Here is a 71152-nt window from a genome sequence, read left to right on the forward strand (position 1 = left end):
TTGCACGCTACTTGCCAGACTCCATCATTCTTGTTGGCTGACGGCAGCTTTTGGGCAGTCAGACTCTGGCACGACAAGGCTGTGGCAGCATTTATCAGCCACTTCCCTCAAATTTCCCCTCACTCAGGGAGTGATTAGAGTGTGTGTTTCTGTGAATAAGTGACTCACTGAGCACTAATTTGCTCTGACACTCGGCTGGGGACATCTCTGGAAATGCCAGACTCCACTCCCTGCTGCCCACCAATCTGAGACAAGATGAGCCCAGATCTCTCCCCACAATTATCTGCTGCTAATTGACCATCAGAGATGTCCATGGAGAGACACGGCAGTATCAGAGGTGTATTCTGCAACTCCACGGACAACCCAGCTCCATCCAACAGCCCAGCTCTGACAGAAACCATACTTGTGTATCTAGTGCAAATCTGGCTCTTTCGCCCCCATCCCCTTTCCCATCTGTGTTCCAAACACTCATTAGTCTGGGTAATCTATCATCCTCTCTACTCCACCCACAACAGAATAAAGAGGGAGAAGCAGACAGAAAAAAATTGGGGATATAAAGTGGGAAGATTAGAGATTACTCGGGGAAAGTTTCCCTAGGAAATTCTATTTCAGAAGTGCCTTGACAATGGAGAGAGCAGTGGACTTCTGAATAATAATAATCGTATTTTTAAAGTGCTTATTACAGGCTAAGCACTCTTCTAAGCACTGGGGTAGATACAAGGTAATCAGGTTGTCCTATATGGGGTTCACAGCCTTAATCCCCATTTTACAGATGAGGTAACTGAGGCACAGAAATGTTAAGTGACTTGCCCAAAGTCATATAACTGGTAAGTGGCCGAGCTGGGATTGAAGCAGCATGGCTTAGTGGAAAGAGGACGGGCTTGGGAATCAGAGGTTGTGGGTTCTAATCCCGCTTCCATCACTTGTCTACTATGTGACTTTGGGCAATTCACTTCACTTCTCTGTGCCTAAGTTACCTCATCTGTAAAATGGGGACTAAGACTGTGACCTCCACATGGGACAACATGATAACCTTGTATTCATTCCAGTGCTTAGAACAGTGCATGGTATATAGTAAATGCTTAACAAGTACCATTCTTATTATATTATTAGAACCCTCGACCTCTGACTCCCGAGCCCATGCTCTTTCCACTAAGCTCCGAAGAGGAAAGGAGCTCTAGGTGAGAGAGAGGCCATGAACAAGATGTTGGTGGCAGGAGGGATGAGAAAAAGCCATGGTTACTAGGATAGCTTGAGAGAAAAACTGCAAGATAGGGTGCAGTGGGAGAAGAGAGTGGATTGGCAAGAGGGGGAAAATTGATGAAGTGATTTAAAGACACTGATTCGGCTTTACTGTGGCGAGGAATGGGCAACCACTGGAAGTTTTTTTCTTCTCAAGATGGCAAGATCTCAGAATTTTAGGAGGGAATTCTCTTAATCCAGTAACGACCACAATATTACCAATCCCCGGCAGAACCTTGCCTTCTAGGGCTGCCACTGACCAGGTCAGCCTCCTATAGGTCCAAAGACAAATGCAGGAACCTTTAGAATATTTAGAAAGCTTGGGTAGTGGATAGTCCTCTTCCTTAGCTTAGACCTTAACCTTAGTTATCTTTGTTTGGCAATGTTACTTACAGTTATTCCTAATTCATCGCTATCCTTCTTCATCTCACTCTCTCTCCCTGTCTCTGAAGCCTGATGGAAAGAGCAGAGGACTTGTAAATGTGGAGAACCAGGACCTAGTCCTTTCTCTGCCACTTGCCTGCTGTGTGTCTTTGAGCAGGTCACTGTCTCTCTGGATTTTGGTTTCCTTAGCTGTAAAATGAGGTTGTGATACCTACCCTCTATCCCGCCTAGACCGTAGCACTTCTGTACCTATCTCATACAAACTATTCCTCAAGAACGAACTCCTGTACCAAGCAACAATCTCTCTTATTGCTATCTGTAATTTACTTTATTGTTTGTCTATGTCCCCCGCTAGACTGCAAGCTCCTTGAGGTTATGGATCATGTCCTCTAACTCTTTGATACTCACTAGAATGCTTAATACAGTGTTCTACACACAGAAGGTGCTCAGAAAATGCTATTTATTAATTAGATTTTATGTCCCCTATGGGGCAGGGGTTGTGTCTGATCAATTATTTGTATCTCCGCCACGATTTAGTACAATAAATATTTAATAAACACCAAAGCAAATTGAGCATCATCATAAATGAGGTCTTTTAAGAGCATATTTTCTAAGTTCTTGGCTCAGCACTCACTAGGTGATTCATAAATTTGCTTACTGTTACTTCAGATAAAATTCTGCATGGGTGTTGCTGGGACACAAGTAGAGGAGGAATGGGGAAATCATCCAAAACAAAATCTCCACTATGAATAATTTTAATCATCAATGATGTTGAACATCATTACTAACAACATATCTCTTCCAGGAGTCTTTCAACAACCATATTCCTCTAAGGCAACCCTGTGCTTTGAGGCCTGAGTCCCTTAAGCACTTTGATATTCTGATAAACTTTGTTCAGATATATATATGATATATATATATATGTATATATATATATATATACAATGTTTATCAGATATATAAATATATATATATATTTAAGGAGTTTAAGAAATTTAGAGGATTTAGATAGATAGAAGATAGAGCCATATACGTCTAGCTCTAGATAGATACATCATTAAACTCTGTCATTTCCCCAGTGTCTGCCTTCCCTTTGGACTTTGTGAATAGAGATTGTGTCTACCAACTCCAGGGTTGCATACTCAAACCCAGAATAGAGTTGAGATGGGAGATCCCAAATCTCATGGTGATTATGATCTAATACTTTTATTTCCATTCTTTTCGCCCCGTTAGAATGTAAGGTCACTGTGGGCAGGTAATGTGTCAGTTTGTTATCTATAATTTCCAAGCATCTAGCACAGGGCAGTACACTGAATGCTCAATAAATGTTACTGTCACGTCTATTTCTATTACTACTACAACTGCTTCGACAAGAAATGTTACTTATAATAAGTAATGATAAGAAAAAGTGGTAAGGTTGTACTTTGGATTGAAGCTATTACCATTGGTGATGGTGAGATTGAATTCATAATTGAATTATTGAGAGAGAATTTCCTGCAGAGTTGCCCATTTTGCTCATGAAAATAGACATGTACAATTTCTGGCTCTTTGACATTCTGATGAGCATTGGGTAAGACACCAGCATTAAAGTGTTATGCCCCTCTTCCAGGAGGACATGTGCTTGAATTTATGTTTGCATCAGTGGTGGTGGTTTGCATAGAGATACAGCGTAGCCCAGTGGATAGATCAAGAGCCTGGGAGTCTAAAGGAACTTAGTTCTAATCCCAGCTCCTCCAATGATCTACTGTGTGACTTTGGGCAGGTCACTCAACTTCTCTGTGCCTTAAATGCCTCATCTATAAAATGGGGATTGAGACTGTGAGCATTATCAGAGCATGACCTGTGACCTGTGACCAACCTAATTATCTTGTACCTACAACAGAGCTTAGGAAGATGCTGCACATATAATAAGTGCTTAACAAATACCATTAAAAAGGTATTCACACTGCCCAGCCCAGTCCTCATAACCGACAAGATGCATCATGGGAATCCTGACAGACTCCGACAGACATGAATCTACCCCAGTGTTACAGACTGCTTCCCCTGTTCTGCATTAACCCCCTTCCCCAAACCGATGACTCTCAGAATTATCAGGGAGTTTTGGTGTTCATGACCACGAGGAAACGTGGAAAAAGGTGCCAGACCCCAGGAAGTTTTGCTTCCATGAAACAAACACATACAGACATGGAAGCTAGCTTAGTGGAGATGGAGGTAGCTTGGAACCAGGCCTCCAGGTATATAGATGAATGAGATTTACAGGACAGGATGTCTCTAACCCCTCCAGCCCACTTCCAATACCATCCTGTTCCCCAGATCCCTGGATCCCCTGCTTCCCATCAGGCATACACCATTTCCTAAGAACCTTAGAGGGATTCCAGTTGGGAATATGAGAATCCCTTTTCCAGAACATTCTCAACCTCCTGTCGCTGAGAGAATCAACAGAACTGGACTGCTAGCTGAAAAAGTGAAGGACATAAAGTTGTTGCTTTTAAGAATGAGAGAAGAATTTATCCTCATATTTAATAAAAAACTCAGGGTGACTGTGTTCCGTCCATAGAGGATGGCTGTAGAGGGTGACCAGGGCAATGACTCTCTTTGCTGATCTGACCTCAGGTATTGCCTTGGGGGAGCATCCGAGCCCGTGGAGGTGTCGGACCTGCCGGTTGTGTCTGTGCAGGACAAACACCATGTAGCCACTGGCCGCACTCCTGAGTCCCAAGAAGAACATATCACGGAGGGAGAGGACCACTGTATTGAACAAGTTTGTGCCTGCATGGATACTGATGGAGGAGCATATTTCAGGATGACAGAGTTCATGTTGGTGCTATTCCTGAGGCCCGTGATGAACATTGGTGCAGTCATGTCAAACAGCAGATTGAGGACGTAGGAGAAGAGGCAGGCGGGGAGGGTGCACTTGGGGAATTGGATTTTGACTGCTTCCCACTGGGAGGTGCCAGGGCTGAGGGTTACTGCCTGGAAGACACTAGGAGGCAGGTGGTGCATCTGCAAGACTCCGGGCCCCTCGATAAATGTATAAGATAATTTTACAACCAACATCATCCAGAAAATTATTCAACCCCCAAGCAGACAGGGTGTCAGGGATCCACCGGCTGAGAAGGGCCATGGTGTTGGCCAGGGCCAGATGGGCGACGATCAGGTCTGGAGGATTCAGCTTGTGGGTGGTGGAGACCACGTGCATATAAACCAGGAGGAGGAACAAATTTCTGAGAACCCAAAGACAATCTGTAACAGAAATAGGATCCCATAGGGACGCTCACTGGCATCCATTCTCTTCACTCTGCAGTATCAGAAGAGATCTCCAGTAGTACAACCTGTGGAATGAGAAAACTAGAGAGAGACAAGTACACATATTGAGAGACAGAGTGAGAGAGAGACCACTGTCAGAGGAAGAGACACTAAGACAAAGAGTCAGAGAGAGAGGAGAAGAGAAAGAGGGGCAGAAGGAACAACAGAAATCAATCAATCAGTGGTATTTACTGAGCACTCACTATGTGTAGACCACTGTTCTAAGCGCTTGGGAGAGTACAGTACAACAGAATTAGGAGACACATTCCCTGTCCATAACCTTACTGATTAGAGGGGGAGAAAACTGATACAAGTAGACAATGTGGACCACAATCCTGCTACCTCTTGCATGCCAAGTGAGCACTCTATCACTTAAGCTAATTCCCCTCAGAGACTCGAGAGGCAGAGACACAGAAAAAGAGAGAGGCAGAATTGGTGAATTAGAAGGAGATGGAAAGGCAGTGAAACCGAGTCAGAAAGAGACAAAGGGAGTCAAAGATAGACAGAAAAGTGTTAAAGATAGATAAAAAGAGACAAGTCTGGGAGGGCGGAACAGATGGAGATGAAGAGTTAGAGAAGGACAAAAATTAATCCCACAGTGGATTCAATGAGCAGTTACTGTGTTCAGAGCACTGTAATACGTGTTTGGGAAGATATAAATAACAGTTGATAGACAGGCTCCCTGCCCACAATGAGCTAAAAGTCCACAGGGAAGACATACATTAATGCCTTAATATGTGACAGAGCTCCTTGTCTTCCTACCCAAACCCTGTCCTCTCCCTGACTTTCCCATCACTGTAGATGGTACCACTATCCTTCCTATCTCACAGGACCATAGCCTTGGTGTTATCCTTGACTCTTCTCTCTCATTCAACCCACATAGTCAATCCTTCAATCCCTCACCAAAGCTTATCAGTCCCACCTTCGCGACATAGCTCAAATCTGCCCCTTCCTCACTATCCAAACTGCTACCATGTTAATACAATCACTCATCCCTTCCTGAATAGATGACTATATCAGCCTCTTTGCTGAACTCCGAACCTCCTGTCTCTGGCCACTCCAGTTCAAATTTCACTCCACTGCCCAGTCATCTTTCTAGAGAAACATTCAGAACATGTCACCACCACCCTCCTCAAAAATCTCCAGTGGTTGTCTATCCATCTCTGTATCAATAACTCCTCACCATTGGCTTTAAAGCACTTCGTCATCTTGCCCTCCTAACTGACGTTGCTTCTCTCCTTCTACAGTCCAGCCCTCAAATTTCGCTCCTCCAATGCCTCTAAATATGTTCATCCTCCTGAAATACATTCTCCTGATATATTGGTATTCCATCAGTCCTCTGGTGCCCCGATTTCACCACCGACCCCTGGCACACGACCTACCTCTGGCCTGGCATACCCTCCCTCCCCAAATCCAACAGACAATTAGTTTCCCCCATTTCAAAGCCTTACTGAAGGGATATTTCCTCCAAGAGGCCTTCCCAGACTAAGCCACATTTTTCCTCATCTCCCCCTCCCTTCTGCATTACCCTGACTTGCTCGCTTTGCTCTTCACTCTCCCTGACAGCCCCACCACACTTACGTATATATCTGCAATTTTATTTATTTATATTGATGTCTGCCTCCCCAACTCTAGACTGTGAGGTCGCTATGGGCAGGGAATTTCACTATTTATTGTTGCGTTGTATTTTCCCAAGCACTTAATATAGTCCTCTGCACATAATAAGCACTTAATAAACACGATTGAATGAATGAATGAATATAAATAAATGAATTATGGAAATGTATAGAAAGAGACAGAAACTGAGACAGAGTATGAAAGAAGGAAGCAGATAGAAACGAAGAAGGCATCAGATAGAGACACAGGAAGAAAGAGGGAAATGGAGAGACAGAGGCCAAAAGAGAGTCAGAGAAACATAGTAGTCATTCATTCATTCATTCATTCATTCATTCACTCATTCAATCGTATTTACTGAGTCCTTACTGTGGGCAGAGCACCGTACTAAGGACATAGAAAATACAATTCAGCAATAAAAAGAGATTCTCCCTGCCCACACCAGGCATATGTTCTAGAAATGGCAAGACAGACATCAAAACAAGTAAACAGATATCAATACAAATAATTAGAATTATAAATAATTAGAATTATACGTATGTACATATTATAGATCTATAGAATTATGGATATGTATGTATCTAGGAACAAATGCTGTGGGGATGCTGGTTAGAGCAAAGGGAGTCAGTCAGGAAAACGAGGAGGGGAGAGGGAGCTGAGGAAAAGTGGGGGGAGGATTTAGTCTGGGAAGGCCAGTAGGTCTATGAAGCCTCACCTCCTCCAAGAGGCCTTCCTAGACTAGTAGAGGGATAGATATATATATATATGTATATAAATATATATACATATATATATGTATAGATATAAATGAATATTCATAGAGAGAGAGACAGAGAAAGAGACAAATGGAGAGACGGTCAGAAAATGAAAGAGAGAAACAAAGAAGTGGAGAGAATGAGAATGAGAGAGGTAGAGAGAGATGGAGAATGACAGAGAGGAAGGGGGAAATAGAAACAATGATTCCTGCATTTGGATGTCCAGTTAATTTCAGAACTATTTTCCATTTGGGCCCCAGACAAACATATTTCCCTGTGGGCAGGTTACACAAGCTACTCAGAAGGTTCCAAGATCCTTCTTGGTCCAGATCAGTCTCATGTCCCAAATAATGCAGGGAACTTGTCCCTAGTTGAGCAACGAAGGACTGGAACTCTCCAGATTGGACTGAGGCAAGATGAGGTGGGATTCCCATGGCATCCTTGAGAAAATTTAAAGGAGATGTCGGGAGAAACCTGAAATACCCTCAATCTCACTTCTCAGGTTGCCTGTTCTCATTTAGGCTTTGAACCGCATGATTTGCCTGAACTGTATCCAACCTTATTATTTTGTATCTATCCTGATGATTATAACAATGATTGGCTTAGAGTAAAGCATTTAATAAATAGTACATTGATGATCATTGTTATTAATAATGATGTTATTATCATCATTACTACTATATTAGTGCTGCCTTCTCCTTATTCACTGATGCCAGGAATGTTGTATTTTATCCTTCACCTCCTTTGACCCCCAGTGTCACCCCTGCTTAGAAGTAACTCAATCTAAATCTCAATACCCTCAATCTCTCCTCTCAGGTTGTTGGATTCTTGGAGACCCCACATGACCACTATAATGCGAGTTGAGACTGACTTCTCCACTCTGCCTCTCAGGTAAGTGGAGGGGAGGGAGAAAAAGGTGATGAATAATGACCCTTGGGCACCAGGTAGTGAGAGCTCACTGAGCCTGCTCAGTCTCCGGGCAGGAAGGAGACACAGTCTATGTTCTGGTTGCCTTCAGGGTGGGCTCACAGCAGGGTGGTCTTTAGGGGAACAAGAAAAGTTATTTTGCCTCCAAGCCCTTTCCAAGAGGTGGCTAGGAGGTGAGGACAGAAAGAGTAAAGGGGCCTGTGTTGAGAAGAGGTAGGGAGGAGAAAGGAAAAAAAGGAGAATGGAAAGAAAAAAGGGAAAAGGGGAGAAAGGACTTGGGGAAACAGGGAGAAAGGCCCGGGGACTAAGAGAGAAGGGGCAGAATGGTCAAAAGAGAAGGGACAGGAGTAGAAAGAAAGAGGGGACAGGTGGAGGAAGAAAGAAGATACGGGGGAGAAAGAGAAATGGGAGAGGAGGAGGGGATAAAGGACAAAGCCAAAGAGAGGGAAAGACATAGAGAGAGGGAGAGAAGAGTTTGGTGCAGGGAGTGAGCATTTACCTAGTTTCTTATCTCGGCTCCACCACTGGTCTGTTGTGGGACCTTGGTAAAGTTACTAAACTTCTCTGCGTCTCCTGTTTCCTCATCTGTAAAATGCGAATTAAATGCCTGTTCTCACTTTTATTTAGGCTGTGACCTGCATGTGTTGCCTGGACTGTGTCCAACCTGATTATTTCCTAACTATCCTAGGGATTATAACGGTACTTTGCTTAGAGTAAGCACTTAGTAAATACCACCATGAATATCATAATTATTGTTAATAATGTTATTATCATTATTATTACTACATTCATTCTACCTTCTCGTTCACTGATGCTAGGAGAGTAGTATCTGATCCTTCACCACCTTTGACCCCCAATACCACCATAGCTGGTCAGTGGGGCCAGACTGCCTCATCCCCAGTTTATTCCCCAGATCAGGGGACCTTGAGGAACTGCAGGTGCTGATGGGTGAACAGCTGATGGGACCAGGAGTCAGAAGACCCAGGTTCTGCTAGTGATCTGCTGTATAACATTGAACAGGTGACTACAGTTGACGTTCCAGTTAAATGTGGATAAGATCTCTCATCTCTTTCCCTCTTAGACTCTGAGCCTCAACAGGGGACAGGGACTGTATCCAAGCTGATTAACTTAACAGGAAAGATGAGAATGAAATACGGTGACTAAGTTGGCTTGAAAAAAATGAAAAGTGCAAGCTGTTGTGTAGTGAGAGAAGGGAGTCGATAGAGAAACAGTGTAGCCTAGTGAATGGAGCATAGGTCTAGGAGTCAAAAGGACCTGGGTTCAAATCCAGACTCTTCAATTTGCCCTCTGTGTGACTTTGGATGTGACTTCACGCCTCTGTGCTTCAATTACCTCATCTAGAAAATGAGGATTGAGTGTGAAGCCCACGTGGGACAGGGACTGTATCCGACCTGATTACCTTGTATCAACTTTAGCATTTAGGACAGTGTTTGGCAAATAGTGCTTAACAAATACTTATGATTATGACAGGTAGGGAGGGAAATTAAACTGCTGGACTGTCTTTAAGCCACTGGTGTAGTTCTGTTTGCTGTAGAGAGAAACGGGTAACTGGTAGGAGTATTTGTCTCCTCAAAAAGTAGGAACCTCATCAGAATTTAGGAGAGAGTCCGGGTAGACTGGCCACCACCCCAAAGCCCTTGTACCCTGGAGCAATAAGCCACCTTAAAGCTGGCTCTCTGTAGCTGCCACTGCCCAGATCAGCATCCCAAGGCCAGGAAACTTTCGAATATGTAGAAAACTTGAGTCCCCTAGAAATCCAGATACTTGGCTGTCTTCCCTTCTTACCCAGCTTTCCAATCTTAACCCTGTCATACTAATTCATTGGAACTTTACTTATAGTTATTCTTAATCCACTGTTTTCCTGCTTGGTCTCTGTCTACCCTCTGTCTTCATCTCTGAAGCCCAGAGGAATGAGCATGGAATTGAACATCTGGAGAACTGGGATGCAGTCCCAGTTCTGCCTCTGGCCTGTCATTTGACCTTGAGCAGATGATTTTGTTTCTCTGGACTTTGGTTTTCTAACCAGTAAAATGGAGACATACTTGCCATCCCTCCCTCTTGGATGGCAAATGGAGACATACTTGCCATCCCTCCCTCTTGGATGGCACACATTTCTACGTATCTTATGTGAGTATTTCTCAAACATTAACTCATGTACATGAGAACGCTCTTCTCATTACTATCTGTAATGTAATTTATTCTTATTTCTAACTGTAATGTAATTTATTATCTGTCCCCTCTCTTTCTCGGCCCACCCTGCTCCCACCACTCTGCCCCCGCTCTCCCTTCCGCCCCCCATTCCCCCCCCCCCCATCCCAGCTAGGCTTTAAGTTGCTTGAGAAATTGGTCAAGTCTTTTGAACCCTCATGAGTGAATAGTATAGTGGTCTGCACCAAATAAGTATTCAAAAAATACTATTGATTGATTAGATTGTATGGCTCCTACTGGACAGGGACAGTGGCTAATTCAATTGTTTGTATCTATCCCAGCACTTAGTATTTTCAGGTACTTAATAAACATGAAAACCCACCAATAAACATCAATAATGAGGTCTCCCAACCTCAGACTAGAGTGCCGAGCACTCAGAAGGTAATTACTAAATTTGTTTACTACTACTGGAAAAGCAGTATGGTGCAGTGGAAAGAGCACGAGTTTGGAAGTCTGAGGTCATGGGTTTTGACCCCAACTCTGCCACTTGTCAGCTGGGTGACTTTGGTCAAGTCACTTAACTTCTCTGGACCTCAGTTACCTCATCTGGAAAATAGAGATTAAGACCGTGATCCCCATGTGGGACAACCTGATTACCTTGTATCCCCTCTAGTACTTACAACAGTGCTTGGCACAGAGTAAGCACTTAACAAATGCAATTATTATTATTATTACATAGAAAACTATGACAATAACAATTATTATCTCTATCCATTTCACGCATCTCTCTCAGCGCTTCACACCCTACCTATCCTCCCTACCCATTCTACTCACTGTTGATGACCAAATGGGTGCCATTAACACCACCCTCTCTCCTCAAATCAACTCACTTCTTCCCCATTTCTTCATTGCTCTCCCACCACTAAGCCACAGTCCTGGATCACCTCCACTGTCTGCCTCCTTTGCTCTAATGTCTGAGCCACTGACCACTATTGGTGGAAATCTAAACATCAGGCTGACTTTGTCCACTTCAGTTTTGTCCATTCTTGCCTTAACTCTGCCATCTCCTATGCCCGGCAAGACTATTTCTCTTCCCTTACTGATAACCTCATCCACCACCCCTGTCAGTTGTTCTGGACACTTAATGTTCTTCTCGGGCCCCCTGTCTCCCCCGTCCCCACCATCCTTTGCCAACAATGATCTGGCCATCTACTTCATCAAGAAAATAACCATCTGGTCTGAGGTCCCCAAAATCACCCCTGCCCTTCCTCCAATCCGCCGCCTCTTGGTCCCCTTCTCAATTGCCCATCCTTCCCAGCGGTATCTTCAGAGGAGATCTCTTGCTTCTCTCTAGGGCCCTCCCCCCAACATGCACATTAGACCCCATTCCTCCGCACCTCTCGCCCCTTCCCTCCTTCCCTCCTTAACTACTGTGCTCAACTGCTCACTCTCCATTGGCTTCTTTCCCACAGCCTTCAAATAAGCCCACATCTCTATCCTAAAAAAAAAACATCCCTTGACCCCATAGTCCCCTCCATATCCCTCCTTCCCTTCCTTTCCAAACTCCTGGAGAAAGTCATCTACCCTTGCTGCCTCAAATTTCTCTCCTTCAGCTCTCTCCTGGACCCCCTCCAATCTGGCTTCCTCCCCCTTCACTCCACAGGAACCGCCCTTTCAAGGTCACCAGTGACCGCCGTCTTGCCAAATCCAATGACTCCTACTCCATCCTAAATCTCCCCGACCTCTCAGTGCATTTGACACTGTGGATCATCCCCTTCTCCTCAACATCCCCTTCTACTGCCCACCCCATAGGCTCTGCTCCTCTGCCTCCCACTTCCTCACCGTCCCCCGTTCTTGCCTATCCTGCCGTCGAACCCTGGCCCACGTCCTCCCCCACTTCAAAGTCCTACTGAGAGCTTACTTCCTCCAAGAGGCCTTCCCAGACTGAGCTTCCCCTTTTCCCTCTGGTCCCTCTGCTGCCTCTCTACCCCACCACTTCACCTCCCCTCAGCAAAGCCCCTTTTCCCCCACCTTTCCCTCTGCTCCTCCCCCTCTCCCTTCTCCTCCCCTTAGCACTGTGCTTGTCTGCTCATTTGTATATATTTTTATTACCCTATTCATTTTGTTAATGAGATGTACATCCCCTTCATTCTATTTATTGCTATTGTTTTTGTCTGTCAGTGTCTCCCGATTAGACTGTAAGCCTGTCAGTGGGCAGGGATTGTCTCTATCTTTTGCCGAATTGCACATTCCAAGCGCTTAGTACAGTGCTCTGCACATAGTAAGCACTCAGTAAATACTATTGAATGAACATGTTAACCAACCTTGGCTTTATTGACTTCCTCCTATCCTGGTTCTCCTCTTATTACTCTAACCGGTCATTCTCAGTCTCCTTTGTGGGCTGTTCCTTCCCCTCTAGTGTCCTAACTATAGGGGTCCCTCAAGGTTCAGTTCTGGACCTCCTTCTATTCTCCATCTACATTCACTACCTTGGAGAACTCATTCGCTCCCTTGACTTCAACTATCATCTCCATGTGGATAACACACAAAATGTCTATCTCCCACCCTGTTCATTCTCCCTCCCTTCAAGTTTGCTTCTCTTCCTACCTTGAGGACATCTCCACCTGTATGTCCTCCTGCTACCTAGAACTCAACATGTCCCATATCCCATAGTAGCCTCAGAGTACAGTCCCCAGCACTCAGAAGGTGATTGATAAATTTGTTTACTACTACTAGAGAAGCAGCGTGGCTCAGTGGAAAGAGCAGGAGCTTGGGTGTCTGAGGTCATGGGTTTTAATTACAACTCTGCCACTTGTCAGCTGGGTGACTTTGGGCAAGTAACTTAACCTCTCTGAGCCTCAGTTACCTCATCTGGAAAATGGGGATTGAGACTGTGAGACCCATTTGGTACAACCTGATTACCTTGTATCCCCCCTACCGCTTAGAACAGGGCTTGGCACATAGTAAGCACTTAATAAATGCCATTATCATTATTATTATTATTACTATTACATAGAAAACTATGATAATAATTATCTCTATCCATTTCACCCATCTCTCTCAGCGCATCACACCCTACCTAGCCTCCATACCCATTCTACATCACACCCTACCGAGCCTCCATACCCATTCTACTCACTCTTGATGACCAAATAGATGCCATTAACACCACCCTCTCTCCTCAACTCAACTGACTTGCTCCCCATTCCTTCGTTGCTCTCCCACCACTAACCCACAGTTCTGGATCACCTCCACTGTCCATTTCCTTCGCTTTTATGACTGAGCCACTGAACAGTATTGGTGGAAATCTAAACCCCAGGCTGACTTTGTCCACTTCAGGTTTGTCCATTCTTGCCTTAACTCTGCCCTTTCCTCTCTTCGGCAAGACTATTTCTCTTCCCTTATTGTCAACCGTACCTACCTCCACTGTCCGTTGTTCTGGACATTTAACATCCTCCTCAGGCCCCCTGTCTCCCCCGACCCTGCCATCTCTTGCCACCAAACATCTGGCCATCTACTTCATCAAGAAAATTAGCACCATCTGGTCTGAGTTCCCCCAAATCACCCCTCCCCTTCCTCCAATCCACCTCCTCTTGGCCCCCTTCTTAATTTTCCTATCCTTCTCAGCAGTATCTTCAGAGGAGATCTCCTGCCTTCTCTCCAGGGACCTCACCCCGACATGCACATTAGATCCCATTCCTCCGTACCTTATAAAACCTTTTGCCTCTTCTCTCCTTCTCTCCTTACCTAAGATCTTCAACAGCTCTCTCTCCAGTGGCTTCTTTCCCACGGCCTTCAAATAAGCCCACATCTCCTCCATCCTAAAACAACCCTCCCTTGACCCCAAGCCTTCTCCATGTCCCTCCTTCCCTTCCTTTTGCAACTCCTGGAGCATCTACCCTCACTACCTCACATTCCTCTCCTCCACTCTTTCCTGGACCCCCTCCAATCTGGGTTCCTCCCCCTTCACTCTACTGGAACCGTGCTCTCAAAGGTCACCAGTGACCACTTTCTTGCCAAATCCAGCGGCTCTTACTCCATCCTAATCTTCCTCGACCTCTCAGCTGTCTTTGACACTGTGGAGCATCCCCTTCTCCTCAACATGTTATCCAACCTTAGCTTCATTGACTTCGTCCTATCCTAGTTCTCCTCTTATCTCTCTGACCGGTCATTCTCAGTCTCCTTTGTGGGCTGTTCCTCCCCATCTCGTGCCCTAACTATAGGGGTCCCTCAAGGTTCAGTTCTGGGTCTCCTTCTATTCTCTATCTACATTCACTCCCTTGGAGAACCCATTCTTTCCCTTGGCTTCAACTATCAAATCTATGTGGATGACACACAAATGTGTATCTCCTGCCCTGTTCTCTCTCCCTCCCTTCAGGCTCACATCTCCTCCTGCCTTCAGAATATCTCCACCTGGATGTCCTTCCGCTATCTAAAACTCAGCATGTCAAAGACTGAGCTCCTTATCTTCCCTCCCACACCCTGTCCTCTCCCTGACTTTCCCATCCCTGTGGAGGGTACAACCATTTTTCCAGTCTCATAATCCTGCAACCTCGGTGTCATCCTTGACTCCTCTCTCTCATTCACCCCACCTATCTACATATTGAGAAGCAGCCTGGCTCAGTGGAAAGAGCGCATGTTTGGAAGTCAGAGGTTATGGGTTCTAATCCCAGTTCCAACACTTGTCAACTGTGTGACTTTGGGCAAGTCACTTAACTTCTCTGTGCCTCAGTTACCTCATCTGTAAAATGGGGGTTAAGACTGTAAGCTTCATTTGGGACAACCTGATTACCTTGTACACCCTCCCCCCAGCACTTAGAACAGTGTGTGGCACATAGTAAGCGCTTTAACAAATGTCATTATTATTATCATTATTGTTATTATTGTATCCAATCCATCACCAAATCCTGCCGGTCTCGCTTTCGCAGTATCTCCAAGTTCTGCCCTTTCCTCTCCATCCAAACCACTACCATGTTAGTACAATCACTCATCCTATTCCAACTGGATTACTGCATCAGCTGCCTTTCTGACCTCCCAACCTCCTACCTCTCCCCACTTCAGTTCATACTTTACTGCCTGGGTTATCTTTCTCCAGTAAGTTCAGGACAGGTCACCCTCCTCCTCAAAAATCTCCAGTGATTGCCTATCAACCTCCATATCAAAACAAAACTTCTTACTATTGCCTTCAAAGCTCTCGATCACCTTGCTCCCTCTTACCTCACCTCCCTTCTCTCCTTCTACCTACCAGCCCACAGACTCTCACAGACCTGAACTTACCTCTAGTGTTCCTGACTGCTTCCCCTGTTCTGGCTTAGCCCCCTTTCCCAAGCCAAAGACACTAAGAATTATCAGGGTTTGTTTGGTGTCACTGGCCATGGGGAAACTTGGAACAGGGTAGCAGGACACCAGGCAGTTCTGCTTCCAGGTCACAAACACAGACAGACATGGAAGCCAGATCAGTGGAGATGGAGGTACCAGGCTTCCAGGTATACAGGAGAATGAGACTTGCAGGACAGGGTGTTTCTAACCCCTCCATCCAAGTTCCATAACTATCCTGTTCCCCACATCCCTGGATTTCCCCCGCTCCCCATCAGGCATGCACCATTTCCCAAGACCTAAGAGGGATTTCAGTTGGGAATATGAGAATCCCTTTTCCAGAACATTCTCAACCTCCTGTCGCTGAGAATCATCAGAAATGGGCTGACAGCTGAAAACATTAAAGACATAATGCCATTGCTATTAAGAATGAGAGTGGAATTTATCTTCATATTTAATAAAAAACTCAGGGTGATTGTGTTTTGTCCATAGAAGAACACGTAGAGGGTGACCAGGGCAATGATTCTCTTTGCTGTTCTGATGTTTGGCATTGCCTTGGGGGAGCATCCGGGCTCGTGGAAGTGTAGGACCTGCCGGTGGTGTCTGTACAGGACAAATACCATGTAGCTGCTGGCCACGCTCATGAGTCCCACGAAGAACATATCACGGAGGGAGAGGACCACTGCATTGAACAAGTTTGTGCCTGCACTGATAATGATGGAAGAGCAGTATTTCAGGAGGAAGAGCCTATTGATGCTGGTGCTGTTACCAGGTCCCATGACTACCATCAGTGCAGTCATGTCAAACAGCAGATTGAGGATCCAGAAGAAGAAGCAGGAGGGGAGAATGCACTTGGGAAATTGGGTTTTGATTCCTGCCCACTGGGAGATGCTAGGACTGAGAATGATGGTCTGGAAGATGCTCAGGAGGCAGGTGGTGCAGATGATAAGACTCTGGGATACTCGATAAATGTGTAAGAGGATTTTACAACCAACCTCATCCAGGAAATTTTTCCACCCCCTAGCAGACAGGATGTCGGGAATCCCCCAGCTGAGAAGGGCCATGGTGTTGGCCAGGGCTAGATGGGCTAGGACCAGGACCCGAGGATTAAGTTGTTGGGTGGTGGAGACCATGTGTGCATAAATCAGGAAGATGAACACATTCCCTGATACCCCAGAGACAATGTGTAACAGAAAGAGTATCTCATACACAAGCTCACTGGTATCCATTCTCTTTGCTCTGCTGTATCAAAAGAGATCTCCAGTAGTACAACCTGGGGAATGAGAGAACTAGAGAGAGACAAATATATTCATTCATTCATTCATCCTATAGTATTTATTGAGCGCTTACTATGTGCAGAGCACTGTACTAAGCGCTTGGAATGTACAAGTCGGCAACAGATAGAGTCCCTGTTCTTGGACGGGCTTACAGTCTAATTGGGGGAGACAGACAAAAACAATGGCAATAAATAGAATCGGGGGAAGAACATCTCATTAAAACAATAGCAAATAAATAAAATCAAGGTGATGTATATCTCATTAACAAAATAAATAGGGTAATGAAGATATATACAGTTGAGCGGACAAGTACAGTGCTGAGGGGATGGGACGGGAGAGGGGGAGGAGCAGAGGGAAAGGGGGGAGAAGAGGGTTTAGCTGTGGAGAGGTGAAGGGGGGTAGAGGGAGCAGAGGGAAAAGGGGAGCTCAGTCTGGGAAGGCCTCTTGGAGGAGGTGAGCTTTAAGTAAGGTTTTGAAGAGGGGAAGAGAATTAGTTTGGCAGAGGTGAGGAGGGAGGGCATTCCAGAACCATGGGAGGATGTGGCCCAGGGGTCAACGGCGGGATAAGTGAGAACGGGGGACGGTGAGGAGGTGGGCAGCAGAGGAGCGGAGCGTGTGGGGTGGGCAGTAGAAAGAGAGAAGGGAGGAGAGGTAGGAAGGGGCAAGGTGATGGGGAGCCTTGAGGCCTACAGTGAGAAGTTTTTGTTTTGTGCAGAGGTTGATGGGCAACCACTGGAGGTTTTTGAGAAGGGGAGTAACATGCCCAGAGCGTTTCTCCAGGAAGATGAGCCAGGCAGCAGAGTAAAGAATAGACTGGAGTGGGGCGAGAGAGGAAGAAGGGAGATCAGAGAGCAGGCTGACACAGTAATCTAGCCGGGATATGACAAGATCCTGTAGCAGTAAGACAGACATTTGGGTGGAGAGGAAAGGGCGGATCTTGGCGATATTATATTATATTAAAGGTCACCAGTGACCACTTTCTTGCCAAATCCAGTGGCTCTTACTCCATCCTAATCTTCCTCGACCTCTCAGCTGTCTTTGTCACTGTGGAGCATCCTCCTCTCCTCAACATGTTATCCAACCTTAGCTTCATTGTGGAAACAGTATGACCTAGAGGAAATATACCGGACCTTGGAGTCAGAGGACATGGGTTGCAATCTTGGCGATGTCAACTGTCTGCTGTAGGATCTTGGGGGAAGCACTTAACTTTTCTATGCCTCAGGTTGATTATCTGTAAAATGGGGATTAAATACCTCTTTTCCCTCCAACCTAAATTGTGAGCCCCATGTGGTACAGAGGTAATATATTATATTATATTATAGTACAGAGGTACTATATATACAGAGGTCCAATCTGATTAATTTGTATCTACCTTAGCACTCAGAACTGAGATTGACTCATAACAAGTGAATAACAAATATCATAGCAATAATAACAATGAAAGAAGAAGAGGCTAAGAATAAAAATAAGAGTTAGAATGATATTAACAAATAGGTAATAAGCCTTTCCCAGGATGAGAACCTGGGTTCCAGTTCAGGTGGAACTGATCCTTTGCCTCAGGATCTGGAGGAATCTGGTGACTTCCTAGAATTCGAGTTTCCACAAGGATTTCTCCCATTCCTATCTCACCTACCCAAATCTCTCTCCTCCATGAGAATCTCGGATTTCCTGCTCCCTCCATGTCATTTCCACACATATTCCCACTGAGGTCTCAAGCTCAAAATGTCCAAAACTGAACTCCTCATCTTCCCTCCCATAGTCTCTTCTTCACCTAACTTTCCCATCACATTTGCCAACACTGCCATCTCACCCCAACCTTTAGTATCATCCTTGACTCCTAGCTCTCTTTATTCTCATATTCAGTCTGCAGCTAAATCCCATTGTATTTTCCTTCATAATATTTTCTGGATCAACTGCTTCCTAACCATCACAGTGACCACCATCCTGGTGCAGGCACTTGTCATACTCTAATTACTATGTGGACACCCTACCCCTATGGATGTCATTTCTGATGACAGGAGAGTTTCCATTGGCATGATTCTGAGTCACAGTGTCAGCATCAGAAATCAAGGCAATACTGTGGGCCACGAAAAACTGGAATGTAGTCGATCTCCTAAACACTAAAGCTATTCCCACTGCAACACAGTTGTGCTGGGAAAGAGGGAGTCAGAGAAGCATGGCCAGCAGCAGAATACCTAAACGACTGTTTCCTGGAATGCTGCAATTGAAAATGGAAATCAAGGAGAGTAGAGGAGACCATTTTAAGTGCATGCTGAATCAAAGGCTCAGGCCATGCTAAATCCCAGCTAGGAATCAAAAGCTCTACAGAGACGAGCATGATGCAATGTGATCAGGAAGGTGGTGTTGCAGCCGGAACTCTGTTAGGATTGTGAAAGTAAGAGGCAAAGGAGAAACAGCTCAGATGTTGCAAACTACAAAGACAGAACAATAAGGGGCAGTCTTGCCGACATACTCTAGCATGATGATTTATTTCTTTTGTACTCTTTCAAACAGTTCAGTCTCAATCAAGTGCTCAACTTTATTACACTGTACTCTCCCAGCTGCTTAGTAAAGTCCTCTGCACACAGTAATCCCTCAATGAATACCACTGATGGACTGATTGCATGCATAATGCAGCCAGGATTGTGCCTGTTCCCTTAGATTTTTCATACTCACACAGCAGTGAACTAATAACACCATCACTTACATCTTCTTCAAATTCCAAGGACAAGATTCTGTGTGTGTGTGTGTGTGTGTGCGTGCACACATGCGTACACGTTACATCTGGTGGCAGGGAGACCAGTGAGGAGATTGTTAGAGTATACCCGTCCTCACTAGTCTTTCTTCTTCCACGCTCTTCCCACTACTGTCCAGACTTCACTCTGTTGCCTGGATCACCTTTCTAAAATGCCATTTTGTCTTACCCGCACTGCTTGTGTATTCAACCTGGGAGGGCAGCTCTTGGACAGGAAGACTATTTCAGGACAAGACTGAGGCAGCATTTATAAGAAACTTTCCTCAACTCTCCACTCCCTCAAGGAATGATTAGTGTGTGTGTGAGTGGAGGAAGGGGAGATGGAAGGTGTCAGTTTGTGACTCGTTGAGCTCTAATCCACTCTGACACTCAGACTGGGACCTCTCTGGAAATTCTCAAACTCCCCTCTCTCTTGGCTACCAGTCTGGAAAAAGATGAGCCCAGGTCTCTCGCCGCTATTATCTGTCACCAATTATCACATCAGAGGTGCCCGTGGGAGGACACTGCACCATCAGTGCTATACCTGCACTTCTTTCTTCCCCCACTACCTGTCCCTCCCCCTTCATGCTCCCTTTCCCTCTCCTACGCTTTCTCTCTTTCCCTCCCCTCCTTCACACCCTCTCCCTGAATTAGGTTTGGCCCTCAGCTCTTGTACCTGAAAAGAAAGGCATTGTGGGACTTGTACAACATGAATTCCAGATAAGTGGATTTTAGAAGATCCAGGAACCGAGTTCCCAGTTGATATAAGGAACTAGGGTAAATAATAATAATAATGTTGGCATTTGTTAAGCACTTACTATGTGCTGAGTACTGTTCTAAGCACTGGGATAGACACAGGGGAATCAGGTTATCCCACGTGGGGCTCACACTCTTAATCCCCATTTTACAGATGAGGTAACTGAGGCACTGAGAAGTGAAGGGACTTGCCCAAAGTCACACAGCTGACAAGTGGCCGAGCCGGGATTCGAACCCATGGCATCTGACTCCAAAGCTCGTGCTCTTTCCACTGAGCCATGCTGCTTCTCTAAATGAGAGCAGAGAATATTTGGTGTCAGGATTTGGTTGATTTTCATTTTGACCACAAAGTATTTTATGTTTACTATAGTCTTGTGAGCTTTTTGTTTTTTTGAATTTGTCATTTTAAGTGCACTATGGGGCACTGTGATAGTCATCCCAGCATTTCAGTAAAGCTTTAAAGGAGGGGAGATCTGTGGTCTGCTGGATGTGAACCGGGAGGTAGCTTTCAGGGGGAGAGAGGGCATGAGCAAGAGGTCTGTGGCAGGAGAGATGAGAATGAAGTACAGTGACTAGGTTGCCTTGAGAGGAAAGAAAAATGCAAGCTGGTATGGAGTGTGAGAAGAGTATGGATAGAAAAGCAAAGTCATCTAGTGGATAGAGCATGAGCCTAGGAGTTGGAAAGACCTGGGTTCGAGCCTCTACTCTGCTACTTGTCTGCAGTGTGAACTTGGGCATGCCACTTCACATCTCTTCACCTGTTATCCTACCTAGAAAATCGAAATTAATGATAATAATAATAATGATGGTACTTGTTAAACACTTACTATGTGTCAAGCACTATTTTTAGCCCTGGAAAGAAACAAGATAATCAGGTTGTCCCACTTGGGACTCACAGTCTTAATCCCCATTTTGCAGAGGAGGTAACCGAGGAACCAAGAAGTGCAATGATTTGCCCAAAGTCATGCAGCTGATAAGTGGCAGAGCCCTGATTAATACCCATGAGCCCTGACTACCAAGTTGATGCTCTTTCCACTAAGCCGTGCTGCTTCTCATAAATCGATAGCTGAGGGGGAGAGAATAGAGAGCTGAGGGGCAGAGGGGCTGAGGAACAGGGGGACAGAGACATAAGGGGCATAGTGATGAGGGTAGAGAGCAGATACCCTCGGAGAGGCAAAGGGAGAAGAGAGTTGAAGGGTAGGGGGTAATGATAATGATGATAATAACTGAGATTGTGAATACCATGTTACAGGCACAGGGACTGTGTCTGACCTGATTACCTTGTATCTACCTTAGTACTTAGAATAATGTTTGAGAGACAGTTGCTAACAAATACTACCATGATTACAACAGGTAGGATGAAACAAAAAAGAACGAACTGGTGGATTACCTTAAAGCTACTGGTGAGGCTCTTTTTGACATAGAGAGGAATGAGTAACCATTAGGAGTTTTTGTCTTCTCAAGACGAAGGGACCTCATCAGAATTTAGGAGGGAGTCATGGTAAACTGGCCGCGACCTGAAAGGTCCTTGTCCGCTGGAGCAATGAGCCACCTTAAGACTGGCGCTCTGTAGCTGCCACTGTGCAAATAAGCTTCTCAAGTGCAGGAACCTGTAGAATATTTGGAGAAATTGAGTCTCCTAAGATTACAGATACTTGGAAAACTTTCCAATCTTAATCCTATTATCCTGATTTCTAACATCATTACTTATAGTTATTCTTAATCCATCATTATCCTTCTTTGTCTCTGTCTAGCCTCTGTCCTTGTCATTGAATTCCAGAGGAATGAGCATGGAATTGTAAAAATGGAGAACAGTGATGCAGACCCAGGTCTGCCTCTGGCCTTGAGCTGGTCACTTTGCTTCTATGGACTTTAGTTTCCTAACCAGTAAAATGGAGATGTGATGCCTGCTATCCCTCCCTCTTAGGCTGTACACATTTGTACCTATTTTATATAACTATTTATCAAGCATTAACCTATGTACATGGTAACATTCCTTTTTATTTCTATCTGTAATATACTTTATTATCTGCCCCATCACTCTCCATGCCTCCCCCCACCCCAGCTTGGCTTATAATTCCCTGAGGGTATGGATCATGTCTTTTGAACTCTCCTGAATGCTTAGTACACTACTCTACACAAAGTAAGTATTCAGAAATACTGTTGATGGATTAGACTGTAATTGTTTATATTTATCCCAGCACTTAGTTCAATAGGTACTTAAAAAAGACGAATGGCAACGAGTGAACATCAAAAATGAGGCCCTCCTAAGCTCATAGTACATGCTTAGCACTCAGAAGGCAATTAATAAATTTGTTTAAAACTACTATTACAGAGAAAACTCTGATCATGTATAGTAGGAAACAAGTACAGCGTGGCTCAGTGGAAAGAGCACGGGCTTTGGAGTCAGAGGTCATGGGTTCGAATCCCAGCTCGGCCACTTGTCAGCTGTTTGACTTTGGGCAAGTCACTTAACTTCTCGGTGTCTCAGTTCCCTCATCTGTAATATGGGGATTAAGACTGTGAGCCCCACGTGGGACAACCTGATTCCCCTGTGTCTACCCCAGTGCTTAGAACAGTGCTTGGCACATAGTAAGCACTTAACAAATACCAACATTATTATTACAATATCTCTACTATGAATCCTTTTAATCATCAGTCTTCATCTTCATCAGCAACCTCACCATCGATGCCAACATCATTATTAACTTCATCATCTCTCCCTCAAGAGGCCCTTCCAACCCTATTCTCCCTCCCACTTGGCATCACCTAGGCTGTAGCCTTACAGCACTTTGATACCCCAGGCCCAGCCCCACAGTGTTATGTCCATCTCTTAAACTTTGGCATTTCCCCTTTTTGTACTTTCTTTTAATGCCTGCCTCCCCTCTAGACTGCAGTTCTTGTTGGTTAAGGATCATGTCTATCAACTCTCTTGTACTGTACTCTGACACAGACTAGAGTTAAAAGGGAGATCCCAGATCTCATGGGGATTATAATCTGCTATTTTTATTTTTATGGTGGTCTCTCTGGTTAGATAGTTGGGCTGATATGTACCTTTTTGCTTTTCTATACTTTCCAAGTTTCTAGTCCAGTACAGTGCACTAAGAGCTCGTTAAATGATGCTCTCACTTCTATTACTATTACACTATAATTACTAATGTGACAACTATTTCTAATAATAGTAAATGATAAGGACAAAGATGACAAAAATAACAAGAATAATGAGAAAGGTAGTAGAGTTGTCCTTTGGTTCAAAGACATTTTTTATGGTATTAGCTAAGCATTTACTATAGGCCAGGCACTGTACTAAGCACCCAGGCACTGTACTAAGAACTGGGGTTCACACAAGTTACTCAGGTTGGACACAGTCTCTGCCAAACGTGGAGCTCGTAGCCTGAAAGCCCATTTTGTAGCTGAGGTAACTGAGGCTCAGAGAAGTAAAGTCACTACCCCAAGGTTTTCCAGAATGTCTGTTTATTGTTACATTGTTCTCTCCCACGTGCTTAGTACTGTGATCTGCACCCAGTAAGCACTCAATATATACGCTTGAATGAATGGATGAAAATGACAGAACAAGGATTAGAACAAAGGGCCTTCTGACTCCAAGCCCTGTACTCTACCCACTAGACCATACTCCTTCCCATTTCCACCTCTGGTGGTGAAATTTTATCTAGGATTGTGTTGTTGCGAGTGAATTTCTTCCATAATCGCCCCCCGTGTGCATAAAAACTCAGTCATGCACATTATATGGTTCTTTACCATTTTGATGAGCATTGGTCAGACACCAGTCATGGGGAAGCATGGTCTGTCCAGCAAGACATGTGCATGAATTTGTATTTGCAGTAGTGGGCATGGTTTGCATGAGGTATTAACTCTCCCTGGCCTGGCCTAGTCCTTGTATGCAAAGCCATGCATCATGGAAATGCTGGAAGACCATGAGAACCTTGAACTTACCCCCAGTGTTTCTGACTGTTTCCCTCTTCTGGGTTATCCCTCTTCCCCAAACCAATGACTCAGAATTATCAGGCATTGTGTGGTGTCACTGGCCATGTGGAAACTTGGAACAGGGTACCAGGACACCAGGCAGTTCTGCTTCCAGGTCACAAACACAGACAGACATGGAAGCCAGATCAGTGGAGATGGAGGTACCAGGCTTCCAGGTATACAGGAGAATGAGACTTGCAGGACAGGGTGTTTCTAACCCCTCCATCCAAGTTCCATAACTATCCTGTTCCCCACATCCCTGGATTTCCCCCGCTCCCCATCAGGCATGCACCATTTCCCAAGACCCTAAGAGGGATTTCAGTTGGGAATATGAGAATCTCTTTTCCAGAACATTCTCAACCTCCTGTCACTGAGAATCATCAGAAATGGGCTGACAGCTGAAAACATTAAAGACATAATGCTGTTGCTATTAAGAATGAGAGTGGAATTTATCTTAATATTTAATAAAAAACTTAGGGTGATTGTGTTTTGTCCATAGAAGAACACGTAGAGGGTGACCAGGGCAATGATTCTCTTTGCTGCTCTGACCTCGGGCATTGCCTTGGGGGAGCATCCAGCCCTGTGGATGTGTTGGACCTGCCGGTGGTGTCTCTTCAGGACAAATATCACGTAGCCACTGGCCATGCTCATGAGTCCCACGAAGAATATATCGCGGAGGGAGAGCACCACTGCAAACACCAGGGTTGAGACTGCACTGGTCATGATGGAGCAGTATTTCAGGAGGATGACCCTATTTATACTGGTGCTGTTACGAGGTCCCATCGTGTCCATCGGTGTAGTCACATCAAAGAGCAGATTGAGGATCCAGAAGAAGAGGCAGGAGGGGAGGATGTACTTGGGGAATTGGGTTTTGACTCCTGCCCACTGGGTGGTGCCAGGACTGATGGTGACAGCCTGGAAGACGCTCAGGAGGCAGGTGGTGCAGATGGCAAGACCCGTGCCACCCGATAAATGTATAAGAGGATTTTACAACCAACGTCATCCAGGAAATTGTTCATCCCCCAAGCAAACAGGATGTCAGGGATCCCTCGGCTGAGAAGGGCCATGGTGTTGGCCAGGGCCAGGTGGGCTAGGATCAGGTCCCGAGGATTCAGCTGGTGGGTGGTGGAGACCACGTATGCATACACCAGGAGGAGGAACACATTCCCTGAGACCCCAAAGACAATTTGTAACAGAAAGAGAATCCCAAAGGCATGTTCGTTAGCATCCATTCTCTTCACCCGGCTGTTTCAGAAGAGATCTTCAGTAGTACAATCTGGGAAATGAGAGAACTAGAGAGAAACAAATATACGCATTGAGAGATAGAGTCAGAGAGTGTCAAGAGTCAGAGGAAAGGACAGAAACACAAAAAGTCACAGAGAGAGAGGAGGTGAGGGAGAGAGAGTGGCAGAAGGAGTGACAGAAATCAAACCATCAATCAGTGGTATTTATTGATCATTCCCTCTGTGTAGACCACTGTTTTAAGTGCTTTGGAGAATATTCATTCAATATTCATTCAATAATATTTATTGAGCGCTTACTATGTGCAGAGCACTGTACTAAGCGCTTGGAATGTACAAATCAGCAACAGATAGAGACAGTCCCTGCCCTCTGACAGGCTAACAGTCTAATCGGGGGAGACAGGCAGACAAGAACAATGGCAATAAATAGAGTCAAGGGGAAGAACATCTCATAAAAACAATGGGAAATAAATAGAATCAGGGTGATGTACATATCATTAAACAAAATAAACAAAATAAAAGAATACAGTACAACACAATTAGGAGACACAGTCCCTGCCACTTATCAACCTTACTGTCTAGAGGGTAGGAAACAGATATATGTAGACAATGTGGGCAACGAACCTGCTACCTCTCACATGCCAAGTGAGAGTTCTGCCACTTCAGTTTATTCCCCTCAGAGAGTCAACAGAGAGACGGAGGAAGAGAGAGGTAGAATTGGTGAATTAGATGGAGATGGTAAGGCAGTGAAAGCAAGTCAGAAAGAGACAGTGTGAGTCAAAGAGAGACAGAAAAAGCTCTAGATAGATAGAGACAAGTCAAGGAGGGAAAGGCGGATGGAGAGTAAGAGTTAGAGAGGCACAGAAATCAATCCCTCATTGGCATTCTATGAGCAGTTACTGTGTTCAGACCACTGTAATAAGTGTTTGGGAGGGTAAAATGAAACAGTTGATAGAATGATTCCCTGCCCACGATGAGCATACCGTCCAGGGGGAAGACATACATTAGGGTTTTCATATATGACAAAGCTCATCTTCCCACCCAAAACCCTGTCCTCTCTTGACTTTCCCATCACTGAAGAAACTCTCCATCCTCTCCATCTCACAGACCCCTAACCTTAGCATTATCCTTGACTCCTCTCTCTCTCTTTCAACACACTTATACTAACCTTCACCAGATCCTATCAGTCACACCTTCACAACATAGCTCACATTTGCCCTTTCCTCTCTATCCAAACTGTTACCACGTTAATAGAATCACTCACCCTATCCCACTTAGATTACTGCATCAGCTTCCTTGCTGACCTCCCAACCTCCTGTCTCTCTCCCCTCCAGTTCACACTTCACTCCACTCCCCGGTCAACTTTCTCCAAAAATGTTCAGGACATTTCACCCCCCTCCTTCCTTCTCAAAAATCTCCAGTGGTTGCCCAGCCACTTCCAATATAAAAACTCCTCACCGTTGGCTTTAAAACACTCCATCACCTTCAACCCTCCAACCTCACCTTGCTTCTCTCCTTCTACAACCCAGCTCACACACTTCACACCTCTACTGCTAACCTTCCCATGGTGCCCCTAAACCTGCCTCTCTCATCACTGCTGACCCTTGGCCCACATCCAGCCCTGGGCCTGGAACACCCTCCCTCCTCATATCCAACAGTCAATTACTCTCCCTCATTTCAAAGCCTTACTGAAGGCATATCTCCTTCAAGAGGCCTTCCCAAAAGAAGCCCCATTTTTCCTTATCTTCCATTCCCTTCTGCATCATCCTGACTTGCTTCACTTCCTCTTCACCTTCCCCATCAGCCCGACAGCACTTCTGTATATATCTGTAATTTCATCTGTTTGTAGTGATGTCTGTCTCCACACCTCTAAACCAAGAGCTCACTGTGGGCAGGGGGTATCACTGTTTACTGTTGTATTTTATTTCTCAAGCACTTAGTATAGTGTTCTACACACAGTAAGTGCTTAATAAATACGATTGAATGAATATGAGTAAATAAGTTATGAATATGTACAGAAAAAGACAGAAACACAGTATGACAGAGGGAAACAAAGAAAAAATCAGTTGTCAGACAGAGGCACAGGGAAAAAGACAGACAGAGATGGAGGGACAAAGGCCAAAAGTCAGAAAAATATATGTATCCCTCAACTATATTTACATACTTACATATAGAAAGAGAGATACAGAAGGACAGATAGAGACAGATGGAGAGACAGAAAATGACAGAGAGAAACAAAGAAGTGGAGAGAATGAGAGTGAGACAGGTAGAGCGAGACGGAGAATGCAGAGAGAGGAAGAGAGAAACAGAAACAATGATTAATTCATTTGGATGCTCAGTTAAATTCAGGACTACTTTCAATATGGACCCAAGACAAGCATATTTCCCTGTGGGCAGGTTACACAAGCCACCCAGAAGGTTTTCAGGTCCCACTTTGTTCCAATTCAGTCTCAACCCCCAGATAATGCTGAGAACCTGCCTCCAATTCAGCAAGACAGGACTGGAACTCTTCAGGTTGGACTGAGGCAGGATGAAGCAGGATTCCCATGGCAACCTTGAGAAAATTTAAAGGAGATGAGGGAAGAAGCCTGGAATACCCTGTGACCCATCACCCAGGGACAGGTTCATTTGGGAATCGGCATGGCGAGACAGCGAAGGTGAGACCAAGGATGGAAAGGCTGAGTTTTATAAAAAATTCATTCCATGAGGTGAATTGAATTATTTGATTATTCTGAACACAGCCTATTTGAATTATTTGATTATTTTAAATGGGATAAATTGAATTATTTGATTATATTAGAGCTTCTCTATAGAATGAATATTCTTATGTGTTTCTTTCATGTGGTAAAACACCCAGGTCTGACCCAGCAGAAATTCAATGATGGTTTGTTCACGCACGATGATGTGGCTAGCTGCCACCCATGATCACTTCCCATGTGGGAGGATTCCACTTATGCTTTACTCACTCATGGCAAAGTGCCTGGCTTCCAGTCCCACGAGCGTTCAGCAGCACGGTACACTCCCCCATCCCTTGGCTTCTCACTTGGGGCAGGCAGAGTGGGTTTCTCACTCCAGGGGCAGAAGTGACTCGCAGCCATCTGCTGCAAGTCTCGATCTGCTGCACAGAAGGCCAGAGGGCGCAGGTATTTATTACCTGTGCTACTAGGCCACTGCAGCTTCCAGCCTCAGTTTATCCAGTCTTTGCCCTCCCGCCTACTTCACACATAATTTGATTGGCATGCCGGGTGAGGGACTCCTTCTGTATTCCAGGCTCGGGCTGTCAATCTAGAAGTTTGTGATGTGGGGGCAGTATCTCACCTTCACTTCCTAATTCCACCTGATGGCTCAGGCGGATATGAGATTACATTTGGTCTTGAGATGGTGGGTATCCTGGGGTCTCCTTGGGACATATCCTCAATCTCTCCTCTTAGGTTGTTGGATTCTTGGACACCCACAGTGACCTCTATAATGAGAGTCGAGACTGGTCTCTTCTCCACTCCACCTCTCGGGTCCCATAGTGGAGGGGAGGGAGACATAGGTGATGAATAATGATTCTTGGTCACCGGGTAGCGGGAGCTCACTGTGTATGCTCAGTCTTTGAGACCAGCCCTGCCCTGGACAGGAAGGAGACATAGTCTTCATTCTGGTTGCCTTCAGGGTGGGCACACAGCAGGGTGGGCTTTAGGGAAATAAGAAAATTTCCATTGCCTCCTGCCCTTTCCAGTAGGTGGCCGGGGAGAGGCCAGGAAGAGTAAAGGGGTCAGTGTTGAGAAGAGGTGGGGAGGAGAGAGGAGAAAAAGAAGAATGGAAAGGGAAAAAAGGAGAAAGGATTGGGGGAGAAAAGGAGAACTGCCAGGGAGTAAGAGTTAAGGGGTAGGATGATAAAAATAGAAGGGACAGGAGTAGATACAAAGAAGGGACAGGAGGAGAAAGAAAGAAGACCCATGGAGAGTCCGAGAAAAGGGAGAGAAGGAGGGGATAAAGGACAAAGGCAAAGAGAAGGAAAGGCATAGAGAGAGACAGCGAGATGAGTCCGGTGGAGAGAGCGAAGATTTACCTGGTTTCTTATCTTGGCTCCAACACTGGTTTGTTTTGGAACCTTGGAAAAGTTACTTCACTTCTCTGAGCCTCAGTTTCCTCATTTATAAAATGCGAATGAAATGCCTGTTCTCACTCTTATCTGGGCTGTAACCCTCATGTGTGGCCTAGACTATGTCCAACTCGATTATATTGTATCTATCCCAGCAATTAAAACAGTGATTGGCTTAGAGTAAGCATTTAATAATTACCACAATGATTATCATTATTATCGTTGTTTTCATTCTTATCACTTCATTATTACTGCCTTCTAGTTCTTCACTGATGCCAGTGATGTTGTATGTAATTCTGCACCACCTTTCACCCCCATTTCCACCACTGCTGGCCTGGTGGAGCCAGACTGAGTCATCCCCAGCTTATTTCCCAGATCGGGGGACCTGAAGGAACTTCAGGTGCTAATGGGTGAACATCAGCTGTTGGGGGAATGGTGGACACCGAGCCAGCACCAGGACTGTGTCCTCCAGGATATAGATGGAAATTTACCAAATGGTTAGCTGATGGGACCAGGAGTCAGGAGAACCAGGTTCTGCTAGTGACCTGCTGTGTGACACTGAGCAGGTCACTGAATGTCTCTTTGTCTCAGTTACCTCTCCTGTTAAATGGGGATAAGATCCCTCATCTCTCTCCCTCTTAGACTCTGAGCATCAATAATAATAATGATGGTATTTGTTAAGCACTTACTATGTGCCAAGCACTGTTCTAAGTGCTAGGGTAGATGCAAGGTAATCAGGTTGTCCCACCTGGGGCTCACAGTCGTAATCCCCATTTAACAGATGAGGCAGCTGAGGCACAGAGGAGTTAACTGACTTGCCCAAAGTCAGACAGCTGACAAGTGGCGGGGCCGAGTTATAGCCCACGACCTCTGACTCCCAAGCTCAGGCTCTTTCCACTAAGCCACTCTGCTTCTCCTCAACAGGGGATAGGGACTGTGTCCAATCTGATTATCTTATTTCTGCTCCAGAGGTTGGTGCATAGTAACCATTTATTAAATATCATCCTTATGAGCCCGGGTTCTTGTCCCAGCTCTGCCACGTGCTTGCTGGGTGACCTTGAGCACATCACTACACCTCTCCGGACTTCAATTTCCTCATTTGTAAAGTGGCAGTCGCAATACAACGACACAGAGATGGTGAGGACAGAGTGAGATACATCAAGTGACAAGCCCTCAGTTCAGTGCTCAGCACACAGTAAGCAGTCAATACATACCACTGATTGACAGCACTTTAGGGTAATAATAGGACTGAGGAAATATAAGATATTATTATACAACTCAGAAACAGTTCAAACTACAAAGAGAGCACAGTAAGGGGCAGTCTCACCTACTTACCCCATGGTGATTAATTATTACTATTTTGTACTTTCTCAAGCACTTAGTTCAGTCTGGACTCAAGTGCTCAACTCTATAGTATTTCTAGTATTTAACTCTTCAATCTGCTCAGTACAGTCCTCTGCACACAGGAATCCCTCACTGAATACCACAGATGGGCTGATTGCATGCATAATTCAGGTAGGACTGTGGCTGTTCCCTTATATTTTTCATCCTCACACACACCAATGAGTAAATAAAACCGTCAGTGATAGGATCTTTAAATATAAAGAACAAGACCTATGTGCGAGTGTGTACCTCTGTGGGGTGCGCATGTGTTTGTCTTAATCTGTGTGTGTTTCTGTGTTTGTCTGTGTTACTTGTGCAGGCAAGGAGAGCAGTGAGTAGCTAGAGAAGCAGTGTTGCTTAGTGGAAAGAGCCCAGGCTTGAGAGTGAGAGGTCGTGGGTTCTCGTCCTGGCTCTGCCACTTATCAGCTGTGTGACTTTGGACAAGTCACTTAGCTTCTCGGTGCCTCAACTACCTCATCTGTAAAATGGGGATGAAGACAGTGAGCCCCACGTGGGACTACCTTGATTACCTTGTATCTACCCCAGCTCTTAGAACAGTACTTGGCACATAGTGAGCGCTTAACAAATGCCATTATTATTCTTAGTGAGAAAATGTCACTGTTCTTTCTTCTTCCATGCTCTTCCCACTTCAGTCCACATTTCACCCGGTAGCTTGGATTACCTTTCTAAAGTATTATTTTGCCATTTCGTCTTACTCACCCACACCGATTGTGAATTCAACCTGGGAGGGCAGCTCGCAGAAAGTGAGACTGTGTCTGGACAAGGCTGAGGCAGTATTTATTAGCAGGTTTCTTCATCTCTCCACTCCCTCAGGGTATGATTTGTATGTGTGTGTATGTGCATAAATCAGTGGGTGGAGGGGGTGGGGGTGGATAGGGAAAGTGTCAGTTAGGGAATCGCTGAGCACTAATCCACTCTGACACACTGAAGGAGAAATCTCAGGATGTTTTCAGACGCCCCTTCCTACAGCCCTTTCCCGCTGCTCCCTCTACCCCCCCCTTCACCTCTCCGCAGCTAAACCCTTTTCTCTTCCCTTTCCCTCTGCTCCTCCCCCTCTCCCCTCCCATCCCCTCAGCACTGTACTCGTCCGCTCAACTGTATATATCTTCATTACCCTATTTATTTTGTTGATGAGATGTACATCACCTTGATTCTATTTATTTGCTATTGTTTTAATGAGATGTCCTTCCCCTTGATTCTATTTATTGCTACTGTTCTTGTCTGTCTGTCTCCCCCGATTAGACTGTAAGCCCATCAAAGAGCAGGGACTGTCTCTATCTGTTACCTATTTGTAGACTCCAAGTGCTTAATACAGTGCTCTGCACATACTAAGTGCTCAATAAAAACTATTGAATGAATGAATGAATAGTCTGGCACAACATGAGCCCAGATCTCTCCTTGCTATTACCAGTTGCTAATTGACACATCAGAGGTGCCCGTAGAGATAAGTAGCATTATCATTGCCATTCCTGCCCCCCTTTTTTTCCTCCACTTCCTGTACCTCTCCCTTCCCTATTCCTTCTTCTCTTCTACCCTTTTCACTCTTCCCCTTTCTTCTCTGCCCCTCCAACCCACCACCACCCTGAATTAACTTTGGCCCTGAGCTCTTAGAGCTGAAGACAAAGAGATCGTATGAACTGAAGAATATGGGTAACAGCCAAGAGATTTTTGGAAGATCTAAAGAGGAACCAGATTCCAGTTGAGATTAAGGAACTAGGGTAAATAAGAACAGACTGCATTTGGCTCCAGGATTTGGTTATTTTCCTTTTGACCAGACACAAAGTAGTTTAAGCTCATGATAGTCTTGTGAGGAGTTCCTTTTTTTTTTCAGTCTGCCACCTGAAGTATACTACAGCAGAGTGTTCTATCCAGTGTGTTCTATAGTATTTCAGTAAGGCTTTAAGGGAAGGGAGATCTGTGGTGTGCCAGTGTGCTGTTGTCTGTCACCCCCCTTCTCAACTGTGATTCCATTGATGGGTAGGGATTGTCTCTACTTCTTGCTGAATTGAACTTCCTAAATGCCTAGTATAGTGCTCTGTACAGAGTCAGCGCTCAATAAATATGATTGAATGAAAGAATGAAGGGAAGATGTTTCTAACGGGGAGAGAGAGGATGAGCAAGAGGCCAGTGGAGGGAGACATGAGAAGGAAGCATGGTGAAAAGTTGGCTTGAGATGAATGAAAAGTGCAAGCTGGTGCGGAGTGGGAGAAGAGTGTAGATAGAAAGGCAGTATGCTCTAGTGGACAGAGCATGAGCCTAGGAGTCAGAAGGACCCAGGTTCGTATCCAAACTCTGGCACTTGTCTGCTGTGTGACCTTAGGCAAGCCATTTCACTTCTCTGCACTTCAGTTATCTCACTGAGCAAATGGGGATTAAGACTGTGAACCCCATGTGGGACAGAGACTCTGTCTGACCTGATTACCTTATATCTACCTCAGCACTTGGAAAAATGTTTGGTACATAGTCCTTGACAAATGCTAGTATTATTATAACAGGTAGAAGGGAAAAATAAACTGGTGGATTGTCTGAAAGACAGTAGTGTAGCTCTGTTTGCTGTAGAGAGGGGAATGAGCAACCATTAGGAGTTTTGGTTTTCTCAAGATGGAGGGACCTCATCAGAATTTAAGAGTGAGTCCTAGTAAACTGGCCACCACCCCAAACGTCCTTGTCCCCTGGAGCAGTGAGCCACCTGAAGACTGGCTCTCTATAGCTGCCACTGCCCAGAACAGCTTCCCGAGTGCAGGAACCTTTAGAACATTTAGAAAGCTTGAGTCCCCTAGAATTCCAGATACTGGGCTGTCATCCCTTCTTACCTAACTTTCCAATCCTTCCCCTCTTATACTGATTTGTTAGCACTGTAACTTGCAGTTATTTTTAATCAACTGTCATTCTGCTTTGTCTCTGTCTACCCTCTGTACTTGTCTCTGAAGCCCAGAGGAATGAGCATGGAAATGTAAATCTGGAGAAGCAGGATGTAGTCCCAGCTCTGCCTCTGGCCTTTTGTGTGACCTTGAGCAGATCACTTTGCTTCTCTGGATTTCAGTTTCCTAACCAATAAAATGGAGTCATGATTCCGGCTATACCTCCCTCTTAACTTTGCATATTTGTACTTATCTTCTATATCAATTTCTCAAGCATTAACTCATGTACTTAACAACATATCTTCTCATTTCAAACTGTAAGGTAATTCTTTCTCTGCTCCCTCACTCTTCCCCCCCAGACCACTAGGCTTTAAATTTCTTGAGGGTATGGATCATGTCTTTTGAACTCTAACAAGTGCTTAGTACAGTAGTCTGCATAAAATAAGAGTTCAAAAAATGCTGTTGATTGATAAGATTGTATGTCCACTACTGGACAGGGACTGTGGCTGATCTAATTATTTGTATTTATCCCAGCACTTAGTACAATAGCTACTTAATGAACATGAAAACCAACCAGTGAACATTATAAATGAGGTCCTCCAAGCTCGCAGTACAGGACTTAGAAATCAGAAGGTGATTCATAAATTTGTTCACTATTACTATTACAGAGAAAACTCTGGTCATGTTTAGTAGGACACAAATACAAGATCTCTGATATGAATCTTTTTACTCATCAATCTCTGTCCTCATCACCATCCTCATCATCAATATCAAACATCACTATTTACATAATTATCTCCCCTCCCCCGCAAGAGGTCCTTCCAACCCTATTCTTCCTCCCTCTTTTCATCACCTAGGCTCTCAGGTCTACAGCCTTTGAGCACTTTGATACCCCTTGCCCAGCCCCACATTTGTAGGTACATATCTTAAACTCTGTCTTTTCCCCAGTTAGTAATTTTTACATTGTCTGCCTCCCCTCTAGATTGTAGTTCTTGTTGGTTAGGGATCGTGTCTACCAACTCTAACATACTGGACTCCAAGACAAACTAGAGTTAAAATGGGAGATCCCAGATCTTGTGGTGCTTATAATCTGCTATTTTTGCTTTTATGCTTGTCTTTCTGGTTAGATCACTGGGGTGTGTATCCATTGGTTTTCTATATGTTCCAAATTTCTAGTACAGTGCAGTGCAACAAGAAAGTGCTCCATAAATGCTACAATCATTTCTATTACTACTATCCTACTAGGAGTACTAAGTCTAAAACAACTATGGCTAAATTTAGTAAATAATCAAGATGATGATGATAAGAATAAGAAGAATAAGGAGAAAGGTAGGAGGGTTCTCCTTAGGTTCCAGGACTTGTTCCTTGTTTACAAGACTTTTTTATAGTATTTGTTAAGAGCTTACTATGGTCCAGGCACCGTACTAAGCACTGGGGTTCACACAAATTAGTCAGGTTGGACACAGTCTCTGCCCCGCATGGAGCTTGTAGTCTTAAACCCCATTTTGTAGTTGAGGTAACTGCTCAGAGAAGTGAATTGACTTCCCCAAGGTCTCCCAGCCTGTGTCTGTTCTGTGTTACAGTCGATTAGACTGTAAGCCCATCAGTGGGCAGGGACTGGCTCTATCTGTCGCCAATTTGTACATTCCAAGCGCTTAGTACAGTGCTCTGCACATAGTAAGTCTTCAATAAATACTATTGAATGGATGAATGTTACACTGTTCTGTCCCAGGTGCTTAGTACTGTGATCTTTATGCAGTAAGTACAAAATAAATACAGTTGAATTTATGGAATGAATGAATGAAAGTGGCCGAACCAGGATTAGAACACAGGTCCTTCTGACTCCAAGGCCTGTGTTCTGTCTACTAGGCCATGCTCCTACTCATTTACACTTCTGGTGGTGAAAATGTATCTAAGATTGTGTTGTGGAAAGTGAATTTCTTCCATACTTGCTTACTGTGTCCTTAAAAACTCAGGCATGCACTTTTTCTGGCTCTTTGCCATTTTGATGAGCATTGGTCAGGCACCATTCATGCTACCAGCAAGTCACGTACATGAATTTTTATTTGCACTAGAAGGGATGTTTTGCACTGAGGCTTTCACACTCCCTGGCCTGGTCCTTGTATGAAAAGGCATGCAGAGTGGGAATGCCGGCAGACTCTGAAAGACCTGAATTTACCCCCATTGTTACTGACTGCTTCCCTTTTCTGGGTTAACCCCCTTCCCCAAACCAGTGACTCTCAGAATTATCAAGCATTGTTAGGTGTAACTGGCCAGGGGGAAACTTGAAACAGGGACCCAGGACATCAAGCAGTTCTGCTTGCACATCACAAACACATACAGACATGGAAGCCAGCTCAGTGGAGATGGAGGTATCAGGCCTCCGAGTATACAGGAGAATGAGACCTGCAGGACAAGTTGTCTCTAGCCCCTCCATCCCAGTTCCATTACTATCCTGTCCCCCAGATCCCTGGATTGCCCCACTCCCTAACTAGCATACACCATTTCCCAAGACCCTATGAGGGTTCTCAGTTGGGAATCTAAGAATCCCTTTTCCAGAACATTCTTATCCTCCTGTCACTGAGAATCATCAGAAATGGACTGACAGCTGAAAAAGTTAAGGACATAAGGTTGTTGCTCTGAAGGATGAGAGAGTAATGTATCTTCATATTTAATAAAAAAAACTCAGGGTGATTGTCTTCCATCCATGGAGGAGGACATAGAGAGTGACCAGGGCAATGATTATCTTTGCTGCTCTGACCTCGGGCATCATCTTGGGGGAGCATCCGGGTCCCTGGAGGTGTCTGGCCTGCCGGTGGTGTCTGTGCAGGACAAACACCATGTAGCCACTGGTCGCACTCATGAGTCCCACGAAGAACATATCACGGAGGGAGAGCACCACCGCATTGACCAGGATTGTGACTGTACTGTTACTGATGGAGCAACAGTATTTCAGGATGACAAAGTTCATGTTGGTGCTGTTCCCAAGGCCTGTGATGAACATCAGTGTAGTCATGTCAAACAGCAGTCTGAGGACCCAGGAGAAGAGACAGGAGGGGAGGATGCATTTGGGAAATTGGGTTTTGACTCCTGCCCACTGGGAGGTGCCAGGCTGATGGTGATGGGCTGGAAGACGCTCAGGAGGCAAGAGGTGCAGATGGCAAGAGCCCGGGATACTCGATAAACGTATAAGAGGATTTTAATAATAATGTTAATAATGTTGGTATTTGTTAAGCGCTTACTATGTGCAGAGCACTGTTCTAAGCACTGGGGTAGATACAGGGTAATCAGGGTGTCCCACGTGAGGCTCACAGTTAATCCCCATTTGACAGATGAGGGAACTGAGGCACAGAGAAGTGAAGTGACTTACCCACAGTCACACAGCTGACAAGTGGCAGAGCTGGGATTCGAACTCATGGCCTCTGACACCAAAGCCCAGGCTCTTTCCACATAGCCATGCTGCTTCCTTTACAACCAACGTCACCCAGGAAATTCTCCAACCCCCCAGTTGACAAGATATCGGGGATCCCCCGGCTTAGAAGGGCCATGGTGTTGGCCAGGGCCAGATGAGCAAGGATCATGTCTGGAGGATTCAGCTGGTGGTGGGTGGTGCAAACCTTTTGTGCAAAAACCTGGAGAAGGAATACATTCCCTGAGACTCCAAAGACAATCTGTACCAGAAAGAGGATCCCATAGGCAAGCTCAATGGCATCCATTCTTTTTATTTCACAATGACAGAAGAGATCCTCCAGTAGCATAACCTGGGAATGAGAGAAACAGAGAGAGAGACAGACACCCAGCCTAAATGAGAGAGTGAAGGAGAGACAGAGGCAGAGGGACAAAGAGTGAGAGACAGAAAGACACACTGAGAGTGATAGAGAGAGGGGCTTAAACAAAAAGAAAGAAGGATATAGGATGAGAAAAAGGATATAGAATTGGGATAGAGAGAAAAAGAGAGGGACTAGGTAGTAATAACCTCGTTGTGGGCAGGGACTTTGTGTTACATTGTCCCCTTCCAAGTGCTTAGTATAGTGCTCTGCACCCAGTAAGTGCTCAATAAATATAATAATAATAATAATAATGATGGTGGCATTTATTATGTGTTTCCTATGTGCGAAGCACTGTTCTAAGTGCTAGGGGGATACAAGGTGATCAGGTTGTCCCACGTGGGGCTCACAGTCTTAATCCCCATTTTACAGATGAGGTAACTGAGGCACCGAGAAGTTAAGTGACTTGCCCAAGGTCACATAGCTGACAAGCGATGGAGCCGGGATTAGAACCCATGACCTCTGACTGCCAAGCCTGTGCTCTTTCCATTGAGCTAAGCTGCTTCTCCATGATTGACTGAGTGAAAATATGATTGACTGAGTGACTGAAAGGGAGAGGAAGAGGCAGAGAGAGAGATAAAAAGAGAGAAACAGAGGGAGATGGGAAGGCAGAGGGAGATAGGGAGAGACGGGAAGTCAGAGAGAGGTGAATAGAGAGAGCATAGAGAGACAGGAGAAGAAGAAGATGTAGCTACAGAAAGTCAAAAAGACAGAGAAGCAGCATGGCCTAGAGGATGAGCACAGACCTGGGAATTAGGAAGTACCTGGGTTCTAGTCCTGCTTCCTCCACTTTTCTGCTGTGTGACCTTAGGTCAGGCACTTAGCTTTTCTATGCCTCAATTCCTTAATCTGTAAAGTGGGGATTAAGAGTGTGAGCCCCATGAGAGACAGGGACTCTGTCCAGCCTGATTAGCTTTGATTTACCCCATTGCTTAGAACAGTCCCTGCCACATATTGAGTACTTAACAAAATACCATATAAATTTTTTAAAAATAATAAAAAAAAGATGCAGGGAAAGACAGAGAAGTAAAACAGATTTTGGAAGCAGAGTTGGAGAACAGAAGGAAATGGAGAGATAGTGTCAGAAAGAGACAGATTGACTCGAAGAGATACAAAGAGAGTCATAAATTAAGAAAAAGTGACAAACTCAGGTAGAAAGAGGTAGATGGGGAGTCAGAGACACATAGTGAATCGGAGAGAGACATATTAGAGAGACAGTCCGAGAAAGACAGAGAGAAAGACTGTGTCAGGAAATGACAGAAAGACGAAGTGGAGAGATTGAGAGTGAGAGAGGAAAGGAGAAAGACAGAGATTGAAAGAGGCAGGAAGAGGCAGAAAAAATGTATTAATTCATTTGTATGCCCAGTTAATTTCAGGACTACTTTCCACATGGGCCCCCGACAAACATATTTCCCTGTGGGAGGGTTAAACAAACCACTCAGAAGATTTCCTGATCCCTCTTTGTCCCAATTCAGTCTTGTCTCCCAGATAATGCAGGGAACTTGCTCCAGATTCAGCAAGGAAGGATGGAAATCCCCAAGGCAGGATTGCCAAGGGGCACCTGGGAAAATTTGAAGACGACATGGGAACAGGCCTAGGACACTCTCAGTCTCTCCTCTCGGGTCCCATGGTGGAAGGGAGGGAGTCACGGGTAATGAAGAGTGAACCTTGGAAACGGGGCTGAGAAACCAGGTCAGAGAGAACTCATTGCAAAGAGTGTTGGAGCATGGTTGAAGATTGCAAATATACAGTTTTTTCTCATAGATATGAGAGAGGACATTTCATTTCGTTTGTTACTGTTTATTGTTGTCAGTGCTGCCACCCACCTCTCTGGCCTCGCCATGTCCCTCCTCCCCCCCTCCTCCCTCCCTCCCCTTCCTATCCTCCCCTTCCCCTTCCCCTCTCTCGCTCAGCTCTTTCCCGTTCTCTCCTCTGTCTCCTCCCTCCTCCCCTCCCCCACCCTAGAACCCCACTTTACCAGCGCTACCCCTCTTCCCCCTCCCCCTACTCTTCCCCCCACCAAATCCCCTCCTCCCCCCCTCCCCCCTTCTCTCTTCCCCACCCAAGCCCCATCCCAGTCCTCTTGTCCCACCGCTACCCCTCATGCCCCTCTCCCCGTCCAGGGCCCCGCCACCTCCTTCCCATCCAAACCCTCCCCTCCCCCCGCCCTTTCCCCCCTCCCCCCTTGCACCCACAACTTCTTTCAAGTGTGGCCTCTGGAACCCCCGCTCTATTACAGGTAAGCCACCTTTCGTCCATGACCTTTTCCTCTCCCGCTCTCTCCTCCTCCTCGCCCTTGCGGAAACGTGGCTCTCTCCCGAAGACACGGTCTCCGCCGCCGCTGTCTCCAGCGGAGGCCTCTCCTGCTCCCACTCCCCCAGACTCACCGGTAAGGGAGGAGGCGTCGGTTTACTCCTCTCACCCCGTTGCCGCTTCCGCACTATCCCTCCTCCCCCCTCCCTCTCCTTCCCCTCCTTCGAAGCCCATATCATTCGCCTCTACCACCCCCTCCAGATACTTGTCGCTGTCATCTACCGCCCTCCCGGTCCCACCTCCGACTTCTTCAACCACCTTGACCCCTTTCTCACCTTCCTTCTCTCCTTCTCTCTGCCCACTCTGATCCTTGGAGACTTCAATATCCATATGGATGCACCCGACGACTCCTCTGCCCGCCCGCCTGCTATCCCTCCTCGACTCTGCCGACCTCCTCCTCCACCATACCGCGCCCACTCACCGACTCGGTCACACCCTCGATCTCGTCATCTCCTACCGCTGCACTATCTGCTCCCTCACCAACTCTGAAATCCCTCTCTCTGACCATAACCTTCTCACCTGCCTCATCTCTCACACTCCCTCCCCCTGCAAATCTTCGCAACTGCCCCACAGAGACCTCCGCTCTCTCGATCCCATCCGTCTTTCCAAAAACATCTCTCCTCACCTTGCCGCACTGTCCTAACTTCCCACTCTTGATGATCAGGTCTCCGCTCTCAACTCCACCCTCTCTACTCATCTCGACCCTCTCGCCCCCCTTTCCCTCCGCCGCTCTCGCTCCACTAACCCACAGCCCTGGATCACCTCCTCTGTCCGCCTCCTACGCTCCTATGCTCGAGCTGCTGAGCGCTGCTGGCGAAGGTCCAAGCACCAAGCCGACCTCACATACTTCAAATTTATCCTTTCCTGCCTTAACTCTGCCCTCTCCTCCGCCAGGCAAAACTTCTTCTCTTCCCTCATCGACACCCATGCCAGTCACCCCCGCCGATTGTTCTGGACCTTTAACTCTCTCCTTAGGCCCCCTGTTCCTCCCCCTCCCCCATCTCTCACCCCCACTGATCTGGCCACCTATTTCCTCACAAAAATCAACACAATCAGGTCTGAGCTCCCCAAAGTCACCCCTCTGCCTCTCCCCTCCCCCACACCAACCCTCTCCCCTACTTTTGCATCCTTCCCTGCAGTATCCTCAGAGGAGATCTCCTCCCTCCTCGCAAGTGCCACCCCCTCCACCTGCGCCTCGGACCCCATTCCCTCTCACCTTCTTAAAACCATCGCCCCTGCCCTCCTCCCTTCCTTAACTTCTATTTTTAACCACTCACTCTCCAATGGCTCCTTCCCCACTGCCTTCAAACATGCCCACATCTCCCCCATCCTAAAAAAACCCTCTCTTGACCCCACTTCCCCCTCCAGTTATCGCCCTATCTCCCTACTACCCTTCCTTTCCAAAATCCTAGAACGAGTCGTCTACAATCGATGCTTAGAATTCCTTAACTCCCATTCTCTCCTAGACCCCCTCCAATCTGGCTTCCGTCCCCTCCACTCTACCGAGACTGCTCTCTCTAAGGTCACCCATGACCTCCTTCTTGCCAAATCCAATGGCTCCTACTCCATTCTAATCCTCCCTGACCTCTCTGCTGCCTTTGACACTGTCGACCATCCCCTCCTCCTCCATACCTTTTCTCACCTTGGCTTCACGGACTCCGTCCTCTCCTGGTTCTCCTCTTACCTCTCTGGCCGGTCATTCTCGGTCTCCTTCGCTGGCGCCTCCTCCCCCTCCCATCCTTTAACTGTTGGAGTTCCTCAAGGGTCGTTCTTGGCCCTCTTCTGTTCTCCATTTACACTCACTCCCTCGGTGAACTCATTCGCTCTCACGGCTTTGACTACCATCTCTACGCAGATGACACGCAGATCTACATCTCTGCCCCTGTCCTCTCTCCCTCCCTTCAGGCTCGCATCTCCTCCTGCCTCCAGGATGTCTCCACCTGGATGTCGGCCCGCCACCTAAAACTCAACATGAGCAAGACTGAGCTCCTCATCTTCCCTCCCAAACCCGGTCCTCTCCCAGACTTCTCTATCACCGTGGATGGCACCACCATCCTTCCTGTCTCTCGGGCCCGCAATCTCGGTGTCATCCTTGACTCGTCTCTCTCTTTCACCCCACACATCCTATCCGTTACCAAGACCTGCCGGTTTCACCTTTACAATATCGCCAAGATCCGCCCTTTCCTCTCCACCCAAACGGCTACCTTAGTGGTACGGGCTCTCGTTATATCCCGGCTAGACTACTGTGTCAGCCTTCTCTCTGACCTCCCTTCCTCCTCTCTCGCTCCGCTCCAGTCTATTCTTCACTCCGCTGCCTGGCTCATCTTCCTGCAGAAACGATCTGGTCATGTCACTCCCCTTCTTAAACAACTCCAGTGGTTGCCTATCAACCTCCGCTCCAAACAAAACCTCCTCACTCTAGGCTTCAGGGCTCTCCATCACCTTGCCCCTTCCTACCTCTCCTCCCTTCTCTCTTTCACTCACCCACCCCGCACGGTCTGCTCCTCTGCCGCCCACCTCCTCACCGTCCCTCGGTCTCGCCTATCCCGCCGTCGACCCCTGGGCCACGTCCTCCCGCGGTCCTGGAACGCCCTCCCTCCTCACCTCCGCCAAACTGATTCTCTTCCCCTCTTCAAAACCCTACTTAAAACTCATCTCCTCCAAGAGGCCTTCCCAGACTGAGCTCCTCTTCTCCCTCTACTCCCTCTACCACCCCCCTTTCACCTCTCCGCAGCTAAACCCTCTTTTCCCCCTTTCCCTCTGCTCCTCCCCCTCTCCCTTCCCATCCCCTCAGCACTGTACTCGTCCGCTCAACTGTATATATTTCCATTACCCTATTTATTTTGTTAATGAATTGTACATCGCCTTGATTCTATTTAGTTGCCATTGTTTTTACGAGATGTTCTTCCCCTTGACTCTATTTATTGCTATTGTTCTTGTCTGTCCGTCTCCCGCAATAAGACTGTAAGCCCGTCAAACGGCAGGGACTGTCTCTATCTGCTGCCGACTTGTTCATTCCAAGTGCTTAGTACAGTTCTCTGCACATAGTAAGCGCTCAATAAATACTATTGAATGAATGAATGTGGAGCCAGTCATTGAGACTAGGTAAGAGTGTACAGACCGCATAGAAGAAAGCCGGAAGACAACTGTAGTGGTGAAATCAAGATTTTAGTAAACTTGGCCTGTTCCCGGAAAATGTAAGTACATTAATCTGTAAAGCAGCTGTTTCCAGGATGACAGAATCCTGGAAATGCTGATGACAAAATGTCATCCACCTAAATGGAAATAGTGTGCAAGTTTGCAAGGAGGTGATCTGCTTCCCAAAGAGAAATTGCCTTGTAAAGGATGACTGAACCCACAAAAATCACCAATAGTTCAGGGCTCCAGGCCACCAGGTGAGATTGGTTAGGTTTGCCTAAATTCCGTGGGGAGTAAAGGTATACTGCACATTATCCCAGTTAACAGAATATTCACACTATAAGCCTAACACACCCTGTATATATTTTCATTACCCTATTTATTTTAATGAAATGTACATCGCCTTGATTCTATTTAGTTGCCATTGTTTTTACGAGATGTTCTTCCCCTTGACTCTATTTATTGCCATTGTTCTTGTCTGTCTGTCTCCCCCGATAAGACTGTAAGCCTGTCAAATGGCAGGGACTGTCTCTATCTGTTGCCGACTTTGTTCATTCCAAGCGCTTAGTACAGTGCTCTGCACATACCGCACATCACTTCTTTCCTTCTACAACCCAGCTTGCAAACTTCACTCCTCTGGTGCTAACCCTGGCTCTGTGCCTCGAACTCGCCGGGCCCATGTCCTGCCTCTGACCAGGAATGCCATCCATTCCCATATCTGACAGACAATTACCCTCCCCGCCCACCCCCATTCAAAGCCTTATTGAAGGCACAAGATACTTTCCCAGACTAAGCCCCACTTTTCCTCATCACCCACTCCCTTCTGTGTTACCCTGACTTGCTCCCTTTGCTCTTCCCACTCCCTAACCCTAAAGCACTAATGCACATATCTGTAATTTTATTTATTTGTATTAATGTCTGTCTCCCCCCGAACCTTCCTCTGCCCACCCCCAGCTAGACCGTAAGCTCATTTGAGGCAGGGCTTAGAACTGTCATTGTTTATTGTTGCATTTTACTTTCCCCAGCCCTTGGTACAGTGCTCTGCACACAGTCTGCGCATAATAAACACTATTGCATAAAATGAATGCATAGACCTCCAGGACGAGGGGAGAATTGGACGATCTCAGTGAAGCATGAAAGGATCCTATGAAAAGAAATGGGTGGACTATTGTTAGGTGGATCATTGAGTTGCTAAATGGATCGTGGGGAAACCAGGAAATCCTAAATGGAGAAATAGAAATCTAGCCGAAGGCTTAGGCAGAGGTTTAAGCTTGGAAAGGAAGGGAAGTCGTCATCAGTCTCCTGTTTGTTGAGCTTATCCACGGGTAGAGGAGAAATTGAAAGTTTGCAAGCCTGCATCAATAGGGCAGAGAAAAGAGGAACGAAGCTGCCTCGTGAGAGAACTCTCGGGTCTGAAAGAGGCAGATGACCAAATTGGAAAAGACCCTAGAGCCTTTAGTGAAGGGATCATTTGAATTAGCCCGACAGAAGCCGGTCACCCCTGTGGATGTATCTCTAGTATTGGATGGAGATGGTCCAGATTTCTCCACTGGACCCTGGGATCTCTTCGAGGGCCCCTGGCCCTGAAAATTGTGAGGGCCTCCCTTTTCCAGGAGAGGGAAGCCACACTGAGAGTCCCCTTCCCACCGCCTCATTTTACCCGATGATCAAGGAGGGGGAATGTAAAGGGAAGTCAGGAGTTTCCATGTGGGCTAGGCGAAGAGGTAATGTTCAGGGCAGAATGATAACTCGATTTACTGGAGAAGAACTCAGCGAGTTACAAGAGCAATATTCTAAACAGTCCAAGGAGTGTTAGCCTCTTTTGAAGAAGGGAAGTCCCTTATGATTCCGTAAAAACATCTCCGTTCTGTTTTTAGTACAGCAAAGATTGCGTTAACATGTTGGGATTAAGGTCCCCCTCGTGTTATGGTGCTAGAATTCTTATATAGGATGTTCTGGGGATGTCAGAGTTGAGATTTGAGATGATGACTGTAGTGAGATTGTGTATAACGATGTGGGTGGAGCCGGAATGAGGAAAGGTTGTAAATATGGACAAGAGTGAGAGGCTTGAAGGAAAATCCCTGAAGGTTGTCTCTAAAGAGATAATAGGGGAATGAATACAGATGAGAGGGAATGCCAATGTCTCAGGAATATAAGGATCTAGACACTTTTTCTAGGGGAATGGAAATGAACAACTCATTAAACACAAGGGATTGGTTGTGGTGGCCTTTCTGTGCAAAATATGCATTAAATTAGTTATGATGAATGAACTGGCCAGTGTTGTGAAGTGTTGTAAAAATGTGTCCTGTGATTAGAAATACCTTTTTAAACGTGGGTAATTCAAAGGTTGAGAGTTATATTGCCGGTTTAGACTTTTTAAGCTGTTTCCCTTGTCTTAGTTCATTACAGAGCATTTACAACTGAGGCATGGGTGCGGATTAGAATACCCTAAGGGGCTGGGTCTATCAGTGTAAAATATCAAAGAGAAAATGTGTTTAAAGGGAAGACACCTCCCTCAAACAAATGGGTAAAAGAGGTAATTGGGAAAGGAGAATTTTTCAATTGCTTTTTCCATGTCAGGGAATTCTGTAGGAGTGGTGATATGGGTATTGGAACTGAGGTTCCACTGACATTTTACTGTGTTTGTTAATTTGGTATAAAACGGTTATATAAAGGCTAAATATATATATATTTATATATATATGGCTAATAATATGTATGATGAGATGAGGTATCGTGTCCAGGTTGGACAACACAGTCTTGCAAGTCTGAGAGCTGAGATCCTGTTCTAAGTGCATCTTACCGGACTGGATGAGTAGAGATGACATGGCGATGCTTCCGGAAATGATATTGTCATCAGCGGGGTTGGAAATGCATCCACATCCTTCCCGCTCCAGACTTGGTATTCCAGGGCTGAAGGGAAGGGCGTTGCTCCTGTAAACAAAGAGGGAAAAGAGTTGCCGAGTGCTGGCTTGGAAAACACAGGTGTGCGCAGAGCTGTTGGTTCAAGCGGGAATGTGAGGGCTTTTTTCAGAGGGAGAGGAGCATTCCGAGAAGGTTTCACCTTCCACATCCTGAAAATCCAAGGAGCCCACATGATTGTATGGGGCTCTGCTGCTATTGCATGTACATACACGCACTGTGGCATACTCTACACTTCCCCCCAGAAATACGTACGGGTGTCTGAAGTCTCGGGGCAATCCACAGCTTGTATTTCTTCCTGTGATTCCGGAACCAGTTTCTAACCTATAGGATGAGGCAGAAAATAGGTCAGAGAGGTGATAGAGAGACCTCCCACTCACCCTGTCCCTGGCACACAGACAACCCCCAACACACATACAAAAACCACACACACATGAATCCAGACAGTCATGGGGAGGAACCAACTTCTCAGAGAAGCCATCAAGGGAAAGGAGTCATACTACGGAGTCATATATGGAGGCTTGCCGAGAAAGAGCAGAAGGAAGAAGCCATGAAATGGAAAAATCATCAGATATTTCTACCTCAGTACCTAAGATAAACCCCCACTTCCTCAGGTCGGGCTGACGGGGTTGGGGAAGTGAATGTGCAGGGATCCTACTAGATATGAGACTGAGAAAAGACTGGACGAAGCATACCTGCAGCGTTGTCAGACCCAGCTGAGAAGACAGGCATTGCACTTGTTCCGTCGTCAGGTATGGCGTGACTTCAAACCGCGCCCACAACTCTCTGAGTTGATTTTCACTGAATCTGTCAGGCCGGCTCTTCTTCTCCTGCGAGATTTTAGTGACCGGAACGATGTGGTTGGTTCCCGGGATCGCCTCGCTGGGGTAGCTGTCCATATCAGCATTGGGTGCTGGAGAAATTGGTATGAGAGCTTCGGGGCAGGACCTGGCGGACAGCAGTCCTGAAAGGCAAAGAGTAAGATCTAACAAACCAATGTAGTCACCTTACCAACCCATCTGTCCTGGGATCAGCAGTCCAGGACTCCAGCCTGTGAAGTAGACCCAGAAAGCGATGTGAATGGAAATTCAGACCCATTCCGAGTGTCGAACCATGGGTTCTGGGAATAAGTGAGTGTTGGCGGCCCCAACCAGCCGCATTCCTGAGTCCCGAAGGTCACGCCCAAAAGTAACCTGCGGCGGTGGCAGCGGATTCCCCCGAAATTGGATTTACCTGTTTGGCACTGCCCAACGGCGTCAGAGAAATAATCCAATACATCAGTAGGGAGAGCCCAACTGGATTCATCTTTAGCGATGAGCTCTTCAATGATTTGCTCCAACTCTTATTTTGCCTCTGCCAGTGACGACGGTATCCGTTGCAGAGCTGAGATGGGAGGAGTCGGTCCAAATGAGCTGGATCGTCCTGTGAGTAGGAGAAACTATCAGTCAATTGGCATGGTGGGCAAGGCTGTCCCGAATCCTCAAAATCCCAGGACAGCGTTAAAGGAAGGAAACTGAAACCAGACGGGGAGGACGGTCAGACCAGGAAGTAGCAGCAGGTTCTGTAGGGAAAATTAAGTAACTGCATGAGTTGGAAAGGGTCCACCTCAGAAAACCCCAAGCCAGGCAATCACGGGCTGACTCATGAATGGCAGGGCTGAAAAGCAAAGAACGAGAGCTATCAGCCCATTGCAGCCTCTCTCCCCATTCTCGGAGAAGCATTTAAATAATTCAGCCCGCCAAGTGCACGGAGGATAATGTGTAAGGAAAAATCCAGCTGGACATGCCGAGTAAATTCATCATTTCTGGGAGAAGGTAAGGCTTGTTAGTCCCAAATCAGGATAAACTGGGGTCCTGAAGACCACCCCCAAAAGTACCTAGTGGCTCCTGAGCTTCATGCTCATTCAGGTTCTCTCCAGCCAGAAGTGCCCTGACCCCGATCCAAGTCTGAGGAGGTGGTAGATTCTCCCGAAATCTTACCTGACATACTGGATTGGACCGGCTCCACCGCGATTGGCATGTAGGGTCCTCCAGAGAGATGATCCAGTACATTGGGAGGAAGGGCCTGGCATGATTCAGCTTTAGCATCGAGCTCTTAAATAATTTGCTCCAAGTCTTCTTGAGCCACCCCCCGGTGATGACGGTCTCTGTTGAGAAGCTATGGCGCGAGAAGCTGGTCCAAGTGAGCTGGAACGTCCTGCGCATTGAAGAAACCATGAATCACTTGGCATGTGCGGGTAAGGCTATTCCAAATCCGCAAGGACCAAGGGCAGTGTGAAAGGACGGAAGCGGGAAAACCACTGGAGAAGAATCTCAAGGCAGCAGATATCATTAGGTTACTTAAGGATAAACGGGTAGCTTTGCAAGAGATGGAAAGGGACTTCTGAGAAATACTCGGGCCAGGCTGACTTGTGGATGGCAAGGCTGAAAGGCAAAGTCTCAGACCCATCAGTCTAGGGGAGTCTCTGAAACCAATCCGACCTACTTTCAGACTCATCGAATTCAGCCCGCCAATTGCACCGAGGAAGATGTGAAGGGAAAAATCCACACCCATCCTAAGAGTAGGACTCCACACTCTTGGACTTGGTGAGGCTTGGGGCTCCCCACCAGAAACAGCCCGGGGTCCCGATGTCTAACCCAAAAGTATCCAATGATTCCTGAGCTCCACGGTAGCCCAGGTGCTCTCCAGCCAGAGGCGCCCTGATCCCAGTCCAAGCCTGTGGAGGCGGCATATTCCTTCGGAATTATCCTTACCTGATGGAGCCTGGCCCGACTCGTTTGTTGTGTCAAGGTTCCCAGAGACATATTCCAATGCATCGGAAGGGACGGCCTGTAAAGATTCATCTTTAGCTCTGAGCTCTTCAATGATTCGCTCCACCTCCTCTAGTGCCTCTCTTGTAGATGGTGGTCTCCGTTGCAGATCGGGGGCGGGGGAAGCCGGGCCAAGTGAGGTGGAAGGCCCTGCGAATTGAACCAAATGTGAATCAGATGGCATATACCGGCAAGGCTGTTTCGAATCCACAATCTCAAAGGACACTGAGAAAGAAAGTGAGGGAACGGAGGGGACAGTCAGGGTAGCTGGTAGCAGCAGGCTTCATAAGGTAAACAAGGAACTCTGTAAGAGATGGAGAGGGGGTATCTCAGAAATACCCGGGGGCCCTTTTCCTTGCAACATACCTGGAAAATCAAAGGCATTGTCCACATGGTCACCGTGGCAGTATGCATAGGAGAGTTTGGAATGGGACACACGCTGGCCCCTCTGAAACTGCCGAAGCACTTACCTGTGCTTGAACTGTCTTCCTCAGCAAGGGACTGTGCAAACCGGTTAACATACTCCAGCAGATCCTGAGTCTCCCAGAGCGGTTCCGGGTATGGGGAAACTACTGATTCAATCTCGTCTCCGCCTAGCCGCCTTCGCTTTGCGTCTCTATGCAAGCCAGTCTCAGTTGTCTGCCTCTTGCTGCCGCTCGTCTCGAAGCAGGAAAACAAGCTTACCAAGGAGGACGGTTCTGTGACGGAAAGAGAGAGAAAGCAGTGAATGATAGAGCTGCTTTCCAGAGCTGAGAAGTCCTCGGAGATCCCGGAAATCAGAAGGAGCACCACCGTTCCGACGTCCTGCTTAGAAAGGAAATTCCTGACCGAATCCAACTACTCTAGCCCCCTTTTTTTTTCCAGGATCGTCTACACCGCCTTCCGTGGGACCCCGAGAAACCTATCCCCTGACCCCTGCTGCGCTCGCAGTTTCCCCAGCCCGCCTAACCCATGCTACTTCACTGCTCCCTCTCATACGGTAATCTTCCCCTCGGCCCAATGGGTCTGACTCCTTCGGGCCTGAAAGTCCTACCTGGAAATGTTTGAAACATCGCTTCCTCTTCCTCCTCGCTCCTTTGCAATTCCTCCAGGTCCAAGAGGATGGACTTCAAGTCCTAAATTTCCTGGAATGGCTGTGAGCGCTTACGAATTGATCAGCATTCATAGCCATCCTGCAGCCAACATCCGCTAGGCTCTCTAGGCCTGTTCTTGACCTGCGCGGGGCGGGAGAGAATGGCCTTTTCCGAGCAGGAACCTACGGGAGGAAAACAAGGAGCAGTTAGTAGAGATACATTCGAAAATGAAGGGAAAGCCAGGCCACACATGCCTACCCTCGACAAATGCCCCGCGGTTGCCTTAGTTCAGAGGCTCAGCAGCCTTGGAAGATTCACTCCCCACCCTCCCGTTGGGGAATTACCCCTGCCAGATCCTGGACGAATTTCCTAGTCCCATATCCGGCCCTGTCATCCCCCGCAGTCCCTACTGCGTTACCTACCTGGTCTGGGTCCGTCACTGAAGCCCTCATCGACTGGACACGCTTCGGCAGCTGGTTGCTCCGTCGAAGGAATCCACCAAATGGGATGCTGAGGCCTCGCGGCCCTATTTATAGAGTTAGAGAGAACGCGAGAAAGCGGGGCGAGGGCCCGTGGGCAGTTCTCCCTTGCCCTTGTTAACACTCGAACGAGGTTTATTCACTCCCAGATGATCAATCAATTAGTCATCGTTTCCTTATGCATTAAAGGACTGCATTTTCAAAGGGGGCTTATTTTCTTATTTCCTTTCTTTCTTTAGCACTTTCCCTCGTTATCTCTTGCTTTCTTTTATTTTCCTCCCCTATTTGTATTACAGTTTGTTTTCGCTTCATAATGCGTGTCCCAGTTCAACGAAAATGACACCTGCTTTTTCTTCCCCTCCATCAAGTGATTATTTCTTAATTCTGACTTTGACCCTGGATTACAGTTGGCGTTCTTGGTTTGGTAGGTCTTTTCCTACTTAGGGAGACTGGACCGCTGTGAGGGAGAGGCTGGCCTCTGCCTCCTGGGCATGGCAGTCCGCGTTCCCCTCTCATTCAAATGCACCTAATGTTCCTAAGATCTACTCACGGCCTCCATCATCATCACCAATCGTATTTATTGAGCGCTTATTCTATGCGTAGGACTGTACTAGACATAAAGTAGTAGACATATCAACAAAGTTGATAGACACGTTCTTGCCGACAATGAAATCATAGTCAGGAGGGAAAATACATTTGATTTGGTTATTTTTTTCTGTTAAGAGCTTACAAAGGACTGGGTTCCGTTCTAAGCTTTGGGGTAGATAAAGCTGATTACGCTGGAGATAGTCCATTTGCCACGTGGGGCTCACAATCCTAATACCTATTTTACAGATGAGGTGACAGAGGCACAGAGAATTTAAACCACTTGTGCAAGGTCAAAAACCCGACTTGCGCTGGAAGAGGAATTAGATCCCACGTCCTCTGACTTACAGGCCCGTGTCCTTCTTTTCTCTGTTTTTTGTTTATTTAAATACTTGTTGCCGGCTTGGAATCCGTAGACCACCAATTTTCATTCTCTCCTTGCTTACACGGTTATGAAATCTTGATTCCTAAAACGGGACCCCAAAATGTAGAGTGATTTTCCATGGAAAATGATTTTATTGTATCTCCCACAGCAATTAATATTGTGGCTAGGAAGGAGAACTCAATGGACCGTATAAATGCAACACCTACTTCGTTGTTGTTAGTGTCAGAGCCCCGAGTCAACGCTTTCTCTGCGTTTTCAAGCAAAAGTCCCAGAGGGCTAGAGTGATTCTTCCTTTGAAAATCAATTTACTTAACTCCTCCAGCGATTAGTACTGTGTCTGACATATAGTCATCTGTCGAGTGCTGATTACGAATGCTGAGGTATTGAGTGCTTACTCTGTCCCGAGCAGTTCTCAAGGTGCTTGGATTCAGTCCATTAGAGGGAATCGATAGGAACCTTGCCTTATTTTCACACCATCTCCTGCTTTCCAGATATGAGCTCTCTTGACCAGGCACCTTTAGACTGCATTGCCAGAGTGTGATTCCAGTTATGGAAGGAGTCGCTAGAGCCAGGATGTCCACCTTACTGGGGCTGGAGCTAGAGGGACCTTAGCTGGGCCTTTTGGAGAGTCATGAAAATCTCCTCTTACTGTTCCATAGCAGACACCTAACTCCAGAAAAATTACTGTGCTGGATATCCTTTTGGGGCAATCCAATCTTTCTGAATGGGTACGAGGTCCACAACCATCCTGTGACTACCTTCGGACAGGAGGAAGGTCAACGGGCAATCGACAGAAACCCAGAGCCAACTGTGTGCCAAGCATGGGACCAAGTGAATGTGAAAGTACAGCAGGGTAAGTAGTAAGTGTTGAACATGTGTCACGAGTGTTATTGTGTGCCTTCGGGATCTTTAAATTCATACAGTCCCCGACTTTCCGGATATGAGCTCTTCAGACAAGGCAACTTCTGTGAAAGTGTTGCCAGAATGTGATTCCTGCTGGATATGGAGTTGTAAGGGCCAGGATATATACAGCACTGAAGCCTGAAGCGAACTGGAATCAAGCTTGCTCTTCCAGGGCCCCATGAAACTGCCCTCATACTGGGACGATATTAGGAGGCTGATGTAGTAGTGGAGGCAGGAAGGAAGACATATTCTTGGAATAGCGTAGTGGTAGAGTTTCTGGAGAGGAAAGGGCAGATTTTAACAATATCATGAGGTTTGATTTCCAGACTCTGGTGAGAAAAATGAATATGTGGTCTGAATGAAGCAAGTAAGCTGAGGCCTTTGCCAAAGTTACGGGGTTGTGAGGCTGGGAGGATGGTGGGATGGTCTCCCGTGGGCGCTAAATGTGTGTGGAACCCTGTGCTCAAGCGAACACTGTATCTTCTCTCTACTCTCTGCATTGTTTTGTTTCCCATTTCCATATTTCCCAGAATTTCTGTGGACCCGTGTAGCCGGAGGAAGGTTGCCAACTAGTCATTTGGTAGGAAAACCTACAGAGATGCATTTGGGAGAGACAGAAACAGAGCGATATAGAGAGACTAATCGGTGATAGACAGAGATCAATAAATAGAGAGCACACAGGGAAAGAGAGCAAGAGGATAGAGATGGAGAGAGGAAAGAGGGAGGCAGAGAGAGAGAGAGTGAGAGTTATGTCAAAGAAAGTGCAAAGAGTGATCGATTCTAAACTACAGGAACGGTCTAAAGGATCCTTCCGGTGCTGTAGACCGAGAGTTACAGAACTTCACCTTCGTTGTCGGTAGGAGACACATGGGATTATAGAAGAAAAGGGTAATTACAAGAATGGTCGGAGTCTTCAACAAAACCTGAGGCAAGGAAGATTGTAGGAGATGGTAGGACGATCACCACAACAATGTGGCTAAGGTTTCCTTTGGTAGCAGGATTTCTGTGGTAGAACACTAAGAAATAGCCAAATGGCTTGAGCCAGAGAAACTGGTTACTGCGTACAGAGCCATTTTGGGAGAGATAATTTGTGGGTGGGGCTTGCGGAAGAAATGGAAGGCTTGAGCGTGCACGAGTCACGAAGAATTGGATGATAGTGGGGTTGGGGGGGGGGCGTTGTGAAAATGGGGGTTTTCAGAGGAGGGAAAGAAGCCCGAAAGGCTGAGAGAGTGCAATCTGGAAGGAATGGGATATATTAGGAAAGGCCCAAGCGAATAATTTCGAAGAAGTCGTATACATGGAGTAACCAATTTGTTATTGTCTTTCCTTTCTTTTTTCCTTCCTTCTTTCTTTCTTTCTTTCTTTCTTTCTTTCTTTCTTTCTTTCTTTCTTTCTTTCTTTCTTTCTTTCTTTCTTTCTTTCTTTCTTTCTTTCTTTCTCTGTCTGTCTTTCTTCCTTCCTTTCTTTTTCTGTGTCTTTCTGTCTTTCTTTCTGTCTGTCTTTCTGTCTGTCTTTCTTCCTGTCTTTCTTCCTGTCTTTCTCTTATACCTTCTACCTTATTCCTTTTCTTCCTTCCTTTCTTTCCAAGCCAGTTCTAACTCAAGTCACACTTTGCAAGACAGCTCACCCTGAGCAGACTGGGAAATATTTCACCAAAACGACATGTGGGGCAGGTTCAGGATTTTGGCGTTCAGGGCCAACAAAAAGTGGTGCTCTTTCATGATTATGATGAGAATTCTAGAAAGCCCTGTCGGGCCTACACTCCCCCGCTCCCCGCCGATGGATAGACAGTTCCATAGAGACCGCCGGGTGGGGCTGCCGGGGGGACCGAGCGCCTTTGCTTGCTCCATCATTTCGGGCCTACAGGGGCAGTGCGCGGGATCTTTGCTTCCCACGGCTCCGCCTCAGCATGCGCGGGTGGCCTCGGTACCTCGGCCCGTCGCTTTTGCGCACGTCCAGCGCCTCGAGCCCTTGGGCAGTGGCGGCCTTTCCATGACCCCAGCATGGTCCTGCTCGAGTTGGTGTGGGCGAAGGCCTTCTGGGGTTCCGCTCTGTCTTTCTTCCCATAAACTAGAACGGCTTGGACTCTCTACCCAACATTGGACTCCCGGGCTCCTCCGCCTCTCTGACTAGACATGCTGCCAGGGTCGCAGCGGCCGTTCCCCAGGGGAGACTACCTATCCAGGGCGCGCGGGCAGGGCCCTGCATTCGGCCATGTGGAAACAGAAGGAGAAAGCTCAGGAGCAGTAGTAATAACCCGGAGCCCTGCGCGGCCCCTGCTCCCCGCTTGTCTCGGCTGGGAGACGCTGCATGACCGACTCTGTGCACGACTTCACAGTGGAACCGGAGCTGTCTAGGTGAGCAGCAGATAGACAGTTGGAGTCCCTCCAGGCCACAGGCTTTATAACCTCGTCGGGGCCTTGTGGCCTCAGCAAGGGAGAGCGACATCCGTTGTCTCCCACCCCCAACCCCGCCGAGGAGAGGTTCGATGTCGTACAGTTAGGGGTATGGAGTCGGGGTTCTAGGGCGTAAAACACCTCCCCGGGCATGAGCCTGCTCCCTCTGCGGTGAGCTAGCAGGATAACTTGTGTGGGATCGGGAATACCCAAGATGATGGCCTCGAAATCCGGCTCCATAAGCCTCTCTGCAAGGAGAGGATTTTCATTCGTTCATTCGTTCATTCAATAGTATTTATTGAGCGCTTACTACGTACAGAGCACTGTACTACGCGCTTGGAATGTACAAATCGGCAACGGATAGAGACAGTCCCTGCCCTTTGACGGGCTTACAGTCTAATCGGGGGAGACAGGCAGACAAGAACAATGGCAATAAAGAGAGTCAAGGGGAAGAACATCTCATGAAAACAATGGCAAATAAATAGAATCAGGGTGATGTACATCTCATTAAACAAAATAAATAGGGTGATGAAGATATATACAGTTGAGCGGACGAATACAGTGCTGAGGGGTTGGGACGGGAGAGGGGGAGGAGGGGAGGGAAAGTGGGGAGAAGAGGGTTTAGCTGCGGAGAGGTGGCGGGGGTAGAGGGAGCAGAGGGAAAAAAGGGGGGAGCTCAGTCTGGGAAGGCCTCTTGGAAGAGGTGAGCTTTAAGTAGGGATTTGAAGAGGGGAAGAGAATTAGATTGTCAGAGGTGAGGAAGAAGGACATTCCAGGACCGCGGGAGGACGTGGCCCAGGGGTCGACGGCTTGATAGGCGAGACCGATTGACAGTGAGGAGGTGGGCGCCAGAGGAGCGGAGCGTGCGCGGTGGCCAGTAGAAAGAGAGAAGGGAGGAGAGGTAGGAAGGGGGAAGGTGATGTAGAGCCTTGAAGCCTAGAGTGAAGAGATTTTGTTTTGAGCGGAGGTTGATAGGCAACCACTGGAGGTGTTTAAGAAGGGGAGTGACATGCCCAGATCGTTTCTGCAGGAAGATGAGCCGGGCAGCGGAATGAAGAATAGACTGGAGCGGGGCGAGAGAGGAGGAAGGGAGATCAGAGAGAAGGCTGACACAGTAGTCTAGCCGGGATATTACGAGAACCTGTAGCAGTAAGGTAGCCGTTTAGGTGGAGAGGAAAGGGCAGGTTTTGGCGATTATATAAAGGTGAGACCGGCAGGTCTTGGTAACGGATGGGATGTGTGGGGTGAAAGAGAGAGGAGAGTCAAAGATGATACCGAGGTTGCGTGCCTGAGAGACGGGAAGGATGGTGGTACCCTTCACGGTGATAGAAAGTCTGGGAGAGGACCGGGTTTGGGATGGAAGATGAGGAGCTCAGTATTTTCCTGTATTTGTTCCCCAGTTGGCCCTAGAGTGAAGGAAGTCCTGGTTCTCGCTCCTCTTTTGCAGGCTGTTGAAACTAATCTTGCCAATTTTAAAGTTAAATTTGTCTCCAAGAAATCATCTTTCACCGTCGCTAATGTAATGTAATGTAATATCTCCATTACATCAATGGGAGGCAGCACTGCCTAGTGGATAGAACACGGACTTGAGCGTCAGAAGGTCATGTGTTCTAATCCCAGCTCTTTGGAAACCCAAGAATTGGGTTTTGGTGGTGGTGTTTTTTTTTTGAAACTCCAGGAAACATGGAATTTTCAAATGAAATAGCCTGGAAATTCTAAGTGCTCCATAAGAAAATAGCTGTCGCTTAGGCATAGGTCTGCCCATACAATAGGTGCTCAGTAAGTGTGTTTTTTATACATTTACTAAGAGCTTACTGTGCGTCAAACACGATTTTAAGCGCTGGCATCGGTAAAAAATGATTACGTCCGACACAGTCCCTGTTCTGCATGCGGCTCATGGTCTGAGAAGAAAGGAGATGAGGTATTCTCCCTTTTACCATTGAGGAAACTGGGGCACAGAGGAAGATAGGTGAGTTGTCCAAAGTCACACAGCAAGTAACTGGCAGAGTTGGGATTAGAACCCGGGTTCTCTGACTCCTAGGCCCAGGTTATCTCCTTTCAACTGTGCTGTTTCTTCATGGATTTCGTAACCATGATAAGCAGTGATGATAACTCCGTATTAATTTTGAGCATGACTTCACTGAGAGTTCTATTGGCTGTTACTTCTTCAAGGGATATCTTTTCCCAGAAACGTGGATATTTCCTGACACCTCCCTCTGGGCTGTTATCGCTGACTTGGCAGAGTGACTAGGACCGGTAAGGCTTTAAAATTCCCCTGTCAGTCAATTGGGCAGTTATTTCACATGCCAGATTTACAGGTGCAAAATGCAATTTTCCTGAATGGGATGAAAAGCTCCTCCTTTGGAAATGATGTCCTCTATTACTTTTGATCATATAGGAAAGCAGCATAGCCAGGTGAAAGTAAATAAGAAGACCTAGGTTTCCATCCTGGCTCTGCTACTTGTCCCAGATGTGTCCTCGGGCAAATTACTTAACGTGTCTCAGATACCTCTTCTGTAAAATGCAGATTAAATCTTACTCCTTCCTACTTAGCACTGTTTTAAGCACTGAGGTGGATCCAAGTTAATCAGGTAGGACAGAGTGTCTGTCCGAATTGAATCTGAGCAACTCGGAAGCACTTATTAAATGTTATTTTCATTATTTTATGATTACTATCATTTTCATTATTCTAATCATAGGAGTCCAACTAGGGTTAATGGACTTGAGTGTGAGCACCGCGGGTACAAATGCAGGGAAGCTTCTTGTCCTAGAGCAAAAACACCGTGGGACTGGCCAAGGAGTAAATGAGCAGTGAACATTCACTAATGGAGAGGGCTCACACGTCTAGTATGCAAGACACAGGTCATCCTCCCTGCCCTACAGGGCAGAGCAGAGATTTTCTGCCCTTCTGTCTCACCATGATAATAATAATAATGTTGGTATTTCTTAAGTGCTTACTATGTGCAGAGCACTGTTCTAAGCGCTGGGGTAGATACAGGGTCATCAGGTTGTCCCACGTGAGGCTCACAGTCTTCATCCCCATTTTACAGATGAGATAACTGAGGCACAGAGAAGTTAAGTGACTTGCCCACAGTCATACAGCTGACAGTGGCAGAGCCAGGATTCGAACCCATCACCTCTGACTCCCAAGCCCGTGTTCTTTCCACTGAGCCACGCTGCTTCCCCATGGTGACCCGACTGTATAGTAGAAGGACAACAGAAGGACCAGGCACTTTCTCTCCCCATAATAAGTTTACTTTTAAAATTCCGGAATCAAGTTCCGTGCGCTATTCTGAAGTGGACCTGATGCCAACATCACCGAATATCGCTAGAGTTGTTAATAAACAAGTGTAGGCACGAAGGCTAACTCCATTCCTCTGACGATGTGATAACAATGGTGGGTACAGATCTGGATGGAGGACCACCTCTTTCACTTACCCCTCTGGCTCCCTGGGTCGGGTGGAAGTGGAAACCTTTCTGATCTCTTCATTGACACTTTTCAATACAGCAATAGCCATCTCGGTACAAGGGAATGATTGGCTGGGGTAATGAAAATGATGAGGCTAAAAAGTAATGATAACCATTAACTTTTACTAATAAGAGTACAATGATCATTAGTGATAATAATAATAATGATAATGATCATGGTACTTGTTAAGGGCTCACTATGTGAAAAGCACTGTTCCAAGCGCTGGGGGATACAAGGTGATCAGGTTGTCCCACGTGGGGTTCCCAATCAATCCCCATTTTACAGATTAGGTAAATGAGGCACAGAGAAGTTAAGTGACTTGCCCAAAGTCACACAGCTGACAAGCGGTGGAGGCGGGATTAGAACCCATGACCTCTAACTCCCAAGGCCGGGCTTTTTCCACTGAGCCACGCTGCTTCTCTGGGATGATGGTGGTGACTATTTTTGAACCGCCAAGCCCTGCCCAATCTATTTGCACTTAGTCCAGAATCCGGAGGACTTATGCCCATATTGTGATCCTGAGGGGAAAAGGTCTCTAACATTCAGAGGTACTCAGAGTGTGAAGGAGGATTGAAAGTAACATCCTGAATATTTGTAGAGTGATATATAGAGGATAGTACTGCTGACATGGGGCCCGCACAACAGTTTGGCGTCTGGGGTGTTGCCCCTCACTTGGAAGGAAATTTTCTCCTGTCTTTTCCACAGTCGGTTTTTGAGCCGATGTAGGTAGGAGGTAGCCCCAAGGATACTTGCAGATGCAAAGCAATACAGAACACTACGAATTCATAGTTTTCACCCGAAGAATGACTTTGAGTTTCATACCTGATATAATGTCGTCAGTGCCCTGGCATTCATCCCCCTCGAAGTATTTTGATGCACTTTTCATCCTGTCCCCACCCCCGGAGCACTTACTATATCTCTCTATTATTATTTTACCTGCTAGTTGGACACTGGGCTCGCTCTCGTCTACCCTCAGCATTTTAGTCTCCCAACTTTCAGTTCCATGACCTGAGCACTGTAAACACTCAAGAGATATCATTTAACCGATTTGGGGTGGCAGCGCCACCGGAAGCGTCCCCGAATTGGGCTCCCTGTTAAGGATCAGCTTGGAAAATATCTTCTGGAGCCACGTAGGGAAGGGAGATGAATGGAAAATGAGGTACCACAAGCAGGGGAGAAGGGAAAATGGATGGCAGAGCCCAAGCTTCCTCTAGACCATGAAGAATGTGTGAGGCCAACTCAAGCAGCAGTAAGGGTGGTGGGGAAGGTCAATCTCAATCTCGGCTAAGGAGGTGGCTCTCGTACACTCGTCCAATGGTCAGTGACCCTGCATTTCGAACTCCCAAGGGGAGAAGATGAGTCGTAGCAGACCGGAGAAGTGGAGAGGAGGAAAGGTGTGGATGAGGCCATTCTCCCACAGGTTGTAGAAGGAGATGACCTCGGCTTCATAATGTTGGAAATTCCCCGCCCGGCAGATAAGAAGGGCCATAGAGAGCTAGGTATAGGGGAAGGCAATTCAGAAACTGCCCCCACTTGTAGACTGGAAGGCCATCAGTGAAAAAGAGTCCCCTGGGGCAACTGGCACGTTGTTCTTTCTGTTCATTGACTCGAAACACACCGCCACCTCCACCTCGGGCTTGTCTCCCACGTCCATCTCCCAGTAGTGCCGCCCCGAGATGAACACCTGGGGGGCCAAAACGCAGCCAATTTTCGAATCGGCCCTGGTGGTCGGGCCTATCCTGTGGGGCCTCCACGAATGTCACACTCCTGCGATCCTGTGGCACAACAAAATGGGGACTGGCTCTGTTTGAGTTCAAGGTCATGTACACTGCGGAGAGAGAGAAAAGGTCGTGGTTCATTATACGACATGTTATCCCTGTCTTCCACAGAAGTTTGGAGAGTTTGGCAGTAGGGAGGGGGACACTGCAATGCGACACTCAGTCAGTGCCTGGATAAAGGTAGTTTGGGAATTGGGACATCCTTGTCTCCACTACAGCAGCGACAGCAGCGATCCAGGCTCCATCTGGATGTGTTCTTAGCACACTAAAATCGGGAAGAGAAGACCTCCTCCCAGAGTTACCTCCGTCAGGGCTTTGGGAGAGGGAAAAAGCTTATGTGGGAAGCCACTCAAAATGTCGTTGGGATTTCAAGTTCAAAGCCTTCCCAGTGTTAGGGATCTGAAGTCCCAGAACATCGGATTGGAGTACCATAGGAAACAAATGGCTGCCTCTATCCAGGATGATATTCTCGGTCCATCCTTCAGTGAAATGATGGCTGTGATATGCAACAACCTGACAGTCCCAATCAGGGTCTTAAACTGTAGGTACTGCATGAGACAGGAATTTTGCGTGGAATCTTTCAGAGGATTGGCTCAGAAAGAGCCCATGGGCTTTCACTCACCTGCATATCTGCCAAGTATTTCTCTCATCTCAGGGATCCAGTAGGCGATCAACTCCAAGGACATGGTGGCCTTTGGCCATTGCTGCAGCACTGACACATTGCTGGAGTTAGCAAAGAGTCGGGCCTAATTCTCTTCAATCTCAGGCCTCAGCATGTCACACAGAAGAAGAATTCCTTTGTGCCCTTCCAAAAAATCCGAAGAACCCCCCCCCGTTGCACGTGGACTCTTTGGCCCTTCATTTCTCGGATCGTCAACGAGGAGCACAGAACACATACATACCTGCACAATGCTCCTCTGGCGTCCAATGGAGAAAGAAGACACTAGATTAGTATTTGGGCTATTGACCTGTTCCCTGTCCACACCTTTCTGTAACATGGTAACACATTAGGAGAAACAGTGTGGTTCAGTGGAAAGAGCCTGGGCTTGGGAGTCAGAGGTCATGGGTACGCATCCCAGCTGTGCCACCTGTCAGCTGTGTGACTGTGGGCAAGTCACTTAATTTCTCTGTGCCTCAATTCCCTCATCTGTAAAATGGGCATTAAGACTGTGAGCTTCATGTGGGACAACCTGCTTACGTTGTATCTACCCCAGCGCTTAGAACAGTGCTCTGCACATAGTAAGAGCTTAACAAATACCAACATTATTATTATGGCTCTCCATGGGGGCACTGCATCAATCCCCTCTGCACCCATTTCATTCTCACAGCCAAGAGCTGGGATCTTGAGATTAAGAATATACAATCCCTTCTGGTCAGTAAGTGCTGTCGTCCCTGGGCTTGAAGTTTTGCGCATAGCCCTGGATGGAGAAATATCAGACTATCAGACTCACGCTGTATTCCCCGTGCTCCATGGAATAGTAACAGGACACATAGATTCTGGTGTCGTCCTCCTGACAGAACAGCTTCAGAGATTGCTGGTGTCTCTCACACAGCTCCTCCTCCTCAGCGGTGCCCCACAGTAGGTGAGGTACGAGCTGCTTTCTGAGCACTGCCAGCCTCTCCATGTGCTTCAGCTGGCAAGCTCCATGGTACTCTGAGCTGGAGAAGGACACCTGAACATCGTCTGAACTCCTGAGAAAATACAGCTAAGTCCATAGCTGATGGTCACCGAGTTGATGAAGTACTTCATGCAATCAGAGTAAGTCAGCTCTTCCTGGAGGCAATTGGCCAGATCCGTGGCAGCCTTGTTCCTCTGGAGAGTGGCCGAGGTCGAGTCTCTGGAACCGGGCTGTCCATTGCCCGTTGACCTGCCTACAGTCAGAAGGTAGCCAGACACATAGCCATATAGCCAGACAGTGGTTCCTGTCGCAGATCCCTGGCACCATTCAGAGAGTGTGGTTTTCCACAAAGGGAAATTCACGCCAATGATTTCTCTGGTGTCACACCTGTGCTATGGGGCTCCAACTCTGGATTTGTACTCCCCAGATCAAGGAAACTGTATGGTAATTGTCCCATTTAGTTGTATCTCCTTTCTCCAGTACTGGAACATAAATGGAACTCTTCCAATCAGATGGTCATTGAGTGGTTAGCCATACCTGTTGACATAATTTGGTAAGGACTTTAACTGACTCCTATTTAGCTGCCTGAAACACCTCAGTAGTCAAGCTATCAAAGCCAGGTTTTTTATTTTTAGCGAGACAGTGTAAAGGCTGATCTAATTTCACTTCCCATGATGAGTGGCTCTAATTTCAAAAGAGCCTTTACAAATAATTCTTGTATATTGCTATCTTTCTGGTATAGGCCCTGTGTGTATTCTTTCCATCTCTGTTTGATTCCACTGGTATCATTTATGATGAGTCCATCTTTGCTTTTGACAAGGCCAATCCGAGGACAAAGTGTTGTCTTAAATTTCCTTAATATTCAGAAATAGTGATTTTGCCCACCCATATTTGTTATTGACTTCCATTTCTTCACATATGCTGTTATTCATTCATTCATTCATTCAATAGTATTTATTGAGCGCTTACTATGTGCAGAGCACTGTACTAAGCGCTTGGGATGAACAAGTCGGCAACAGATAGAGACAGTCCCTGCCGTTTGACGGGCTTACAGTCTAATCGGGGGAGACGGACAGACAAGAACAATGGCACTAAACAGCGTCAAGGGGAAGAACATCTCGTAAAAACAATGGCAACTAAATAGAATCAAGGCGATGTACAATTCATTAACAAAATAAATAGGGTAACGAAAATATATACAGTTGAGCGGACGAGTACAGTGCTGTGGGATGGGAAGGGAGAGGTGGATGAGCAGAGGGAAAAGGGGAAAATGAGGCTTTAGCTGCGGAGAGGTAAACGGGGGATGGCAGAGGGAGTAGAGGGGGAAGAGGAGCTCAGTCTGGGAACGCCTCTTGGAGGAGGTGATTTTTAAGTAAGGTTTTGAAGAGGGAAAGAGAATCAGTTTGGCGGAGGTGAGGAGGGAGGGCGTTCCAGAACCGCGGGAGGACGTGACCCAGGGGTCGACGGCGGGATAGGCGAGACCGAGGGACGGTGAGGAGGTGGGCGGCAGAGGAGCGGAGCGTGCGGGGTGGGCGGTAGAAAGAGAGAAGGGAGGAGAGGTAGGAAGGGGCAAGGTGATGGAGAGCCTTGAAGCCTAGAGTGAGGAGTTTTTGTTTGGAGCGGAGGTCGATAGGCAACCACTGAAGTTGTTTAAGAAGGGGAGTGACATGCCCAGATCGTTTCTGCAGGAAGATGAGCCGGGCAGCGGAGTGAAGAATAGACCGGAGCGGGGCGAGAGAGGAGGAAGGGAGGTCAGAGAGAAGGCTGACACAGTAGTCTAGCCGGGATATAACGAGAGCCCGTAATAGTAAGGTAGCCGTTTGGGTGGAGAGGAAAGGGCGGATCTTGGCGATATTGTAGAGGTGAAACCGGCAGGTCTTGGTAACGGATAGGATGTGTGGGGTGAACGAGAGGGACGAGTCAAGGATGACACCGAGATTGCGGGCCTGCGGGACGGGAAGGATGGTCGTGCCATCCACGGTGATAGAGAAGTCTGGGAGCGGACCGGGTTTGGGAGGGAAGATGAGGAGCTCAGTCTTGCTCATGTTGAGTTTTAGGTGGCGGGCCGACATCCAGGTGGAGACGTCCCGGAGGCAGGAGGAGATGCGAGCCTGAAGGGAGGGGGAGAGGACAGGGGCGGAGATGTAGATCTGCGTGTCATCTGCGTAGAGATGGTAGTCAAAGCCGTGAGAGCGGATGAGTTCACCGAGGGAGTGAGTTTAAATGGAGAACAGAAGAGGGCCAAGAACTGACCCTTGAGGAACTCCAACAGTTAAAGGATGGGAGGGGGAGGAGGCTCCAGCGTAGGAGACCGAGAATGATCGGCCAGAGAGGTAAGAGGAGAACCAGGAGAGGACAGAGTCCGTGAAGCCAAGGTGAGATAAGGTATGGAGGAGGAGGGGATGGTCGACAGTGTCAAAGGCAGCAGAGAGGTCAAGGAGGATCAGAATGGAGTAGGAGCCATTGGATTTGGCAAGAAGGAGGTCATAGGTGACCTTAGAGAGAGCAGTCTCGGTAGAGTGGAGGGGACGGAAGCCAGATTGGAGGGGGTCTAGGAGAGAATGGGAGTTAAGGAATTCTAGGCATCGATTGTAGATGACTCGTTCTAGGATTTTGGAAAGGAAGGGTAGTAGGGAGATCCTGTTTGTCCTTCCTGGCAGAGCACTGGAATTCTCGGTTCAGTTCAGTTCAGAGAAGCAGCGTGGCTCAGTGGAAAGAGCATGGGTTTGGGAGCCAGAAGTCATGGGTTCGAATCCCAGCTCTGCCACTTGTCAGCTGTGTGGCTGTGGGCAAGTGACTTCACTTCTCTGTGCCTCAGTTACCTCATCTGTAAAATGTTGATGAAGATTCTGAGCCTCATGTGGGACAACCTGATTACCTTGTATACCCCAGGCTTAGAACAGTGCTCTGCACATAGTAAGCGCTTAACAAATACCAACATTATTATTCTTTAACCAGGTTCTTTTCTCCTCTGACTTTTGCTTCCTTCCTTTTTTTTTTTTTTGGCTACTTCCAAAATTATTGAGAAGCTCAGTGGAAAGAGCACGGGCTTTGGAGTCAGGGCTCATGAGTTCGAATCCCAGCTCTGCCACCTGTCGGCTGTGTGACTGTGGGCAAGTCACTTAACTTCTCTGTGCCTCAGTTCCCTCATCTGTAAAATGGGGATTAAGACTGTGAGCCCCATGTGGGACAACCTGATTCTCCTATGTCTACCCCAGCGCTTAGAACAGTGCTCGGCACATAGTAAGCGCTTAACAAATACCAACACAAAAAAATTATGTTTGATATCTATTTTGGCTTTTTCTTCTTCCTAACCTTTTACAATACTGAGTCATTTTCTTCCTTGATGACATTTTTAATCTCCATCCACATATTGTCTGGTTCCTTGTCTGTGAGATTAAGCACCTCAAATCTATTTTTTACATGATTTTTAAATACAGGGGGAATATTTGTCAAGTCATATTTGGGCAGCTATAAGGCATGGTAGATCTTCATAAGTTTTAGCCTGAATTTGCATGTTAGCAGCTCATGATCTGCTCCACAATCAGCTTCAGGCCATTTTTTCCTGCCAAAATAGAACTCCTTTCTGCAAATAACACTGAATATTTGATTTCTATATAGTCCATCTGGTGAGGCCCATGTAAGGCATCGTTTAGGTTGTATAAAGAAGGTGTTGGCAGTAAAAAAGTCATTTGATTCACAGAAATCGATGTCGGTCCCCAGCTTGATTCTGATTTCCAAGGCCACATTTTCCAACAACCTTCATTTCCATTCCATTACCACCTTTTGTATTCCAATCTCCAGTGATAATCAACACATTTTGCTTGCAGCTTTTATCAATCTCTCTCTCCCCTTCATAATAGAACCTATCCATTTTTTCTTGCTCTGCATCTGTTGTTAGGGCATACATTTGAGGTACTGTCATATTGAATGGTTCTCCTCTGAATCTAACAGATATCAATTGATCATTGACAGCATTATATCCAATAATTGTCTTAACAATTTTCTCTGTCACAATTCCCGCTACACCATTTCTTCTTTTCTTAGCATGAGTAAAGAAGTAGATTTTGTGCTCATTCGATTAGAAATCCCCAATAGCAGTCCTTTTCAGTTCACCTATTCCTAGGTTGTCGATCTTCAATTGGTCCATTTCATTTTATTACTATTTTCAACTTTCCCTGGTTTATACTTTGCACATTCCATGTTCCAGGAATAAGGATATTTATACCTCTTCTCCTGTCTCCTTCGCTGATTGGCTGCCCATTGTTAGCTCGCTCTGCCCCCTCCCGTTGGGTCAGACCACTCTTTTCTCACCCGCTAATTGGCGGGTGTCTGTGAGCGGGCTCCGCCTCCTCCCGCGGGCTGAGGAAGGCTGAGGCGGGAAGCCAATCCTCACCTCCTGTCATGTAAAGGGCTCCCGCCCCTTTAAGAACCGGCACAGCTGTGACTGACGCCATCTTGAACTGCAAATTGAAGCCTCCTTCCCTGTTCTTCCTGCCCAGTGAATGCCGTTAGGAGGGGAGGGGCTACCTGACTCTACCCCTGTGTTACCCTCCCCGCATCTGACTCTCCCCAGTCTGATCTTTCCCCTTCTGATTCGCCCCTTGATTGATTCTCCCCTTATCTGACTCTTCCCTCTCTGCCTGTCCCCCTCTGACCGCCCCTTTTCTGAGCCTCCCTGACCTGACTCATCCCCTGTCTGACTCTTCCCTCGTCAACCTCTCGGTTGGGCCTGATCCCCTCCCCTCAGGCTGACTCCTCCAAGGAACCCTTTCAGCTGAGGGTGCCGCGGAGGACGGGAAAGCTTTTAGTACAATTGTCTCTCATACATACTCAGTAAAGTCCTCGCTGGATTGCTCAAAGGGGAGGATGGGCAAGACGGGCCTCCTCCTCACTTGGATTCTCCCTTCCTCTCTCTGCATTTTTTTCGTATGTTATTTATTTTGCGCCTACTTTATGCCAGGCCCGTTACTATGCCTTAGGGCAGGTTCAAGTCAGTTAGGTTAGTCTCAGTCCATATCCCACACGGAGATCACAGTCTTGATCAGTGTTTTACAGAAGGGACAACGGAGGCCCAGAGCAGCAAAATGACATGCACCAGGTCACTCAGCTGACAAGTGGCCTATGTGCCAACCACTGTACCAAGCACGGAATTAGATACATTGTAAGTGCAATGAACACAATCCTTATCCAACTGGGAACGTTTTCTTGTCCCTCAAACTCACCACCTTCCCAACCGGCTCATGCAGAATCTCTGCTGGCTCCAGAACTGCCGTTCCTGCTCCACCATAGTGGCGCTTGAAAGTAAGCAACCTATAGGAAAACTTGCTGTCAGAGGGCACAGGCAGTGGCTCCTCGATCTCCGCCACCTTTCTCTATCCCCATGGTGTATCGGTCCCCGTTGGGGACGACACTGTGTCCTGCTTTATAGTTTGTTCGATCCAGATGGGTCTTCCCCAGGCCCCTCTCCCCGCTGATACTGTTAGATCGGAAGACCCCGAGGGGCGAGGACTGGGCCTGATTCTCCACCTGGAGTGCTCTGTCAGTGGTTATTACAGTACTCTGCCCACAGGAAGCGCTCCATCGATACCCTCCCCCGCTCCTGCACAGGGAACACTGGCCTTTGGGGAACAGGCACCAGAGAGACCCGGAGCGAGACCCTACCCCAGTCCGCCAGCCCGGAGGCCCTGCCCCGGCCTTGGGGGTTCCCTGGGGAGAGCCCACCGCCCCCAAACCCACAGACTCTCCTTACCAGGGTCGGGTTGGATCATGGACTCTGCACTAGATGCTGAGAAGTCAATACATGTAGGTTTCCCGGAACCAAATGGGTCCCGGCTCTACCACAGTAGTTGCACAGCTTCCTGTTCAACTCTCTCCAATGGACAGGGCCCGGTAGGACGGGGGAGGCGAGGGGGAGGTGCTCAGTCGTCAAGGTCATTATTGATTGAGGGGCTTGATGAGGAAGGAGGCGGGGCCTGGGGGAGATATTCGGAAGAGGCGAGGCTTGTCACAGGTAGGCGCGGCATCATCTGACCTTTGACCCAGACATGTGGCCAAAATCAATTGGGCTCAGCGACTACGGGCTAGTGTGCTCGGGCTGGTGGTTGGTCATCTCCTTCCCACAGTCTCTGTGGGGATTATTGATTTCATGATGATTCCAAGAGAACGGGGACGTCCACTGTATGGAAGTCTGCTGAGAGTTTGAGGAGGATCAGGATCAGAAGCTATTGGATTTGGCGAAGGAAATTGTAGGAGCCAAGAGAGGGAGGTTTCTGTGGAATGAAGGGAAGGAAGCCTGTTTGGAAGGGGTGGAATGGGGGAGAGGAGGTGAAGACGGCAGGGTAGGCAACTCCCATGAGTGAATGGGAATAAGTGGCCAGAGAGATGAGAAAAAGACAAAGGAAAAAGACAGTGTCACTGAAGTCGAAGTTGGATCATGTTTCCAGGAGAACGGAGTGGTCCACAATATTGAAAGAAGCTGAGACTCGAGGAGAATTAGGACGGAGTAGAGGCTGTTGGATTTGGCAAGTCAGAGGTCATTGGAGGCCTTTGAGAGGATTATTTCTGTGGAGGGAAGGGGGAAGGAGACAGATTAGAGGGCAACAAGGAGAGAATTGGAGGATAGGAATTTGAGACAGTGGATGTAGACAAATTGGTCAAGGAATTTGGAAAGAAATGGTAGAAGAGAGATTCGGCGATAACTGAAGGAACCCCTGGGGTCTAGAGAGGGTTTTCTAGGATAGGGTAGATAGCATATTTGAAAGCAGTGGGGAGGAAGCCACTGGAGAGCAAACAGCTGAAGATGGTGGTCAGGGAGGGAAGAAGGGAGAGAGCAAGCATTTAGACCAGCTGCTAAGTGATGGGATCAGATGTGCAGGTGCCGGGGGTGGATTTTGAGAGGAGATGGGAGATTAGTTTTTGAGATGCTTCAGGGAAATATGGGAGAGTTGACGAAGGGGCATGGGAAACAAGGGACTAGGGAGGAGTAGGGAAGAACTGAGGGAGATCACACCTTGTCACCAAGGATCTCCTTCTTGCCAATTCCGCAGGCCTCTACTCCATCCAAATCCTCCCCAACCACTCGGCTGCGTTTGACACTAAGGCCCACCTCCTTCTCCTGGAAACATTATTCAACCTTGGTTTCATGGACACTATCCTACCCTGGTTCTGCTCCTATCTCCCTGTCTGCTCATTCTCAGTCTCTCTCGTGGGCTCCTCCTCTGCCACCGACCTGCTAAAGGTGGGGGTGCCTTAAGGCTCAGTTTGGGTCTCCTTCCATTCTCCATCTACACCCGCTCTCTTGGAGAACTCATTCACTCTCATGCCTTCAATTCCTATATCCATGGGGATGATTCCCTAATCTTCCTCTCCAGCTCTGGCCTCCCTCCCTCTCTGCAGTCTCTCATTTCCTCCTGTCTTCCTGGCATCTGACCTGGATTTTCAGCAGTCTTCTCAAGATAGACACATCCTAATCAGAACTCCTCATCTTCCTGACCAAACCTGTCGACCCACCGATTTTCCTGCCACTGTAGAAAGCATCAGCATCCTCCCGTCTCAGGAGTCTGTAACCCTGGCGATATCCTCATCTCATCTTTCCCAGTCACCCTATATATTCAGTCTATCACTAAATCCTGCAGGTTCAATCTTCATAACCTCAATAAAATTCTGCACTTTCCTCTCCGACCAAACAACTCCCACGCTGATCAAAGCATTCATTCATTCATTCATTCAATCGTCTTTATTGAGCGTTTAGCACGGGCAGAACACTGTACTAAGGGCTTGGAAAGTACAATCCAGCAATAAAGAGAGACAAACCCTGCCCACAATGGGCTCACAGTCTAGAAGGGGTGAGACAGACATCCAAACAAGTTAACTGGCATCAATATAAATAAATGGAAGTATAAATATATACACATAAAAACGAGTAAACAGGCATTAATATAAATAAATAGAATTATAGACATATACAATGTTTGCCCGCTGGGCCTCTAGCAGCTAGCACGTACTGTGGGCGTGGAGGGCTGTAGCGTGGAGGGTTGTAGGAAGCGAGTCGGGGCGACAGGAAGGGGAGGGGGAGCTGAGGAAAAGGGGGGCTTTGTCTTGGAAGGCCTCGTGATGGAGGTGAGTCTTCAGTAGGGCTTTGAAGAGGGGAAGTGTCATTGGCAGATTTGAGGAGGGAGGGTATTCCGGACCAAAGGTGGGACGTGGGCCAGGGATCGATGGCAGAACAAGCGAGAACGAGAAACAGTGAGAAGGTTAGCACCAGAGGTGCAGAGTGTGCGGGGCGGGATGTAGAAAGAGAAAAGGGAGGTGAGGTGGGAAGAGACAAGGTGATGAAGAGCTCTGAGGCCATTAGTGAGGTGTTTTTGTTTGATACGGAGGGTGAATGACAACTACTGGAGAGTTTTGAGGAGAGGGGCGACATGCCCAGAACTGTTCTGTAGAAAGATAATTCAGGCAGCAGAGTGAACTATGGCCTGAAGTTGGGAGAGACAGGAGGTTGAAAGGTCAGAAAGGAGACTGATGCAGTAATTCAGTAAGGATCATATTAGTGATTTTACTAACGTGGTAGAGATTTGGATGGAGAGGAAAGGGGGCATTTGGCGATGTTGTTAAGGTGAGACCGGAAGACCTTGGTGATGGATTGGATGAATGAGAGAGTGGACTCAAGGATGACACCAAAGGTGCGGGCTTGTGAGATGGGAAGGAAGGTAGTACCGTCCACAGTGACGGGAAAGTCAGGGAGCTGACAGTGCTTGGGAGGGAAGCCAAGGAGTTCTGTATTGGACATGTTGAGTTTTAGGTGACAGGAGGACATCCAAATAGAGATGTCCAGAAGGCAGGAGGAGGTGCGAGACGGCAGGGAAGGAGAAAGAACAGGGGAGGAGATAGAGGTTTGGGTGTCAACCGTGTAGAAAAGATAGTGGAAGCCACAGGAGTGAATGAATTCAGCAAGGGAGTCATTATAGATGGAGAATAGAAGGGGACCAAGAACTGGACCTCGAGGGTCCCCTACAGTTAGGGGACTGGAGTGGGAGGAGGAGCTCGCGAAGCAGGTTGAGAATGAATGGCCAAAGAGATAGGAGGAAAACCAGGAGAGAACATAGTCAGTTAAGAAGATTGATAACACGTTGGATAACACGTTGAGGCGAAGGGCATGGTTGACAGTGTCAAAGGCAGCTGAGAGTTCGAGGAGGATGAACCAACATTCTCGAGGAGGATGGCCAACAGCCGTTGTAGTTGGCCAGAAGGAGGTCATTGGATGACCTTTGACAGAGCAATTTCAGTGGAGTGGAGGGCACAGAAGTCAGATTAGAGGAGGTCCCAGAGAAGGTGGGAGCAGAGGGCGTCGAGAGGAGGGGGGAAGGACGAGGGAGAGGAGTGATCTTGGGGAT

General features: G+C 47.0%; 2 protein-coding genes and 5 pseudogenes across 2 annotated transcripts; all 7 read right to left on the reverse strand.

Annotated features, from left to right (window-relative positions):
- Positions 4039-4914, reverse strand: ORNANAV1R-PS3171 (vomeronasal 1 receptor ornAnaV1R-ps3171 pseudogene; annotated as a pseudogene).
- ORNANAV1R-PS3918 (vomeronasal 1 receptor ornAnaV1R-ps3918 pseudogene) lies at positions 16508-16942 on the reverse strand (annotated as a pseudogene).
- On the reverse strand, positions 24783-25696 carry LOC120637960 (annotated as a pseudogene).
- Positions 36601-37501, reverse strand: ORNANAV1R-PS3342 (vomeronasal 1 receptor ornAnaV1R-ps3342 pseudogene; annotated as a pseudogene).
- ORNANAV1R-PS3343 (vomeronasal 1 receptor ornAnaV1R-ps3343 pseudogene) lies at positions 37705-37875 on the reverse strand (annotated as a pseudogene).
- On the reverse strand, positions 46054-47223 carry LOC114817980 (homeobox protein DLX-4-like). Its single transcript, XM_029082867.2, has 3 exons — positions 46956-47223; positions 46516-46584; positions 46054-46272 (listed from the first exon to the last, which is right to left on the reverse strand). The coding sequence occupies exons 1-3, from the start codon at positions 47157-47159 to the stop codon at positions 46195-46197; spliced, it is 351 nt and encodes a 116-aa protein (XP_028938700.1). The 5' UTR covers positions 47160-47223; the 3' UTR covers positions 46054-46194.
- Positions 47224-48948: 1725 nt separating this feature from the next.
- On the reverse strand, positions 48949-58409 carry LOC120638939. Its single transcript, XM_039914528.1, has 6 exons — positions 58365-58409; positions 52524-52771; positions 50566-50669; positions 50285-50325; positions 50104-50185; positions 48949-49768 (listed from the first exon to the last, which is right to left on the reverse strand). Exons 1-6 carry the CDS (start codon positions 58407-58409, stop codon positions 49329-49331), a joined length of 960 nt encoding a protein of 319 aa, XP_039770462.1. The 3' UTR covers positions 48949-49328.
- Between the last annotated feature and the right edge of the window lie 12743 nt (positions 58410-71152).

This window comes from Ornithorhynchus anatinus, chromosome 17 (genome assembly GCF_004115215.2).
Source record: "Ornithorhynchus anatinus isolate Pmale09 chromosome 17, mOrnAna1.pri.v4, whole genome shotgun sequence".
NCBI lineage: Eukaryota > Metazoa > Chordata > Mammalia > Monotremata > Ornithorhynchidae > Ornithorhynchus > Ornithorhynchus anatinus.

What these genes read in the sequence shown, in the direction of transcription:
- LOC114817980 (XM_029082867.2), bottom strand. Translation starts at nt 47,159, where the DNA reads ATGGACAGCTACCCCAGCGAGGCGATCCCGGGAACCAACCACATCGTT. An exon ending in TGGGTCTGACAACGCTGCAG is followed by an intron (nt 46,585 to 46,955) that starts GTATGCTTCGTC and finishes CTCATCCTATAG; the next exon opens with GTTAGAAACTGGTTCCGGAA. An exon ending in CCCCGAGACTTCAGACACCC is followed by an intron (nt 46,273 to 46,515) that starts GTACGTATTTCT and finishes CTTTGTTTACAG; the next exon opens with GAGCAACGCCCTTCCCTTCA.
- LOC120638939 (XM_039914528.1), bottom strand. Translation starts at nt 58,409, where the DNA reads ATGGCTATTGCTGTATTGAAAAGTGTCAATGAAGAGATCAGAAAG. An exon ending in TTCTCTCCCGCCCCGCGCAG is followed by an intron (nt 50,186 to 50,284) that starts GTCAAGAACAGG and finishes CAGGAAATTTAG; the next exon opens with GACTTGAAGTCCATCCTCTT. An exon ending in GATGTTTCAAACATTTCCAG is followed by an intron (nt 49,769 to 50,103) that starts GTAGGACTTTCA and finishes TTTCCGTCACAG; the next exon opens with AACCGTCCTCCTTGGTAAGC.